The sequence below is a fragment of the Heptranchias perlo genome, chromosome 39, assembly GCF_035084215.1.
Source record: "Heptranchias perlo isolate sHepPer1 chromosome 39, sHepPer1.hap1, whole genome shotgun sequence".
NCBI classification, from domain to species: domain Eukaryota; kingdom Metazoa; phylum Chordata; class Chondrichthyes; order Hexanchiformes; family Hexanchidae; genus Heptranchias; species Heptranchias perlo.
The window spans coordinates 11,587,242-11,658,111 of NC_090363.1; the positions used below are offsets into that span (position 1 = coordinate 11,587,242).

The window sequence follows — 70,870 nt, forward strand, 5'->3', positions numbered from 1 at the left end:
TTAATCTTTATTTCCGTTTTGTCTGTTTCAAGTGTTATTGCTTGTTTGCTGGTCTATTTATTTCCTGAATCTGCTCCCTTCCCTATCCATGTGATTGTGAAACGTGCTCCGTTCTAGCTTGGCCACTCAAATATCCCTACGGAGAAGAATATGGCCAGTGCATTATGGACGAACTACGTTAGGGTTAGGATTGGGAATCTGGGAAGGGCTATTGCTTCACGGCAGTTAATTCCCCTGAACAAATCTATTGACGCCGACCTATTCTATCCCATGGACACCTGTTTCAAACCGATTTTCCACCTCTCATGGAATGCATTGATGAGGAAGCTATCACTTTGAGTTCTCCTGTAGAAGAAATGCACTATACAGTAATTAGATAGGTTACTCTATCTGGACTCAATGATAAACAGAGGGGGAAATTGTTATTGAAAATTTAAAATGAAAGTAGAATGATGGAAATCTGAGATTAAAAGCCACAATACTTGAGATGCACTTTGTTTCAATCAGCTTCTGAAAGGGAAAGACTTGTCAACGTTTCGGGATGATTTGGATGAAGAATCCCATCCAACTATTAAAGTGTCTTTACTATGCCAGATACTGCCTGACAGGGTATACACTTCCAGCACATTGTGTTTCATTATAGATTATTACTGTGGTTGCTCTTGCTTTGACTATACAGCAACACCACTTGCATTTATATAGCACCCTTAACATAGTAAAACGTCCCAAGGCGCTTCACAGGAGCGATTATCAAACTAAATTTGACACTGAGCCACATAAGGAGATATTAGGACAGGTGACCAAAAGCTTGGACAAAGAGGTAGGTTTTAAGGAGCATCTTAGAGGAGGAGAGAGGTGGAGAGATTTAGGGAGGGGATTCCAGAGCTTAGGGCCTAGGCAGCTGAAGGCACGGCCGCCAGTGGTGGAGCGATTAAAATCAGGGATGCGCAAGAGGCCAGAATTGGAGGAGCGCAGAGATCTCGGAGGGTTGCAGGGCTGGAGGAGGTCACAGAGATAGGGAAGGGCGAGGCCATGGAGGGGATTGGAAAACAAGGTTGAGAATTTTAAAAATCGGGAACTCAATGCTTTTGCTGAAAGATATTTATAATCCCAGCCTAAGGATGTGCGATTTGCAAATCAGGTGCTTTGCTGAGGGGTTGATTCCTTGTGGCTTCTATTTGATGTGTATGTAATAATAAAACACAATGCGGGTTAGATCTTGACTTTGTGCCAGAGTGTAAAGCAGGAGGTAGCAAATCGGCCGCCTGTTTTACATCTCTCCTGATGTTTCTTTCCATTGATTCCAGTGGAAATAAAAATTTTAAACTTAATTGACTGGGCGGGAATCCCACGGGATCGGGTGGAACGCTGGTTTTACACCCCGCCTGATATTACTCTACTGCTGACTCCAATGGGCAGTAAAATCAGGCCCATTGAAGTCAGTGTCCCGATGGGCGGGTTAGGTTAAAATCGCGCCCCCCCCCCCAACCCATAAAGTCGACTAGAACAGGCAGAGAGGATCTCGAGTGAAACATCTCCTGCGACAATGCTGCACTCCCTCTACGCTACAGTGTTAACCCCACGACCTTCTGGGCTGGAGGCGGTGAGAACTAAACTGGTACTTGTAGAGCATGATAATAAATATCCCCATAGTTTTATAATAATCTTGACATTTGACTAATTGATACAAGTTACTTTGTGATTTCTTCTCTCGCCCCACAAGCACAAAAGAGCAATAATTTTGGGGCAGTTTTCCCCGCCTGGAAATGGTGAGGTTTTCACTCATGTGATGCTGTGTCTCCACCACCAGGTGGCGATGTTTCAGGCTGAGACATGTTCTGTTCTGAAAACCCTATTTCCTCACATTTAGTTTTAATTTTATGGCAATTCTTTGACAAGCACGGATATGATGGGCCGAATGTCCTCCTTTAGCGCAAAATGATGCGATTAAGACACCTTCTCAGAATTTCAGATGAATAAATGTGAGGTCAGGTACTTGGAATAGTGGAGGAAGGGCAAACACGTACAATCAAAGAACTTGCATTTATATAGCGCCTTTCACAACCTCAGGACGTCCCAAAGCCCTTTACAGCCAATGAAGCACTTTTGAAGTGTAGTCACTGTTGTAATGTAGGAAACGCGGCAGCCAATTTGCGCACAGCAAGATCCCACAAACAGCAAAGTGATTAAAAAGAAACAGATTATCTGGTTATTAAGTGATGTTGGTTGAGGGATAAATATTGGCCAGGACATCATGGAGAACCCCCTTGCTCTTCTTCAAATAGTGCTGTGGGATCTTTTACATCCACCTAAGAGGGCAGATGGGGCATCAGTTTAACGTCTCGTCCGAAAGACGGATGCCTATTAGCAAAAGCAGGAAGAAACTAAAACGTGACCCGCCGATGATAGTGAATCACGGAAAACAATGAATCTGAAGGTTATACTTCACATCAAGTTCTAATATTGTACATACAAGTGGTTATAGTTGGAATATTGTGCGCGCTTTTGACATGGGGTGAAATTGGACTTGGCCAGAACTGATTATTCCGCCCATTATATGACAAGCCTGACATTTGGTTCCACTGAAGTCAGAGGACTAAACATGGAGCGCAGCGCATAACGGGCGACAGATAAGATATCACCTGCTTTGCGTCTCCGTCCGTGCCAAATCTCACCCTCACTACGAGCTCCAAAGTACCGAGAGATGCCTCAGAATCACTGGGATGGTATGTGGATTTGGGGTTCTACATCATGACAATTTTTCACTGTAGGAGGATTGTGAAGGGGGAATAGTCCAAATCTTTCGAATGCTAGAACTAGAGCACGCAACTGTAAGATTAACTGTGAGGAAGACTACAGATGGAAAGCTTTTTTTTGACACCAACGCAGCTTTCGATATGAGGCACAGATTCTTCATTGATTCACCTGAAACATAAATATCCTGATTGAATAAGGATTTCAGGTTATTGGTGTACACACTACTAGTTCGGCAGTCCAGTCACTGGCTCAAACATTCACTCCCTCCACCACCGTGTCTGCAGTGTGTACCATCTACAGGATTTACTGCAGCAACTCGCCAAGGCTTCTTCGACAGCACCTCCCAAACCCTCTACCACCTAGACGAACAATGGGAGCAGATGCATGGGAACAACACCACCTCCAAGTTCCTCTCCGAGTCACTCACCATTCCGACTTGGAACATATATCGGCCGTTCCTTCATTCTCGCTGGGTCAAAATCCAGGAACTCCCTTCCTAACAGCACTGTGGGAGAACCTTCACCACACGGACTGCAGCGGTTCGAGAAGGCGGCTCACCACCACCTTCTCAAGGGCAATTAGGGATGGGCAATAAATGCCAGCCTTGCCAACGACGCCCCCATCCCCAGAATGTATTAAAAAAAAGAGGATTAAATACTCTGTGATTCATAAGAACATAAGAAATAGGAGCAGGAGTAGGCCATACGGCCCCTCGAGCCTGCTCCGCCATTCAGTAAGATCACGGCTGATTGATTCAGTTTTGTTTGGACCACTGAAACATTATAAATGAGCTGTCCTATGAAAGAAAAACTTGCATTTATATAGCGCCTTTCACAACCTCAGGACGTCCCAAAGCACTTTACAGCCAATGAAGTACTTTTGAAGTGTAGTCACTGTTGTAATATAGGAAACCTGGCATCCAATTTGCACACAGCAAGATCCCACAAACAGTAACATGATAACAGCCAGATCATCTGTTTTAGTGAAGTTGGTTGAGAGATAAATATTAACCAGGACATTAGAGAGAACTCCCCTGCTCTTCTTTGAATAGTGCCATAGAATTTTTTACATCAGAGAGGGTAGGCAGGGTTTTGGTTTAATGTCTCATTTGAAAGATGGCATCTCGAACAGTGCAGCACTCCCTCAGTACTGTACTGGGAGTGTCAGCTGGGATTTTTTACTTAAGTCTCTGGAGTGGGACTTGAACCTGCAACTTTCTGACTCAGAAGACAAGTGTGCTACCCACTGAGCCACGGCTGACTCTCAAAAATGAATGTTGCCCTGGTCCATACAGAACAGATCCGATCTCTGGGCTATCGATAAATTATCCGATGTCAACCGGGCTGTCAGCTGGGGTCCTACAACAAGTCTCCACAGCACTGGGATGAGGAGGGGAAAATCATCCAAGCTTCCCGTTCATGATCACCCACCCGAAAGCTTGGAACAGAACTAGTCTGCATTTTGATGAACCCCATGGTCAAATAGTCTGTTGTGACCCAGTGCCTCCCCAACCCCCCATCCTCACAGATCATAGAATCATAGAAAGTTACGGCACAGAAAGACGCCATCCGGCCCATCGTGTCCGTGCCGGCCTTGAAAGAGCTATCCAGCCTAATCCCACTTTCCAGCACTTGGTCCGTAGCCCTGTAGGTTACGGCACTTCAAGTGCACGTCCAAGTACTTTTTAAATGAGTTGAGGGTTTCTGCCTCTCCCACCCTCTCAGGCAGTGAGTTCCAGACCCCCACCACCCTCTGGATGAAAAGTTTTTTCCTCAGCCCCCCTCTAATCCTTCTACCAATTACTTTAACACTATGCCCCCTGGTCACTGATCCCATTGCTAAGGGTAATAGGTCCTCCCTATCCACTCTATCTAGTCCCATCATAATTTTATACACCTCAATTAAATCTCCCCTCAGCCTCCTTTGTTTCAATGAAAAAAACCCCAGTCTATCCGATCTTTTCTCATAGCTAAAATTCTCCAGTCCTGGCAACATCCTCGTAAATCTCCTCTGTACCCTCACATCTTTCCTGTAATGTGGTGACCAGAACTGTACGCAGTACTCAAGCTGTGGCCTAACTAGTGTTTTATACAGTTCTAGCATAACCTCCCTGCTCTTATATTCTATGCCTCGGCTAATAAAGTATGCCTTTTTAACCACTTTATCTACCTGTCCTGCTACCTTCAGGCATCTGTGGACATGAAGAATTCAGAAGGAGATTGGGGAGTAGGGGGAGAAGTGGCATGGGTGGGAGTCTGCCGACCACAGTCAAATAGTAGAAATGTAAGTGAAGATAGGTATCGTGAAGTGTTGCAGGACTATTTTTGGGAGTTAGGGAACATTTTGGAAAATATTTCGCTCAGGATATTACACGGGACCAACGAGCTTATCAAACGCAATGGTCTCTCGTGTTAAATATTGCATATTGTATTCCCTCGAGTATAGGAGATTGAAGGGTGATCTGATTGAGGTGTTTAAAATGTTGAAAGGATTCAATAGGGTAGATATGGAGAAACTATTCCCTCTGGTGGGGGGAATCAAGAACAAGGGGACATAATCTTAAAATTAGAGCCAGGCCGCTCAGGAGCGAAATCAGGAAACACTTTTTCACACAAAGGGTGGTGGAAATCTGGAACTCCCTCCCCCAAAAGGCTGTGGATGCTGGAGGAGAATTGGAGCTTTCAAGCCTGAAATCGATTGAGTTTTGTTGGGTAAGGGTATCGAGGGATATGGAGCAAAGGTGGGTAAATGATGCAGATCAGCCACCATCTGATTGAGGCTCGAAGGGGCTGAATGGCCTAATGAAGGACTTTTGGACTTTACCTGGATTGATTATCTGCTAAAGGTATTTGGTTAAAAGAACTGTTAAACTGACTGTTCAAGAGGACATGCTGGGAAGGTTGACCATACTCGAAAAGTGTTCCGCAGACTGTCTGGAAGGCTACAGATAAAGGAGGCCTTGAGAGACTGTGGGAACCATCGCAAACACCAGGTGCTGTTTGGTAGCATCAGTCTGTGTAAAACACGGGTAAGGGACAATGGGAAAAAACAGAGGTTCCAGGTTGGTAAGAAACGTCCACCAGGCCGAGTAATGCACAGTGCATGAGTCAGACCAGAAGATTATTAACCTTTTACCACGCAGGATGTCGGCGGAGAATTAACCTTTTAGTGTTTGCCAAGCAGAAGAATCGGCTATTCTGAGTTTCGAGTTGAATCACTGATTTCAAGGTGGTCTGCACCCCTATCTGTAAACCTGTACCACTTTAATGTTAATATTTTTTTATTATTCATTCATGGGTGTGGGCGTCGCTGGCAAGGCCGGCATCTATTGCCCATCCCTAATTGCCCTTGGGAAGGTGGTGGTGAGCCGCCTTCTTGAACCGCTGCAGTCCGTGTGGTGACGGTTCTCCCACAGTGCTGTTAGGAAGGGAGTTCCAGAATTTTGACCCAGCGACAATGAAGGAACGGCGATATATTTCCAAGTCGGGATGGTGTGTGTGACTTGGAGGGGAACGTGCAGGTGGTGTTGATCCCATGCGCCTGCTGCCCTTGTCCTTGTCCTTCTAGGTGGTAGAGGTCGCGGGTTTGGGAGGTGCTGTCGAAGAAGCCTTGGCGAGTTGCTGCAGTGCATCCTGTGGATGGTACACACTGCAGCCACTGTGAGCCGGTGGTGAAGGGAGTGAATGTTCAGGGTGGTGGATGGGGTGCCAATCATGTGGACTGCTTTGTCCTGGATGGTGTCGAGCTTTTTAGTTTGAAAAGTTTCAAGTCTTGGTTGATCTGGCCTCTGATTACCAGAGTTAAGAGAGAGTAAAAAGTAACAAGTACATTCTAATGTCCCCCTGTTTCTATTAGAAAGACGACACATGTTAAGACAGCTTTTGACACGCAGTAATGAGACTGGCGAATCCTCCTGAATGGAAAGGCTCCGATACAGTTAATAGTTTCAGGGCCAAGGGACTTCCAGTTTCAAACAAAAGCGGGTTGTTTTTTTTGTTTTGCTGACAGCGAGTACAGATACGAGTCTGACGTCTTTCCATTCATATCCAAGGACACCTCATCCCTAATCGAGAAACTCGGCGTTTGGATGGAAAACAAAAAGGGCATCAGAAAATAAAGCCAAGCTCGTCAAAACTCCGCATAAGAGGCAAGCAGCTTGTCTTGTTACATTTTACAGTGTAGAAAGGCGCTGAGCTCTGGTAACCCACGTCTATTAGGGTTCTGTATCCGTGCACTTGGGGCTGGTGGATCACCGGCGCTGCCTGTACGGGAAAATCAGGCGCAATTACTTTGAGCGTCCACCACGTCGATAATGTTATCAGGTCGAACGTCAGTCACTCTTCATCAAATGCCACAATTAACGCAAATAAACAAAACTGGAAAATATAACTCCAAAATTAAAATGGGCAAGAAAACTCTCAAAATATTAATTTTAGAAATGGCACAGCAGCACAAATCTGAAAAATGAAAACTGATAGATAGCCTGTTACAAGGTCAATGACAACTAAGTTATCAGGAATACAGCACAGGGAGGGGGGAATGTATAGCACGGAGACACAAGGAAGTCACTGAACAAAATTAATGGCAACAGCAAAGGGGGCTCCAGAACTTGCTGTCACCGTCACAACTGTTTGTTAAATTGGAAGACTCAATTGGACACAAACTCCGATTTTCCAAGAAGGATACATTTCCAAACAGTGTAGCTGCAGGAATTGAGCTCAGTTATCTCGTGAAACTGTGCTAACCCTCTTTGTGGGTGAAAAGAGCAGGCTGAGAATGCGGTCGAATTCACAACACCCCCACCCCGGAATATAATTGCATAAAGCAGGACAGAATGTATTATTTTATTGAGATCGAGAACCTGAGGGCAGGACCCAACCGAGTTGACATTAAAAGAGAAAGGAAAGGGAGAAAAAGAGGAGAAAGAAAGAGAAAGAGAGAAAAACAAGAAAGAAAGATTATAAAGTGCCTTTCAATTTTTGGGAGGTCTCAAAGCACTTCATGGCCAATTAAATTGCCTCTGAAGTGCAACCACTTTTGTCACGTAGGCAACCAATTTGTGCACAGCAAGATCCCATAAACAATAATGGTTAAAAAAAAAACGTGGAAATCTATTTTACTGGTATTAGTTGGGGAATGAACTTTTGGCCAGGATACCTGGAGAACTGCCTTGCTCTTCTTCTAATAATGCCATGGGATCTTTTACATGCAGTCAAACGGGCAGAGGTTTACGGTCTCATAGACATTTACGGCACAGAAGGAGGCCGTTCGGCCCATCGTGTCCGTGCCTGCCGAAAAAGAGCTATCCAGCCTAATCCCACTTTCCAGCTCTTGGTCCGTAGCCTTGCAGGTTACGGCACTTCAGGTGCGTGTCCAAGTACTTTTTAAATGCGATGAGGGTTTCTGCCTCATCCCAGAGGCGTAGCGTTACCTCAGGACTGCACTGACGTTTCAGCCTCGATCATGTGCCCAAGTCTTGGGGTGGACTTTAACTCACAACCTTTTCGACTTAAAGGACATGAAGTCAGTGGAAATAAAAAATCAGGAGAGACGTAGGGCTGCCAATTCGCGATCACCCGATTTACACTATCGCACAGAGTCAAAATTTACCAGTGTGCTTTTTTTTATATAATAAAATTTGATTATCCCCTGTTCTTAATTGGGAACCCTACAGGTACATCTTTACCCTGCTTTGTTGCTTAAACAGTTGCCTGACCCTGTCTCATGCGCACACAAGGATCTGAGACACAGCAGGACCACCGTAAATCTCCTAAGATTTTGGAGGCAACACAGTAAGTTGAAATTAATATCTTGTACTGAGTTAGCTTTCTCAGATATCAATAACATTTGAGCCAGATTTTTGCGGGAGCGGGGCATCTCATGACGAGGCCCGTTAGTTAGATTTTTGTTTGTGCACTGTTTGTGGGCAAAAATATTTGAAACCTAAGCTGATAATGGCACAGCGAGGGTAACAGGGGCATTTGGGACCTTGCTGAACAACAGGACAAATAATGTACCTCATGAATTAATGAGATTTAAGGATTGAGAAATAAACAGAGGAAGGACTGAGAAAGAGGGCGAATTAGAATCAAATCAGGTGCAGAAAGCGAAATAAAGAGAGGGAAATAAAGACTGGATTAGAGAGGAAAAGTAAGAAAAAGAATTTTAAAATTTGACATTTGTAAAATCTCCGAAAACAATTCATGAGCTTGAAGGAATGAGACTCCACACATTTATTATTCTTTACTTTCTGGGCACGAGAAGTTGATTGGCAGCTATTAACAAATTAAAACTTGCACCGTTAATTACTAGAATTAACTTTCTGCGGCGAGTTTAATGGGTAATTAAGGTGTAAATGCAGCAATTTCATGAAAATCACGGGGAGGTTGAGGGCTTTCGCGAGGCTATCAGCGCAAATCAGCCAGCAACTTGTGGCGATTCACAAATCACGGGGTCTCTTCCTTGCCATATTTGCACATTAATGACTGCGTGCGTTGGTGAAACGGTGTTATTTTTGCAGCAAAATCTGGCTAACTCTAGTTACCTTAATTACACTCAAAATTCATTCCTTAACCACCTTTTTGATTCCCTTTTATGGGCGATGATTTCAAAAGAGACAGTTGCTATGAGACAATCCCTTGTCACGAACCAAATAATTTACTCAACCAGTTGTCTAAAGTTGCCACAACAGAAGGCCAGTATTCCTAATTTAATAATTTGATCAGACACTGGGGGGGGTGATTTTAACCCCCAAGAACGGGTGGGTTGGGGGCGGGTGGGAGTTGAAAATAGTTTTTTTTGGGGCCGCGACCCGGCTTTATTTCCGGGTTTAACGTCAGCGTGTAAAAGTCCAGGCTTCCCACTGGGAATGCAAAGTCCGAAAACTTTGCGGTTGCGACCCAAAAAAAATCAACTATTTTCAACTCCCGCCCGTTCTTGGGGTTTAAAATCACCCCCTCAGTCTGTAAACTCAGGTTCGTTAATCTCAATTAGTCCAATTCAGTACAGACCCAAAATCGGGGGAAGTTAATATCTCAAAATGACACATACCTGTATACAAATATTCATCAAAAAATATTAAAACAGGATATGCTTAACAACACCCAATAGATTACAAATTACCTTCTTTTTTCCTTTAGCGTGTCTTTTTAGATAATCTGGTAAATCTACTGAAAATAACTGAGCAAAGATTAGCTCTTGCAGGAAAAACAAGAATTGAAATATTTGTAACATTCTCAAATAATAACTAAAGCTTATAAAAGGTTAACGCCGCAGGGACGGAGCCAGCTGCAAGCAGCAGCTCTGAAAATTAAACAGTCTCACAGACATTTCTTAAAGTGACAGTACACTGAAAACAAAACAAATCGGCTCCTTTTTCCTTTCATTTCAGTGGTATCTTTCAATTTCTGGTGTTCGCAAGTGGGCTTTTAATTTCTCTCCCCCCTGTTGCTGAAAAGTTTCCACTTTGTTCTCCATTGATGGGAGGGAGGGGTGTAATGGCGTGGTGTACGAGGGGAAGGGGGCATTGGGGAACCAGTCAAACGTTCCAGTCCCCTTCTCGGTTCACTTTCCAGAACCAGTATGACTGCCGCTCACCCAGCTGGTCCCATCTCCTGCCACTTCCATTCTGTATTTCCCTCTAGACTATGCTTTTACTCCTCACTTTCCTTCTCTAGCTGTTAACTGATTAGGGCCTCGCTATGACTTTGTGCCCTCTGACCCCTGTTACTTGGTTCTTTATTAGCTCAGTTTCCAGACGGTCTCTTTCTGCAGAAACATGAAATTCCAGCCATTTCCTTTAATTTATTAAACTGCTTGAGCAAGACTTGGCAGGTTATATATACCCTTGGGCCCTTAAGACGCTTTGGTCCTAGACTCCTCATCAAAAGAGGGCTTTAACCCATTTAAATGCATCTCTGTGTCCGGCCGTGTCCAACGCAAATTCTGTTCCCGTGCTCGCTGACCTACATTGGCTCCCGGTCTGGCAACACTTCGATTTTAAAATTCTCATCCTGGTTTTCAAATCCCTCCATGGCCTCCTCCAGCCCTACAACCCCTTCGAGATCTCTGCGCTCCTCCAATTCTGGCCTCTTGCACATCCCCAATTTTAATCGCTCCACCATTGGCGGCCGTGCCTTCAGCTGCCTAGGCTCTAAGCTCTGGAATTCCCTCCCTAAACCTCTCCGCCTCTCTCTCTCCTCCTTTAAGACGCTCCTTAAAACCTACCTCTTTGACCAAGCTTTTGGTCACCTGTCGTAATATTTCCTGATGTGGCTCGGTGTCAAATTTTGTTCGATAATCGCTCCTGTGAAGCGCCTTGGGACGTTTTACTGCATTAAAGGCTGCAACCCTTAAGTTTACATTCTACGATACACCAACACAATGCCAACTGTTAGGGGACGGTTCTTAGTTATAATTTACCCCTCAAATCAATAAGGTTCTTTAACAGTGAAAAGCAGGTGTCATGTGTTTATTAAGCATACAGTACATGCAATAGTTCTTAAACAGACACTTAAAAGGCAGTACTTACAACAATACCTGATGATTTGGTTGGTCATTCAAACATGCTACAGGTCTGAGCTCAGTATCTTAGGCCTTTATGAATCCAAATTACAAACTGCTGGTCTCTTAGTCCCTCTACATTACAATCCACACAATTCTGCATTACATAATTATATAAAAGTTCAAACACAACTCCATTTAAGAATTTAATTGACCTATCGATTATCAATAACTTTAGTTTTCCTTACTTGACGAGCTCTTTTTTTCTGTTGAATTAACGAGTGTAACTCCCTTATGTTGTTAGCTTATTGATAGTTTCACTCTGTTCCATATAATCGCTATTGTACTGAGTGAAACCTTTAATTATCAGTCTGTGTTTGTTTCTGTATCATTCGTACCAATTAAAAAGGCTGAACTAACTGCTTTCCCACACTGTTATCGAATGATTCAGTTTGCAATGGCATGTCTTTAATTAAACCTCTTTATTACTGAAAGCTTTAGGATCAGTCCTGACCCAATAGCCCAGTGGTACTTTAAATTGGCTTAAACTTCCCTGCTTAACAGGCAATGGCTAACGGTTAACATTACTACAATATAAAGAGAAATCAACATTAGTCGACTCCAGGGCAGTCTGATTAACCCTCTCCCCCCCAAATGTTTTAATATTGCTCAAAGCGAGTACTAGCGCTCCTGCTGACTCCGATCCTATCAGGGAGAAAATATACTCCATTGATTTACTCAGCATCACCAGTAGCGCCCACTTGTTCTTAAGTTGCCGCTACACTGGGGCGCTGCGTTACGACTGCGTCGGTGCGATTCAGTCCAACTGCCGCATCGCAAGCAAACCCCGCGCCTGAAGCAACGAAGTGAGTTTGAGTTTGTACTATGTTTGAAGCTGGGCTTTAAGTAATTCTTAACTCGAGTGCAACCCTGCGAAACGGTCGTCGAACAATTCCCGCGGGAAGATTCCCTCCGCTGCACGGAACGAAATGGTAAATCAGAAGTCGATGGAAGAATTTGGACTGGCGATTCCATCACAGGGCGCACGAAGGGACTCATCCACCTTTCCCAGAGGAACGGTGAGTGCAACGCTCATGATTCCCCCCCCACTAGCGTTCTAGCCTCTATTCATGAAATAAGTGTCTCCCCTACCTGAAAGGGATCAGCAGGTACCCGTTGGGAGTTATGACTTACACTTTAAATGTGACTAGCTTCAATGGATCTGTTTTGCTCTCGGTGCTTAAGTAAGGATAGATTGTCTCCGTGAATGTTTCACTGAAGGTATAGATGTGAGTCATGTTGTCAGCATTGTAAAATGACACTTGCCCTTCCTCGTAGTCCAGGTAAACCCCCAGCCTCTTGGGGTTCATGCTCAGTGCCAGGGGGGAGCGAGGCGAGCTGAACGCTGTATATTCCTTATCCCACAGCCCCACCGCCCAGACTCCGTTCTCCGGTATGGCCTTCCTCGTCACCGACGCCTTGGCTACGCCCACGTCCCAGCCCGTGCTGTTGCCTACGTCTATCTCCCAGTAGTGCCGCCCCGATGTGAATCCCTGCAACGCCAGGACGCTGAGCAGGAAGTTGAACCTCTCCGGGTAGTCGGGCAGCTTCTTCCAGTCGCCCCGCATCACCTGGGTGTTGTCCTCGGAGAGGATGAGGCGGGGGTGCGCTGTTTGCGGGTTCAAGGTCAGCACAGCTGGAACTGCAAAGGAGAACAGAATGTCAAATCTCCCGGTGTTGGCCGTGGATGCCGCGGGGGGAAGGGTCGGCCGCCTTCGCCACCCGGGCATCATTACGCAGCGCGGAAAATCTGGCAGGGAAGTTCCGACTGGAATTTCCTCCCGTGGAAATTGACACAAGGGAAATCGGGCGGGTTCTGCAAGGGGGCTGCGCGAATCTTCCCTCCAGGCGGTAAACACGAAAATCTATCCCGTGGAGGAGAAAGGGCGCAAGGCGGCATTATAGTGTCTTATCCCAGGTGTGAAATTGGTCATGGCAATAGCGCAAAATGGGCGAGGAGTGAATTTTACATTATATTTTACACACTGCCTGATTTTCTTTTCCATCGAAACCAGTCCCACATCGTCTGTTTTACACGGTCGCCGAACCTTAAAATTACCCCCCAGTGGAAAAGAAGATCGGGAGGGATGGCTGCAGATTTGTCATCTCCTGTTTTGCGCTACTGCCCAAAAGACTGGACCCCACCCGCCCCCACCATGTACGAGGAGGTTCAAAGTGCGAGCGGCCATCACAGTCAGCGTCAGATATTGGCCGGAGGCCGGGGGAGGGGTGGAGGGGGGGGTTAATTAAGGTTTGTGCTTCTGGCCCGAAGCAGGGGGTAGCCCCAGGGTGGGGAACCCCGCAGTGAGGGAGCAGTGGTGGCTTTCATTCCCATAACCTGCACCATCAACAAAAAAAGATTTCTCCTCCGTCAGTAGCATAGAATCATAGGAAGGTCACGGCACGGAAGGAGGCCATTCGTCCCATCGAGTCCGCACCGGCTCTTGGTAAAGACAGGTGGCAAAGTACTCATTTAGTACCTCAGCCATCCCCTCTGCCTCCATGAGTAGATCTCCTTTATGGTCCCTAATCGGCCCCACCCCTCCTCTTACTACCCGTTTATTGTTTACATGCCTGTAGATTTTGGATTCCCTTTTATGTTGGCCGCCAGTCTCATGCTCTCTCTCTCTCTTTGCCCCCTCTTATTCCCTTTTTCACTTCCCCTCTGCACTTTCCTCATTCTGCCTGGTTCTCACTTGTGTTATCAACCCGCTGTCGTTCTTACGAGTGAAAAGAATGGCAGGCAGCTATTGTTTCTGAAAACTGTTAATAAGAACTACCGCTGCCCCCTTTGTGATCTACATCCCAGGCGATCCTCTCCATTATATTCAGAAGTCTAACGTCGTGCATCATGTCACTGAATAAAGGAAACATGGAGTCCGAGGGAGTATGTCGAGCTGATTTCATTCTCTTTGTCCTTTCACTTAACACGGATGTGGATATTTTGTACCCAACCCTATGCAGTAAAACACCCTTCAGAGTCCTCAGTGAAACATTTTGACCATTGATTGCATCTCAGTGCTGAGTTGACATAGACGTTAGCCTGTGATCATATAAACGGGTCAACTCTGTGTGAAGTCCTTTGGAACGAAATACCAAAATGAATGGTGGAGGGATTTTGACAAGAAAAATCACAGGATAATTGATTGAAATATTTAGGGTTAGGAATTCAATATGGGCGATAGTGCGTAGGCCGCCTGTTATACGCCACATTCAGTTCTACTGATGTCACTGGAACGGAATATCAGGCGGACCCCATGACGGGCGGCCAAAGCCATACTGCACATTTGCGCTGCGGCTCAAAATGAATCTGTAACCCTTAATATCACCGTGCTTTCTGGAGGATTGTATAGAATCGTACATCGAGTTACATCAAAACTACAGCACAAAAACAGGCCATTCGGCCCAACTGGTCTATGCCGGCGTTCGTGCTCCACACGAGCCTCGTCCCTCCCGACTTCATCTCACCCTATTATAGAAAGGATATTATTAAACTAGAAAGAGTGCAGAAAAGATTTACTAGGATGCTACCGGGACTTGATGGTTTGACTTACAGGGAGAGGTTAGACAGACTGGGACTTTATTCCCTGGAGAGTAGGAGGTTAAGGGGTGATCTTATAGAAGTCTATAAAATAATGAGGGGCATAGATAAGGTCGATAGTCAAAATCTTTTCCCAAAGGTAGGGGAGTCTATAACGAGGGGGCACAGATTTAAGGTGAGAGGGGAGAGATACAAAAGGATCCAGAGGGGCAATTTTTTCACTCAAAGGGTGGTGAGTGTCTGGAACGAGCTGCCAGAGGCAGTAGTAGAGGCGGGTACAATTTTGTCTTTTAAAAAGCATTTGGACAGTTACATGGGTAAGATGGGTATCGAGGGATATGGGCCAAGTGCAGGCAATTGGGACTAGCTTAGTGGTATAAACTGGGCGACATGGACATGTTGGGCCGAAGGGCCTGTTTCCATGTTGTAACTTCTATGATTCTATGATTCTATAACCTTCTATTCCTTTCTCCCTCATGTATTTATCAAGCTTCCCCTTAAATCTATCTATGCTATTTGCCTCAACTACTACTTGTGGTAGCGAGTTCCACATTCTAACCACTCTCTGGGTAAAGAAGATTCTCCTGAATTCCCTATTGGATTTATTAGCCACTATTTTATATTTATGACCTCTCGTTTTGGACGCCCTCACAATTGGAAACATTTTCTCTACGTCTACGTTATCAAACCCTTTCATTATCTGAAAGACCTCTATCAGGTCACCCCTCAGTCTTCTCTTTTCTAGAGAAAAGAGTCCCAGCCTGTTCGGCCTTTCCTGATAAGGTGATCCTCTCAGTTCTGGTATCATCCTTGTGAATCTTTCCCTCCATGCCTCTGTATCCTTTTTATAATATGGAGAGCAGAACTGTGCACAGTACTCCAAGTATGGTCTAAACAAATTCTATACAAGATTAACATAATTCCTCTGCTTTTCAATTCTATCCCGCTGGCCTTTTTAAGCACACAGAAGGAGGCCATTCAGCCCGTGCGGCCTGTGCTGGCTCTTTGAAAGAGCTCTCCAATTAGTCCCACTCCCATACTGCTTCTCCATACTCCTGCAAATTTTTCCTTTTCAAGTATTTATCCAATTCCCTTTTGAAAGTTACTATTGAATCTGCTTCCACCGCCCTTTCAGGCAGCACATTCCAGATCATAACAACTCGCTGCGTAAAAAAAATTCTCCTCATCTCCCTTCTTTTTTTTTACCAATTATCTTAAATCCGTGTCTTCTGGATATCGACCCTCCTGCCAATGGAAACAGTTTCTCCTTATTTACTCTATTGAAACCCCTCATCTTTTTGAACACCCTCTATCAAATCTCCCCTTAACCTTCTCTGCTCGAAGGAGAACAACCCCAGCTTCTCCAGTCTCTCCACATAACTGAAGTCCCTCATCCCTGGCACCATTCTGGTAAATCTCTTCTGCACCCTCTCTAAGGCGAATGCAAATATACCTCATTCCGACTTAATGAAAACACGTTCCACATATTCTGGTTTTCTTGCTCGCATTAATTCTGTTTGCCACACACAAAGGGTGGTAGAAGTTTGGAACTCTCTTCCGCAAACGGCAATTGATACTAGCTCAATTGCTAAATTTAAATCTGAGATAGATAGCTTTTTGGCAACCAAAGGTATTAAGGGATATGGGGCCAAAGGCAGGTATATGGAGTTAGATCACAGATCAGCCATGATCTTATCAAATGGCGGAGCAGGCACGAGGGGCTGAATGGCCTACTCCTGTTCCTATATTCCTAAACCTTGAAGTTCAGGGAATTTAATTAGAATCACCTTCCGTTACGGTTAACCTTACCGGGGCTAATAACCTTTAGCATTCGTTTCCACACCAGAAACTGCAGAGGTCCAGTGGGTTCATGAAGATTCAGATTAATATTGACATCGATGGGTCTGATGAATGGCATCTCGGCTCTGTGTAAATATTGACATTTGTGCAATGTTAAAAGTCTGGTTGAATATAGTTTATAATCTTTTATTTTAAAATATATATATATATATATCAGAAACATATGAATAAACTGCAGTGTGGATGGGATACTCTGTTCTTATTTAAATGTGGGGTCGATATATGCTTGGCGAGACAGTGCTTTTGGTGAATTTTAAAACCAACACACAAATGGAGGGACAGCTCGTTAGATTGTGTTCCAGTTTAGTGCAGCAAATTCATTTTCTCGACGAATATGGCTTAACGTTGACCGTGGCTTAACAGGAATAGGTTGTGTTTGTCGCGTCTAAACGGGTGAATGTTTTTATTGGCTATGTCCTCTCTGGTGTTCTGTTTTTAAAATGGATATTTTCACCCAGAATCATCAGTCAAAAGGCCTCAAAGAAACAAGCCAAACGAGAACGGATGTCGTTAACCGTTCCCACGATAGTATCCAGCTGCATTTTGAACGGTTTTCCCTGTCAGATTATTCTTAACTAAAGGAATTCTTTCCCATATGTTTGAAATTTATTTCTCCCTAACTTAAATGTATACCCTCTGGTCGTATCTTCCTGAGTTACTTTTAAGTAATAATCTGACTTGCCTTATCCATGTCATTTGTTATTTTAGACACTCGATTGAATACCATTTAACCTTTGATCTTTCTAGACAGTAACGTTGTGCTTTTTAATCCTTTCTCATAACTAATCCCGAGTGTTATTTGGGGTAATTTTAATGGGGATATGGGGATCGGGCAGGAAAGTGGAGTTGAGGTCGAAGATCAGCCACGATCTGATTGAATGGCGGAGCAGGCTCGAGGGGCCGTCTGGCCTACTCCTGCTCCTATTTCTTATGTTCTTAACCTAACCCGCCCGATTCTGCTCTCCATTGAAATCATTGCAGAGTAATATCGGGCGGAGTGTAAATTAGGCGTTCCACCCGATCCCATGGGATTCCCGCCCGGACAGTTAGGCTAAAATGTACCCCTTGTTCATCACAACACCCTCCCCGATATATTTTTCGTGTGTCCAGAGTTCAGCAGCCTGTTCCATGTGAGGTTTGATTGGATGTTCACCTGACGAAGGGGGAAGCCTCCGAAAGCTTGTGAATTTAAAATAAAATTGCTGGACTATAACTTGGTGTTGTAAAATTGTTTACAATTGTCAACCCCAGTCCATCACCGGCATCTCCACATCACGCTAAGTATGGCAGCATTCCATTTGCCACGTTAACACTCTCTCCACACAGTCTGGATATTGAACGTGACGAGTTCACTAGGTTTCCTTCAAACTCTCCCTGCGCTCATTCAATCCCATTCACTGCATTCTTATATCAACTTTTTTGTTTTGAGCAAGGGTTCATTTGTTATTTGTCGCCCGATTTTGTAACAGATCTAAATCATCCCTCAACCAACAACATTAGAAAAAAAACAGAATCCCATTGCTGCCCCTGAGCAAAATTGATGCCCCGTTCACATACGCTGCAATATTGATTACTCAAAGGGCCAGATTTCGCTGTCAAAATAACAGTGAGGTTTATGGCACTTGCCCTCCTTTCGGGGTAAATGGTACTATTTGCACGTGAGGCGTTTTGGGAGGGTTTGAAAGAAGCATTAAGCTGCAATATCAAAACAATACTGTTTATGAGATATTAAGGGGAACGGATAGGGCGGATAGAGAGAAACTATTTCCGCTGGTTGGGGATTCTAGGAGTAGGGGGCACAGTCTAAAAATTAGAGCCAGACCTTTCAGGAGCGAGATTAGAAAACATTTCTACACACAAAGGGTGGTAGAAGTTTGGAACTCTCTTCCGCAAACGGCAATTGATACTAGCTCAATTGCTAAATTTAAATCTGAGATAGATAGCTTTTTGGCAACCAAAGGTATTAAGGGATATTAGATCACAGATCAGCCATGATCTTATCAAATGGCGGAACAGGCACGAAGGGCTGAATGGCCTCCTCCTGTTCCTATGTTCCTAATAAAAACTGATTTCGTCCTTGTTCACGCTCCTGCCGTGGTTATGTGGCGCGTATTCACGAACAAGGGGCCGCGACTGAATTCCCTCGGACGATGTAGCCTGGTTTGCTTAATGCAGCTTTTTTGGGGGGGAAATGATACTCATACTAAAAGAAATCGCAGGGATACTCGGTGTTAGCAAATAGAATTCGAACCGGACATACAGAGAAAAGATTACATACCCCTCAAGGACCGATTTTATGTCCTAGACATAAAGAATAGGGGAGGTTAGAGTGCAACTTGATCACAGAGCCAACATTTCAAAGTTCAAACATATTCCAACGGGATCGGTTCCACGTTAATATATTAAACTGACATTTATATAACGGAAATACCGCAGAATCCACATCCCTATCCCAGAAGATAGTATCCTCAGACCCCCATCCCAGTCTATAATATTCTCAGCTCCACTTCACACTAAGGCACCCTCCGTCCCAATAATTTATAAACAGACCTCAGCCTGTAATAGTCTCCTCCTGGCAGCAGCTCGAACAAATTTCTTTCCCCCTCCCCCATCGTAATATATCTTGTGACTTGACAATGTAGCGTCTCCGTGACTCCCTAGGTTACTGAGCCCTTCCAACTCTGGCACACTGTGATTCCGAGTTTTATTTCACCCAGCCCACGCTCTGACCTCCGATTGCAATCGCTCCTGATCTGTAAGCTTCCGTTCTGCCCACGTCTCAGATGCAACATAATTGTTAGCTCGACCGTGTCTCTGAAGCGTTATCCTAACAGCTGGGGGGGTGGGGGGGGGGGGGGGAGGGCAATTTTAACCTAACCCGCCTTTTGGGAAACGGACGGGATCGCTGGTTTTACACCCTGCCCCGATTTTACTCTCAGTTGCAGTCAGTGGAGAGTAATATTGGGCGGAGTGTAAGATTGGAATTCCACCCGACCCCCCTGAGTTTCCTGCCCAGTCACAATTAGCCCCATGATGTTAGCATTCCTGGTTCCAAGTGTGAACACTCTTTGTGTTAACACTCCCTACCTTAAGTAGCTCAGCCTCCTGCAGGTTCAGCCTCTTCTGTATATCTTCTATTCTTCGGTTCATCAAGGCATTTTCCGACGAAGCTGCCTTCAGGTTTTCTTCCAGCTGCAGTAAGATGCTGTCTTCCTTCCTTTTGATCTTTCCCATCAGGAGCTTTTCCTCGTCGCGCAGAAACTGGCGGAGTTTGGCGAACTCCAACTCGATGTTCTTCCGAATAGTGTCAGCGTGTTTCTGTGGAAATAAAGCCAGATTTGCACAAGCAAGAGAACAGCAAGGTGTTTGGCAGCAGTAACCCAAGGGACCAGAATCGTCTCTCCCAACAACTCTTAGGAACATAGAAGCAGGAGGAGGCTATTCAGCCCCTCGAGGATGTTCCGCCATTCAATTAGATCATGGCTGATCTGTATCTTAACTCCATTTACCCGCCTTGGTTCCATAACCCTTAATACCCTTACCCAACAAACTGTTTATAAATTCTAAGTCCCCCCCCCAAGACTTTAATATTGCTCTTACATCCAAGGAGGTTCTTGTATTACCTCTCGCGTACTTCTGGACTAGACGATGTTTGTCCTCCGAGAGGGCTTTCTCTCACCTTTAACCTTTCTCTCCAAAGCAACTTAGTCCATTTTATCCCTACTGGGATCTTCAGTCCGCCCCCCTCCCTGAGCTTTCGTTTCTAGCTGCCCCCCCCACCCCGCCCCCGAGCTGGAAATACGCCATCTACACAATCTTCATCGTCCCTGCATCCTCCATGTGCTCACATGAAGACTCTTCGCTCGCTCACTCAGTCCAGGGGATGAATTCGGGCGAGAAACCCACGGGACAGGGGGTTTCTCGCTCGAATTCATCCCGTCCGATATTATTCTCCATTGGCTTCGACAGAGAGTCAAATCGGGGCGGGACGTAAAACCAGCACTGCCCCCGATCCTGTCGGATTCCCGACGGTCAGGTTAGGTCACTCTCTAGGAGCTCCAAGCTGTGGAAGTGCTCACCTCCTTCAGATGTCCCTTCCTCCTACACCCTTCATACATCTGAAGCTCAGGTTTGATGCCACAGGAGTCATGTCTTGCTCATTGACCGTTTTACTTTATTGCCGCCCTACATTTTAGATTTGGGCCTTCCGCCTCCTTGTCTCGATTAATAACAGTGAGCAACCATTTCCCCTGTGACTCCGAAGTGTCTGCCACATGTAGAGCTGCCGGTGATGGACTGGGGTTGACAACTGTAAACAATTTTACAACACCAAGTTATAGTCCAACGAGTCCAAAAGCTATCTGTTTATAATATAACGGGTCATTTGTTGGCTTTCTCTGCCTTCCGGATGTTTCTGCCTCTCTCTCTCTCTCTGTTTTTTTTTCCTGTTTGTTTTTTTTTGTTGAATGTATATTCGGGGGTTCTGTAGGTGACACCTCTCTGTCTGAACACGGTGATTGCCTTGGCAACGGGCAGTTGCAGGGGCAGTCTGTAATCACCATGTATTGTTCTCTGACTTATAAATGCATAGGCTTCGAGGAATTCCTGACATTTACCTGAGGAAGGAGGAAGCCTCCGAAAGCTTGTAGATTTCAAATAAAATCGTTGGACTATAACTTGGTGTTGTAAAATTGTTTACACACATATGACTGTTCAGTTGACAGGTTAACGCCTCACCTTCAGCTCGGAAATGTTGATTTCTTGACTGTTTTGACAGTTGGCGATTTCATCCACCTGGTTGTTGAGAAACTCCAATGCGCTTTTCAGCTTTCCCTGAAAGTATTATCAGATTGTTAAAAGACGCACACCCTTTAGACGACGCTCGTCTTTCCTGCCTGGGCGTTATGCATCGCCTGAGCGAGGAGGAAGATTAGACGGGAGGGTCCGAGGGCCGGAACAAACCCCCCCCCCTGGATTTTCCTTCCATTGAGAAAAGAAAGACTTGCATTTATATCGCACTCTTCACAACCTCAGGCCACCCTAAAGCACTTTACAGCCAATTAAGTGCCTTTTGAAGTCTAGTCACTGTTGTAATGTGGGGGAAACAATTTGCGCACAGCAAGATCCCACAAAAAGCAATATGACAACGGCCAGTTTTAGTGATGTTGGTTGAGAGATAAATATTGGCCAGGACGCCAGGGAGAACTTTCCTGTTTGTCTTCGAAATAGTGCCATGGGATCTTCCACGTCCGGAGAGGACAGACGGGCGTCTCGGTTTAAATTCTCATCCAAAAGACGGCACCACCGACAGTGCAGCACTCCCTCAGCACTGCACTGGAGTAGCAGTCTGCTCAAGTCTCTGCAGTGGGACTTGAACCCATAGCCTTCCAGACTGAGAAGGTGAGAGTGCTACCACTGAGCCACGGCTGACTCTCAATCTGACGGGGACAAAATGTGCCAGGTTCTGTAAGGGGCATGCGTGTCTCCCAAATCATATTTCCTTCACTGGGCTAAGGCGGTAAAGACAGAACTCCCATGTTTTACAAGGCGAACGGAACAGAGTATACCCAGCAAGCATGGTGCCATTCTTTGACAATTTATTTCTTCTCAGGACCAAGGCAAAGCCTATTGCCCAACCCGAGTTATTCTGAGAAGACCTTCGGCTGAGAAGTCGATGGTCAGAGACGGGCTTCTTTAGCCAACGGAGTGGCTTTCTGGGTCACTTCAGAGGACGTTAAGACTCAACTGGGACTGGAGTTACGTGTAGGCAGGTTTCCTTCCTTGAAGGGCTCGGTTGGGATTTTTTTTTATGACAATCGGACAGCTTTTGCAGTTATTTTTCTGGTGCTAACCCAGATTTGGGGAACTTAGAGGGTGGGATTCGAACTCATGACCATCAGCGTTGCTAGTCCAATACCCTAATGATTGCAAGATTTTGCGTGCTTGGCTTGGTCTGGGTATGGATAATGATCAAAAGTACACCAGTCTGTAGAATGGGTGTACTTTTTCTTAACCAAACAGAAGGGTCTAAGCAGAATCATAGAATGGTTACAGCACAGAAGGAGGCCATTCGGTCCGTCGAGCCCCTGCTCGCTAGTCCCACTCCCCCGCCCTTTCCCCGTAGCCCTGCAGATTTTTTCCCTTCAAGTACTTATCCAGTTCCCTTTTGAAAGCCATGATTGAATCTGCCTCCACCACCCCCTCGGGCAGCGCATTCCAGATCATAACCACTCGCTGCGTAAAAAAGTTTTTCCTCATGTCGCCTTTGGTTCTTTTGCCAAACGCCTTAAATCTGTGACTTCTGGTTCTCGACCCTTCCGCCAATGGGAAAAGTTTCTCTCTATCAACTCTGTCTAGACCCTTCATGATTTTAAACACCTCTATCAAATCTCCTCTCAACCTTCTCCGCTCTAAGGAGAACAACCCCAGCTTCTCAGTCTCTCCACGTAACTGAAGTCCCTCATTCCTGGAATCATTCTAGTAAATCTTTTCTGCACCCTCTCTAAGGCCTTCACATCCTTCCTACAGTGTGGTGCCCAGAACTGGACACAATACTCCAGTTGTGGCTGAACCAGTGTTTTATAAAGGTTCATCATGAATTCCATACTTTTGTACCCACTGCCTCTATTTATAAAACCCAGGATCCCGTATGCTTTTTTAACTGCTTTCTCAACCTGCCCTGCCACCTTCAACGATTTGTGCACATATACCCCCAGATCTCTCTGTTCCTGTACCCCTTTTAGAGTTGTGCCCTCTAGTTTATATTGCCTCTCCTCGTTCTTCCTACTGAAATGTATCACTTCGCATTTTTCTGCATTAAATTTCATCTGCCACGTGTCCGCCCATGCCACCAGCCTGTCTATATCCTCTTGACAATCCTCCTCACTGTTTATTACTCTTCCAAGTTTTGTGTCATCTGCAAATTTTGAAATTGTGCCCTGTACACCCAAGTCCAAGTCATTAATATATATCAAGAAAAGCAGTGGTCCCAGCACCGACCCCTGGGGAACACCACTGTACACCTCCCTCCAGTCCGAGAAACAACCGTTCACCACTACTCTCTGTTTCCTGTCACTTAGCCAATTCTGTATCCATGTTGCTACTGCCCCCTTTATTCCATGGGCCGCAATCTTGATGATAAGCCTATCGTGCGGCACTTTATCAAACGCCTTTTGAAAGCCCACATACACCACATCAACTGCATTGCCCTCATCTACCCTCTCTGTTACATCATCAAAAAACTCTATCGGGTTAGTTAAACACGACTTGCCTTTAACAAATCCGTGCTGGCTTTCCCTAATCAATCCGCCCTCGTCCAAATGATTGATAATTCTGTCCCGGATTATCGTTTCTAAAAGTTTCCCCGCCACTGAGGTTAAACTAACCGGCCTGTAGTTGCTGGGTTTATCCTTACATCCTTTTTTGAACAGGGGTGTAACATTTGCAATTCTCCAGTCCTGTGGCACCCCCGTGTCTACGGATGATTGGAAGATTATGGCCAGTACCTCCGCAATTTCCACCCTCAGCAACCTCGGATGCATCCCATCCGGACGGGGAGACTTATCTATTTTACCTACAGCTAGGATCTCATCAATTTTTTAGCCCACCCAAATAAAGCCAATTTCCCCCTTCCCCCCTGCAGATTACAGCATCCAGAAAGAATGGACACCTTCCCCAAATTCACCCTCACGCCCAATTTTAACAAGTAAGCAGTTTTGTCTACTGACACACGCACCTTGTAGATGACGGCCACGTCCTGCAAGGGGTTGATCCTGTGGTCCTTGTGCTCTCGAGAAACGGCGCAAACCACGCAGATCGCCGTCCTGTCGTTCTCGCAAAACAGCTTGAGCTTCTCGTCGTGTTGGGCGCAGCGCAGGAAATTATCTTCCCTGGGCTTGATGCTCAGTTTGCGGACGCTCTCCACCATGTTAGCAGCGAAGCGGTTGGGTCTGATATTCCTCTGGGGAAACTCCTCCCGGCACTTGGGACATGAGACATTTCCCTTCTGTTTCTCCCAGTACTTCAGGATGCAATTTTTGCAGAAATTGTGACCGCAGTCTACCATCACCGGGTCATTGTAAAACTCCAGGCACACCGGGCAGATCACTTCATTTATGATATTTTCCAGTTCCTTTTCGGATGCCATGTCACCAGCAACCTTCCCTTTTGTCCCCCTTTTTTTCTTGCAATTTCTTGTCGGTTTCCAAGAAGTTTTTTTTCAAGATTATAAAACAAAATTTAAATGCTGAATGATTTACCAGCTGCTCGCGGTACCTTTTGTTCCAAGTTGCAGATTTCTTTATTAATAATATATATTTTAAAAAATACGTTGTGTCTTTGCTGCAAATGCTGGACTCGAACTTGGTTCTTCAAGTTGCCGGCTCTGACCGGGCTCTGTGACGTCTCTGGGGCGGGCGGTGGATGCCCTGTCGCTGTAATCCCAGTTCTCGGCCAACAGGCGGCGCTGTGCTCGCCGGAAACTTAATAGAAAGGCGGGAGTTGTCCCTCGGAAGTGAATGCCTGAGTGATTCTATTGTACAGGATGGGTAATGGGTAATGATTGTAAACAATTTTACAACACCAAGTTATAGTCCAGCAATTTTATTTTAAATTGCTGGACTATAACTTGGTGTTGTAAAATTGTTTACAATTGTCAACCCCAGTCCATCACCGGCATCTCCACATAATGGGTAATGGGCAAGGGAGATTATGGGGTTCATCTTAACCCAGCCATCCACAATAAAGGAACTACACCCACCCCCCCTCACTATCAAAGTCAACTAACAGACTACTGAATCAGTCTAAGGTTTGCACCTCCACCTTTCTATCTGGTGGACCATCCCAAGTGTTCAACACTCTTTGTGTGAAGAAGTTCCCTCCAAACTTTCCTTTCACCATTTGTAACCTACAACACCCTGGTCTGGTATCCTGGCATGCACTGAAGTAGTCCTCCTGATTAAATGGATCTATATTTAGTACCTTACATCCCTGTCAGTCTCCTCCTTTAAAAGCCAACGAGCATGCTTCTCAAATCTTTCCTGCGCACTGCTGTAGTGGCCGGGAATATCAGCTGTGGCTCAGTGGGTAGACTCTCACCTCCAACTCAGATAGGTTATTGGTTCAAGCCCCATTTTAGAAACTTGAGCACATAATATATCAATTCAGTATTGGGGGAGTGCTGCACTCTCAGAGGTGCTGTCCTTAAGCTGAGGCCTTGTATGCCCTCTTAGGTGGATGTAAAATACCCCATGGCACTATTCAAAGAAGAGCAGTAGAAGTTCCCTGGTTAATAATTTTATCCGTCAACCAACACCACTAAAAGAAATAATCTGGGCATTATCTCATTACTGTTTGTGGGATCTTGCTGAGCGCAATTTGGCTGTCACATTACAACAGTGACTACACTTCAAAAGAACTTGATTGGCTGTAAATCATTATGGGACATCCTAATGTGAGAGGCACTATATAAATGCAAGTTCTTTCTGTCTTTACAATGTCTTTGTGTCTTATGTCTCGGAAAACAAAACAAAACGGAGTTTGACCAAGGTACTGACAGTTTTACCATAACAATTTCTGACTGATACTCAACTGGTCCATCAGTATCACCATTGATGATTTCTGCCTAGATAGAATTGACATGCCAAGTGCCAGATCTGCTAACACCCCTGCAACCCCTTCTGCTTTACCTTTAAATATGTCTGCACCATCCATTAGACAATCATGAAGTCCATTTTTCCTACCAACGCAAAGCATATTAATATGAACCATTGTCCACTAAAAAAGAAAAAATTGCATTTATATAGCACCTTTCATGACATTCCCAAAGTGCTTTACAGCCAATGTTGGTAAGGCAGCAGCCAATTACAGACAGCAATAATGACCAGGTAATCTGTTTTACTGATATTGGTTGAGGTTGGCCAGGACACTGGGGAGAACTCCCCTGCTCTTCTTCAAGATAGTGCTACTTGAGAGGGCCTCAGTTTAACATTTTATCTGAAAGACAGCACATCATTTTATCAGTACTGCAAGTATCAGCCAAGATTACATGCTGGAGTCAGACTTGAACCCACAACCTTCATGGGTTAGTAGGTGAGTGTGCTACCCACTGACCCACAGATTAACATAACAAGTGCCACCTTTCTGGCAGAAGTGTTGTCTGCCAAATGCGAGGTTGAAGTGGGACAGCCCTTCAAAACTGCTGATGGGTTGGGGGTGGCTGCGTGGTGCAGGGGTTAGATACTGACCTTTCACCTCTGAGGCTTGGAAAACTAGCACAGGTCGACAGGACAAAGACGTTCCATTGTCCGACAGCTATTATAATAAAACCTCAAAGGAATCCATTTTGTACGCCTGCAGCCAAAGGTTCATGACCCTTGAGAAAAGAAAATGATCCTGACATCTAATCTAGTTCTATGCTCGTGCGTTCTCAGAATTTCTTTGACCGGGTTCTGCATCAGAAATTAATGGGTGAAGGAGTCACAGAATATGGACTGAGGTTCCCCAGTATAACTTGGGGCTTGTTTATTTTATATTGATTTCCCCCACCAGGTCTGCACTCATAATGCTATCAGGGGATGCCCATGGACTTCAATAGGGTGATGAATAAAGCTTTGGCAGAGGGGGCTATTGAAGGGGAGAAGAGATAGAATGGCTAGGCAGTTGCATAAAGAAGTGGAAATGTCATTTTCCAATGCTGTATACATTGCTATTGAGAGACTGGGGAAGATTTTTCTATATTGCAAGAGTTCCCTGGGGTGGAACTGTAAACTCTTAGGCTTGGACGCTGAAGAGGAAAAAACCTCTAGAAGTCTAAATTATGAAGAGAGAGTTTTTTTCCCTACATTCCTAAGGATATTGGGACATATTGGGAATTGGATATATACTTGGGGAAAGACTGGGGGAGTGGGATTATGTGGCGAGCTCTTTCAAAGAAGCATAATGTGATGAATGGCCTCCTTCTATGCTGTATGATTCCACGATGATTCTATGATATGCAGTATGAAGTTCGATAAGTATGTCTAGTGATGCGTTATTCTGGCCTCCTGAAGTTTGCTTGGCTGCCTTGATTTGGCAGGGAGGAATTTTCCAGATTTTTTTTCCCCTAAAATTGGCCAGAGTATTTGTCTTTTTTTATTTTATGCCTCGTTTAGTTATTATCGTTACCGGCCATTTTGGACTCTAATGCACAAGGTTGCACCATCTACTGGCTACCATGAGCACTGATTTTGGCTCTTTTTATAATGCTTGCATCTTGGGAAACCTGCTTGCGTCTAAATCGTCTGTTCCGCTCAACATTTTAAAACCTGGATAATGTCCTCCCACAATCTTTCTTCCTCCTGTCTCTCTTCATAATTTAGACTTCTAGAGGTTTTTTCCTCTTCAGCGTCCAAGCCTAAGAGTTTACCGTTCCACCTCGGGGAACTCTTGCGATATAGAAAAATCTTCCCCAGTCTCTCAATGGCAATGTAATTTAATGGGGGTAGATTTTCATCTTTACAGTCGGGGTATTAAACTCCGACTGGGCTAAGTGGAGAAAGGAATATTTGGCAGGGAGATTGGGGGTAATTTTAACCTAACTCACCAGGCGGGAATCCCATGGGTTCGGGTGGTTTTATACCCCACTCAATATTACCATTGACTTCAATGGAGAGTAAAATCAGGGGAGGGTGTAAAACCAGCCTTGCGCCCGATCCTGTCAGGTTCCCGACAGGTGGGTTAGGTTAAAATTGCCCCGTGCGTTTCTGCAGAATTCACATGATTTTTCTTCCATTGGGGATTGATTGACAACTTGCCGGCCAACTTCCGTTAACTGCAACGGGAAGAAAGATGGGGAGAGTTGTAAAACGGGCTGCCGACTCGCTATCACCTGTTTTACGCTACGGCATAAAGTCAAAATCCACATCACTAAGAGAGAACTCAGGCCGTTGCTAATGTCGCAGCACAACACTGTGGGTGAGCTTCAAAGATTAAGGAGGTCCAAGGTTGGATTCCATGTCTGTGTTGAGTCTGTGGCTCTCAGTTGCTCTTGCAGTCCAGTGCTGGCATTGCCCTCTACAACCCAGTCCAGTGCTGGCATTGCCCTCTACAACCCAGTCCAGTGCTGGCATTGCCCTCTACAACCCAGTCCAGTGCTGGCATTGCCCTCTACAGTCCAGCCCAGTGAGCCACAGGAATATCAGCCAATTTCCCGCTTTGGGTCGCTGTGGAATCATCCCTGCTGGAAAGTACTACACCTTCTCTTTCCACTGGCAGGAGGGTCGGTAACCAGAGGGCATAGATTTAAGGTAATTGGCAAAAGAACCAGAGGGGGGGGGGGGGGAGATGAGGACAATTTTTTTTTTACGTAGCGAGTTATTATGATCTGGAATGCACAGCCTGAAAAGGGCGGTGGAAGCAGATTCAATAGCAACTTTCAAAAAGGGAATTGGATAAATACTTGAAGGGGAAACAATGTAGGGCAATGGGGAAAGAGCAGGGGGGGGAGTGGGACTAATTGGACAGCTCTTAGAAAGAGCTGGCACAGGCACGATGGGCCGAACGTCCTCCTTCTGTGCTGTATCATTCTATCCTCTGTGCTGCACCATTCTACGATGCGTTGACTGAGCAGAGTGCGGGATGCTCTGCAGGACCCAACAGTCAGTTGACACATTATTTAGGCCGAGGTGTGGAACAATGATTGCTTGTACAAGGTGTGAAGTGTTGGCAGCACTCGGCGAACTGAAGTCAGACTCGAGCCAGCAGTCTTACGAATAGACAGAGAAAATTAGAAGAAATGTAATAATGAAACAGTACTTCTGTTTCCAGGACATTATGAACACGGTCCAATTACTTTCCATTTTTATCGGTGAGAATAAACTCACCATGTGTGCCTTAATGCTGCAAGTTCCATTGACTGTGCTCTTATATACCTCTTACGATCATCGAAGCATAGAAAATTTACAGCACAGAAGGAGGCCATTCGGCCCATCGTGTCTGCGCCGGCTGAAAAATGAGCCATCCAGCCTAATCCCACTTTCCACCACTTGGTCCATAGCCCTGTAGGTCACAGCACTTCAGGTGCACATCCAGGTATTTTTTAAATGAGTTGAGGGTTTCTGCCTCTACCACCCTCTCAGGCAGTGAGTTCCAGACCCCCACCACCCTCTGGGTGAAAATTTTTTTCCTCAACTCCTCTCTAATCCTTCTACCGAACACTTTAAATCTATGCCCCCTGGTTATTGACCTCTCTGCTAAGGGGAATAGGTCCTTCCTGTCCATTCTATCAAGGCCCCTCATAATTTTGTACACCTCAATTAAGTCACCCCACAGCCTCCTCTGTTCCAAAGAGAACAACCCCAGCCTATCCAATCTTTCCTCATAGCTAAAATTCTCCAGTCCAGGCAACATCCTCCTCTCTACCCTCTGGAATGTAATTACATCCTTCCTGTAACGTGGTGACCAGAACTGTACACAGTACTCAAACTGTGGCCTAACCCGTGTTTTATACAGTTCGAGCATAACCTCGCTTCACCGACACTGCAAATGTATAACTTAAAATCAAATTTTAATGAACCGATGACTGTTAATCCAGTGTCCATTTGGAATGTGAGACGGGGCTGACCTTTTCTATATTGGCTGCCCTAGAACATAGGTCTAAGATCATTTCTGTCACTCCAAGTCAAGGGAGGTGAGTTAGAGAGGTATGAGAAAAATCTCATCAGTTATAGTCTTCTAAAACATTCACTTGCAAGGATCGAGGCTGCCTTATACTCGATAAAAAATAATAGAAAGAAATCACACTGCTTCTTCAAATCTTTTAGCTTTTCCTCATATATTAACAGTGATGTGGAGATGCCGGTGATGGACTGGGGTGGACAAATGTAAGAAATCTTACAACAGCAGGTTATAGTCCAACAGTTTTAACAGGACAGTGGCTGTGTGGTTTCCTCACCTCCGCCCTCTCTAATCTCTCACATGTCGCTGGTTCCCCGTCCATTTGGCTTGTTTCTGGTCTCCTGTCTCATACCGGCAGTTAGATCGCAAACGATCCCGTTTGCTTTACAAACACAGACACGCAATACAGTGTGAAGCAGAGTGGAGAAGGAGCAGGATGTTCCCTGGGGCTATTTTCTGGCCCCTTTGCTTCATTTCAGCGCACTGGGTGAGTTTAAGAACTGGGATAATATTCGTATCAATATACAGAACGTCTGTTAAAAGACATGAATTTACTTCATTGTGAATGCATTTGACTGTTGGGAAAATTTCTACCCAGTAAAACACCATATGCGTGTCGTTTACTGCAAGACTATTAAATACGTTTTAATAGCACTACATTACGCGAAGTTACGAACTGATAGTCTCAGTGAGGGGAACCCCTCTCTCTCTGCATCTTATTAACCATCACCTGTATCCACTGACAGTCCCTACCCTTTAGCGAGGTTTTGTACCGGTGACTATTCAGATCGTGAGTGACATATAATGGTCTCTTGTACAAGTCCATAGGCGCAATATGAGTGATATTAATGAATAGTTTGGAGTTTGCTTCAATCTCTCGTTATACTAATATGTTATACACTAAGTCTACGGTTAGTGTAAGTGAACCGGTTCATTTTTCGTATTGCTCCGTCCCTCTTATAAAATTAACTCTCGGAATATGGGCGTGGCGAGCAAGGCCGGCATTTATTGCCCATCCCCAGTTGCCCCTTGAGAAGGCGGTGGTGGTGAGCCATCTTCTTGAACCGCTGCAGTCCGTGTGGTGAAGGCGCTCCCACAGTGCGGTTGGATGGGGAATTCCGAGATTTGGGACCCAGCAACAATGAAGGAACGACCGGTACGTGTCCCAGTCGGGATGGTGTGTGACTCGGAGGGGAACGTGCCGGTGGTGGTGTTCCCCATTGCACCTGCTGCCCTTGTCCTTCTAGGTGGTGGAGGTCGCTGAGTTCGGGAGATGCTGTCGGAGAAGCCTTGGCGAGTTGCTGCAGTGCATCCCCTGGATAGTTGGATAATTTGTCAACTTTATTTCACTCTTCACTCTTTGATCCCTGCTGTTTTGCTCTATTGAGTATAACGTAGAATCTGTCGGTTCTAACGCAGTTTCTTTCAGTTGTGGACAGGTTATGTGAGCTCGACTGAACTGATCGTGCAGCAGAACCAAGTGACTGGAATCGAAAATCGGTCCGTTCTTCTGCCCGTCTCCTACAGGGCTCTGTACCAGCATTACGTAAAGATCTCCTGGAGTTTCCAAACCTTCCGGACTCCATTCCTGATCTGGAGCTCCCTGAATGCTTCCGGTAACAGTAGCAGATACAACTTTACCTGGGAATCCTACAGACACCGCATCACTCTTTTCCCTGAAAACGCTTCTCTGCTGCTTCAAGATCTCCGGCTGAACGACACTGGGACCTACCGAGTAAAGGTCAGAGCGGTTTCAGGGTCAGCAACGGGTCAAATCGATCTAATGGTGCTCCCGGGAGCAGGTAATTTATATGCCACACATTGCTCTGCATGGAAAGAAAATTCTAATTTAATAAATGGTTAATATTGCTTTTGGACAATACACAGCAAAAGAAAGACTTGCATTTATATAGCACCTTTCACAAACCTATTAAGTACTTTTGAAGTGTGGTCACTGTTATAATGTAGGAAAAGCCGCAGCCAATTTGCGCACAGCAAGATCCCACAAACAGCAAGATCAGATTAATCTATTTTTATTGATGTTGGTTGAGGGATAAATATTGGTCAGGACACCGGGGAGAACTCCCCTGCTCTTCTTAGAAATAATGCTGTGGGATCTTTTACGTCCACCTGAGAGGGCAGGTGACTTATCCGAAAGACAGCACCTCCGACAGTGCAGCACTCCCTCAGTACTGCACTAGGAGTGTCAGCCTGGATTTTGTGCTCAGGTCCCTGGAGTGAGACTTGAACCCACGACCTTCTGACTCAGAGGCGGTATCGAATCTGTGGCCAGTTATACGCCCTGCCCGATAATCAATTGAATGGGGGGGGGGGCAATTTTAACTTAGCCCGCCCGCTGGGAAACTGACGGGATGGGGTGCAATGTTGCTTTCACAGCCCCGCCCGATTTCACCCTCCTTTGAAGTCAACGGAGAGCAATATCGGGCGGGGGTGTAAAATTGGCGTTCCACTCGATCCCGTGGGATTCCCGCCTGGCCAGTTAGGTTAAAATTGCCCCCAATGGAGCTGAAAAGCATATGATCCCGCCCATTTTGCACCATGGCCCATTGTGGCAGTGGTTTATCTCTACCTACTGGGCAGAACGCAAACAAGAATATCTGGCGGTAAGCATGGGAAGCCCCTTTACCAAAACCCGCCAGAGTTTCCTTTCTGCGCTGCTTCCAGTTGATGCTCAGCATCCAGGCGGTGAAGACGAGCATCTTCTCCGTTGCGCCAAGACGAGCCTTATAGAATCGGAGGAAGCCTCCCCTATTTCTGAATGGGCCTCACTGTCCGTGGGTGAGTCTCAGTGAGTCTCCCCATTTCGCGCTGTATCATTGCAGCACAGGAGAGGTCATTAGACCCATCGGAGTGGAAATGAGGTATCAGGCGGAGCGTAGAAAGGGCGGCCCGCATGATTAGCACTATCGGACACGGTGAATTTCGGCTGCGTCCAATCTGCCCCCAGATCCTGTCGCAGGAGCGCGATTTTGTGCTTCAGTGACCCTTGAGCTTATATAAGGAAATTCCGCAACCTCAGCCTGTGAGTGTCCCATTGTCAAATTGAGTGGTTGGGATATCAGGGTTCGGGTGCACAATTTCACGATATGTGCTCCCGGCCGGGCTGAAACGGAGAATCCAAGTTATAGCGATTTAACTGAAAGCAAACGTTTTTACAATATCAGTAAATCACGTGGGTCTCTTTTCGATTGACAGCCCGGGCATAAAGGCGACTTTTACGGATCAGTCATAGAAACCAATTGGGTCGTTTTAACTTCCGTCACTGGCCGACAAACGGGCGACGGTGAATCAGCGGCCCGTTTTACACCGCACCGCATTTTATTTTCCACCGAAGCCAATGGGAAAGAAAATCAGTCCAGGTGCGGAACGGGGCGGTTGACTGGCTGTCACCTGATTCATGCCTGGCGATAAAAAAGTTAAAATTACTTCCCAATGGAAATTAAAATCGGCCTTATTTTATGATGGAGCAGCTGATCCCCCCCCAGGGGGATCTTGGACGATCTTTATGCTTGGACGACAAGTTGAAAAAGCTACTAATATCTTGAAAATGTATATGGTGGGTTGGGGGGTGTTGAGTTAATTCACCTTCAGAGGGGGTACAAATTGGGCGGTAGTGGATTGACTGCTATACACCCCACCCTAGTTTCTTTTTCATTGGCTTCCAAGAGATAGGGTGTATAATGGGTGGACAATGTTAACCCCCCCCCCCCCGTTCTGCGACCCATCAAAGTTGAATTTTACCCCTCTCCCCCCATATATTAAATACAGTTTTGACAGAGAAGTTGTTTTTGTGACTGGAAGCCTGTGGCCAGTGGGGTACCACAGGGATCGGTGCTGGGTCCCTTACTGTTTGTGGTCTACATTAACGACTTGGATATGAATGTAAAAGGTATAATCAGTAAGTTCGCTGATGATACAAAAATTGGTAGGGTGGTAAATAGCGAGGAGGATAGCCTCAGTCTGCAGGACGATATAGATGGGTTGGTCAGATGGGCGGAACAGTGGCAAATGGAATTTAACCCGGAAAAGTGCGAGGTGATGCACTTTGGAGGGACTAACAAGGCAAGGGAATACACATTGAATGGGAAGACCCTAGGCAAGACAGAGGGTCAGAGGGATCTTGGTGTGCAAGTTCACAGATCCCTGAAGGCGGCAGAACAGGTAGATAAGGTGGTAAAGAAGGCATATGGGATACTTGCCTTTATTAGCCGAGGCATAGAATATAAGAGCAAGGAGGTTATGATGGAGCTGGATAAAACACTGGTTAGGCCACAGCTGGAGTACTGTGTGCAGTTCTGGTCGCCGCACTACAGGAAGGATGTGATCGCTTTGGAGAGGGTGCAGAGGAGATTCACCAGGATGTTACCAGGGCTGGAGCGCTTCAGCTATGAAGAGAGACTGGGAAGATTGGGTTTGTTTTCCTTGGAGCAGAGGAGGCTGAGGGGGGACATGATTGAGGTGTACAAAATTATGAGGGGCACAGATAGGATGGATACTAAGGAGCTTTTTCCCTTCGTTGAGGGTTCTATAACAAGGGGACATAGATTCAAGGTAAAAGGCGGGAGGTTTAGAGGGGATTTGAGAAAGAACTTTTTCACCCAGAGGGTGGTTGGAGTCTGGATCTCACTGCCTGAGAGGGTTGTGGAGGCAGGAACCCTCACAACATTCAAGAAGCATTTGGATGAGCACTTGAAATGCCATAGCATACAAGGCTATGGACCAAATGCTGGAATATGGGATTAGATTAGACTGGGCTTGATGGCCGGCGCGGACACGATGGGCCGAAGGGCCTCTATCCGTGCTGTATAACTCTATGATTTGATTTTATTTATTTTCTAGTAACCAAGGAACAAGCAGATGGGACAGCCACTTCCACCAAAACCATCAACTTCATCAGGATTGCTTTGTCCTCTCTGCTTGCCTGTCTCTGCTTTGTCTTGGCTTTTGTTGGTACATTTCTGAAATAATGCCTGATTTCTCTGCTTTAAATCGTTTGAGAGAGCCGCGCAGTGTAATACGTCTTCCTCATGTCCTTAAAGGCCCGGTGGTGATTAGTAATTGTTAGAATTAATTGTAGTGTGTGAGATTGTCGTTCATGTGATCTAGTTGAAAATTTGGGAGGGGAGGGGGGTGCAATTTTAATCTAACATGCCTGTCGGGAAACTGAGGGGATCGGGGGACAATGCTGGTTTCACATCCTGCCCTGATTTCACTCTCCACTGAAGTCTGTGGTGAGCGATATGGGGCGGAGGTGTAAAACTGGCTTTCCGCCCGATCCTGTGGGTTTCCCGCCTGGCGAGTTAGGATAATCTCACCCTCACTGTTTTTGTTGTTATCCAACGCTGTGGCTTCAGTTGTAATGGGAGCATAAGAACCCAAGTCATCAGGGTTCAACCTCCACAATGTGAATTCCACTGCCAGACTGATTCCCCCTCTGCTCAAGTACCTTTGCATTCGGAGAAGGTATTAGCCTCCCTTAAGGGTACTTTTTCTGAACCTGGATGTGCACGATTTCAGGCGGGTGGGGTGCGATCGGTAAATCGGTTGTTAAATAAATTGGTTAGTGGGGGGGGGGCGGAGGGATTCCACTTGTGACTCATTGGATGGAAAGAACTAAATGGGCCCAATGGCGTTTCTCATTGTGTTCCTGGGGTAAAAATTGGTCTTTTGGCAGTAGCTTGGACTGGGCTCCCGGTGAATCGGCCGCTCATTTTACAACCCGTCTGGTTCTCGTTTCCAGTGACTGTCTCTTAATGTGGAGAACCGTCACTTTCTGAAAGACTTTATTAATTTCCTAACCTAAAAGATTAAATATTTTACAAATTACATTGTACAAGGCAACAGTGATACTCAAAACATCAGAATAGCATGTTGCTACAATAAAATTATTTGGTTTTTGTAACCCAGAATTATAGGTTTTCCATGCGGATGAAAAAATGACAATTATCCTATTTGTTGAACAAAAGTGAATTGGTAATAAAGTTTATGAACTTGAAGTACATGATTGGCTTTCAAATACTTGGTTTAGTTGGTAGCACTTTAACCTTTTGGTTACATGGTTATGGGTTTGAACTCTACATCAGAATTTACAGCAGAAACAGGCCATTCGGCCCAACAGGTCTATGCTGGTGTTTATGTTCCACACAAGCCTCCTCCCTCCTTACTTACCTCACCCCATCACCCATACCCTTCTATTCCTTTCTCCATCATGTACTTATTTAGCTTCCCCTTAAGTACATCTATACATGAACATCAGCTAGGCCGACAAACCCAATTGTAAAATTCTGGCCAACATCATGTCTTATTAATTAACAGGTCCGAGAGTTTAGTGTCAGCAACATTGTTTGAAGTGTATTAAGAAGGAAAGGGCTTAAACTCCCAAATGTGTAATGGCGGAGCCTCATTAAGATTTCTCAAATGCATAATGAACTGAAAAAAATCACGAGAACATTATGCAGCTGCTGTATTGTAGATTTGTTAATGGGCTTCATGAACAACAACAACAACTTGCATTTATATAGCATCTTTATCATAGTAAAACATCCCATTATCAAACAAAATTTGACACCGAGCCACATGAGGAGATATTAGGACAGGTGACCAAAAGCTTGGTCAAAGAGGTAGGTTTTAAGGAGTATCTTAAAGGAGGAGAGAGTGGCGGAGAGGTTTAGGGAGGGAATTCCAGAGCTTAGGGCCGAGGCAGCTGAAGGCACGGCCGCCAATGGTGGAGCGATTAAAATCGGGGATGCGCAAGAGGCCAGAATTGGAGGAGCGCAGAGATCTCGGAAGGTTGTAGGGCTGGAGGAGGATATAGAGATAGGGAGGGGCGAGGCCATGGAGGGATTTGAAAACAAGGATGAGAAGGCTACCTTTCAAACTCAACACGTTAACACTTACCATTTCAGCAGTTAATATTGGAATAGATTGGCATCATTTTAACAGGTACAAATGATGTCGCTGATGTTGGCCATTTACTAGTGTCACAGCCACTGCAACTTCTCCGGGCCCCTTGTATGTGTGAGATTTGTGGATGGAATCTGCTGCTCCCAGTTACAGCAGCCCGAGAGTCACATTAACCCTCAGGTGCTCTCTTCATCTGTCAACCTACGGGTCCAAAATGAGTCAATGCCGGCATTCGGCATAGTTGTTTTTAAAAAAAAAGAACATTAATACATTTTACACATTAGGTGTACCATGTAACAGAATCACGAATCCAAGATTTGTCATTTGAGTGCTTTAGTCCTGCTTTAGAACACTGCAAAGAATGTGTCTATCTCAGAGCTAGTTTTAACATTTCACCTAATATATTTACAGTAATTACAGGGTTATATTGAAGCCTCCCATGCAGGGATCAACCCACCGGAAAATCGCGGGAGATGCTTCCCGATTTTCCTGCAAGGCCTTGCTGGGGGCATGGGGCTCGGATAATCCCGTCCCTTAAGAAGAAGAGCACACAGGACGTCGTGGACCGTAGGGGGACCCTGGAGACAGGAGCAGCAGTACTATCCCACTGTGATGGTAACTGGTGGGCTTTAGTTGTGCCCGCGGGAGGCTGTAGGATAACTCTATTTGGAGCATGGTCTAGATGTTTGATATGTGAGCTGTCCACGTTAAAGTAGCCGCTGGGTTGAGGATGGCTGCCAAATGTTCGAAGTATTTCTCCTGGCTCAGCCTCAGTACCGTGAATTTCTCAGGTTAGATTATTCTCTATCTCTACGCTGCCAATGGAAAACGAGAAGGATTTCAATGCAGTCATGATAACGAGAACGTTGCCCCATGTTGTGGTCTGAATATCACAGCAGCGAGGCTACGGTTTGATTACTGTTTGGTTCGATCGAGTCCCTGATGGAAGCCCATCTCCAGGAGAGTATACCACACAGCACTCTTTGCCAATCTGGCACTGTCTATGGGCACGACCAGATAATGTGCCCCTCCTTAGCACAGGTCTCCAGTATTCATGGTTCAGCCAGTTCAAAGAACAGGGATGTGTTATATCCCAAAACTAATAATAATACGCTCTTCTTTGAATTCATTACTTTGCTGTCCTGTACATACAACCCCTTATCTACATTATTTACAAAGTACATTGAATATATAACACCTTTGCCACACAGTGTAGAGAGCTTTATATAGAATGTACAGCACAGAAACAGGCCATTCGACCCAACGGGTCTATGCCAGTGTTTATGCTCCACACGAGCCTCCTCCCTCCCTACTTCATCTCACCCTATCAGCATATCCTTCTATTCCTTTCCCCCTCATGTGTTTATCTAGCTTCCCCTTAAATGTATCTACGTTATTCGTCTCAACTACTCCTTGTGGTAGCAAGTTCCACATTCTAACCACTCTCTGGGTATAGTAGTTTCTCCTGAATTCCCTATTGGATTTATTAGTGACTGTCTAGTTTTGGACTCCCCCACAAGTGGAGACATCTTCTCTACATCTACCCGGTCAAACACTATTATCTTAATGACCTCTAGGTCACCTCTCAGCCTTCTCTTTTCTAGAGAAAAGAGCACCAGCCTGTTTAATCTTTCCCGATAGGAATTACCCCTCAGTTCTGGTGTTATCCTTGTAAATCTTTTTTACACCTTCTCCAGTGCCTCTATATCCTTTCCATAATAGACAGCAGAACTGTGCACAGCTTCTTACTGAAATCAGTTGCAAACCACTCTAAACATTAACCTCTTCACCATATAGCACAATTGTAAACAATTTTACAACACCAAGTTATAGTCCAGCAATTTTATTTTAAATTCACAAGCTTTCGGAGACTTCCTCCTTCCTCAGGTAAATGTTCAGGAGCTCCTGAACATTTACCTGAGGAAGGAGGAAGTCTCCGAAAGCTTGTGAATTTAAAATAAAATTGCTGGACTATAACTTGGTGTTGTAAAATTGTTTACAATTGTCAACCCCAGTCCATCACCGGCATCTCCACACCATATAGCACAAACAGAGCGCTATTTAACTCAGGTGCGATTCACCATAACGGCCAGTATTGAGGTTTGAGCGCCTTTGATCAGTAGTTTCATCAGCACACCAAGCACAAACATTTTGGGAGTCTAAAATTCAATTAACGCCTGATAAGCGTAAATCATGAAATAATGTATCTGAGAACACACAATATGTTCTTCACCCTCACTCTAAGTGAGCAATTATTCTCCCCATTATAATATTTTTTGTCCAGTCCTTACATGGAAGATAATTGACTAGAAGCCACTCCACTCTGCACTGCTGTGTCATGATGTGACTACTCCCCAAGTCTCTTGTCTGTCTGTCTGTCTTGAGGCTAGAAACTGCAGGGTTGATTCAATGTGCTAACACCGTCTGCTGAAACCCAGCTCCAGCAAACCTGCACCTCAGCCCACACCTCAAACATCTGCTAGCATTGAATGTGTTGTCCTGTGTCCTTTAGTCCACCTCTGTGGTACAAACTGCCAGTACATCTTTTAACCACAGAGAGAAATAGAAATAGCATTTAGCACATGACGGAGGCACTTCTGCGAACCTTGGAATTAATTAATTGGTGAATTTACATAGTTAAAAATCACATTTAGCCAATTAAAAAAAAAACTCCTTATACAGTAGAGCCAATCATCTGGTGCAGCTCCAAATGATAAATACTGGATAACATTGATATTGAATAGGTGATAGTTACCTAAATTAATTAAATGCAAAAAGGAAAAAAAAACTTACATTTATATATTTACTCCTTTCACCAACTCAGAGCATCCCCAAGTACTTTACAGCCAAAGCATGGTCGCTGTTGTAATATAGGAAACATGGCAGCCAATTTGCACATAGCAAGATCCCACAAACAGCAATGTGATAATGACCAGATAATATTTTTTCTTTAAGTAATGTCAGTTGAGGGATAAATATTAGCCTAGGACACCAGGGAAAACTCCCCTGCTCTTCTTTGAAATAGTTACAATGGGATCTTTTACGTCCACCTGAGGGGCGGGCGCAGACGGGGCCTCGGTTTAATGTCTCACCCGAAAGACGGCACCTCTGACCGTGCAGCACTCCCTCAGTAATGCACGGAAGTGACAGCCTAGATTTTGGGCTCAAGTCTCTGAAGTGGGACTTGAACCCACAAGTAAGTAATGTTTAGTACTTTTACTAAACAGCATAGACTGCTATGCTATGCAGTTCTGAAGTCATTATCTCATTGCTGTTTGTGGGAGCCTTGCTGTGTGCAAATTAGTTGTCACATTTCCTACATTACAACAATGACTATACTTCAACCACAACTTGCATTTATCTAGTGCCTTTAAAGGTAGTAAAACCTCCCAAGGCGCTTCACAGGAGCGTTTTCAAACAAAATTTGACACCGAGCCACATAAGGAGATATTAGGGCAGGTGACCAAAAGCTTGGTCATAGAGGTAGGTTTTAAGGAGCATCTTAAAAAGGAGGTGTATAGGGGTTTAGGGAGGGAATTCCACAGCTTAGGGCCTAGGCAGCTGAAGGCACAGCCGCCAATGGTGAAGCAATTAAAACCAGGGATGTGCAAGAGGCAAGAGTTGGAGTAGCACAGAGATCTCGGAGGGTTGTCGGGCTGGAGGAGGTTCCAGGGATTGAGTGATTTGAAAACAAGGATGAGAATTTTAAAATCGAGGCGTTACCAGACTGGGAGCCAATGTAGGTCGGCAAGCACAGGGGTGATGAGAGAACAGGACTTGGTGTGAGTTAGGATATGGGCAGCAGAGTTTTGGATGAGCTCAAGTTTATGAAGGGTGGAAGGCAGGCCAGCCAGGAGAGCATTGGAATAGCTAGTCTAGAGCAATCAAAAGCGTAGATGAGCGTTTGAGCTGAGATGAGGCAGGGATGGAGACAGGCAATGTTACAGAGGTGGAAGTAGGTGGTCTTGATGATGGAGCGGATATGTGGTCGGTAGCTCATCTCAGGGTCAAATGGGGCGCCAAGGTTGCAAAGGGTCTGTTTCAGCCTCAGACGGTGGCCAGGGAGAGGGATGGAGTCGGTGGCGAGAGAACAGAGTTTGCGGCGGGGACCAAAGACAATGGCTTCGGTCTTCCCAATATTTAGTTAGGAGGAAACCTTTGCTCATCCAGTACCGGATGTCAGACAAGCAGTGTGATAAACGAGACAGTGGAGGATCACGAGAGGTGGTGGTAAAGCACTTTGGGGCGTCCGGAGATTGTGAACGGCGCTGTATAAATGCAGGTTTTTTCTTTTAGCATCTCTTACCTGGTGTTTTCTCAGTTTGCCATGGAAAAGACTGGAGAAGGACCAGTTCTAGTTACAATGGATATCATTGTTTTACTCCTAGGTTACTCTATGCTGTAGGTAGATATTGGGCATTGTGAGTCTACTCCCACGGGTAACAGGCGTAGGATCCAACTGAACCCAAGAAGGCTCTTAGGGGAGTGCCACACTTGTGCTAGAGGCTTTAGGATGATCTGGGCGGGTGCAAGGCATACAGGAAAATTGGGACAGGTAGGAACGCACAACTGTAAGGGAGCGCAGCTGATTTTCTTTCCGTTCATTTGGAGACTCCAGGGGATCTGCATATAATTATGGCACAGAGCCCTTGACGACAATGTTGCACACTAGTAATCGTTGACTAGCCTCGGGTGTGGCTACGACACCGTTTTAGCCACATGCACTAGTTTATATAGAAAACACTACACACAATACAGGTAAAGGTATTTACTTAAATTCTACCATTATTCAGCAAACAAGTAAAGCATTCAATGATCAAAAAGACACTCGCACTCCGCATCTCACCAATAAAAAGGCTAAAGTTCACATGCCCAAAGGTTGTTTATTACTCATTTTTTAAAAATGCGCTATTGGGAACTGTAGGGTAGTTAATAGTGGGTTGAATTATGAAGACAGGTTGCATAAACTTGGCTTGTATTCCCTCGAGTATAGGAGATTGAAGGCTGATGTGATCGAGGTGTTTAAAACGTTAATAGGATTCGATAGAGTAGATACAGAGAAACTATTTCCTCTGGTGGAGGAATGAGTAACAATGGAGCACAAGTTTATAGTTAGAGCCAGGCCATTCAGGGGTTGAATCAGGAAGCACTTTTTCATACAAAGAGTAAAAATCTGGAACTCACTCCCCCAAAACGCAGTTGCCAGGGGTCAATTGAAACTTTCAAGACTGACCGACATATTTCTAGTAAAAAGGTATCAAGGGTTATGGATCAAAGGCAGATAAATGGAGTTGTGGCACATATCAGTCATAACCTCAGTGTATGATGGAACAGACTAGAGGGGCTGAATGGCCTGCTTTTGCTCCGCCGGCCAGCTAGCCTGATTTGACTGCCACCGCATAAGGCTCAGTTGCCGGCTATTCAATGAATTTAGCAACAGAAGCACAGCCTGAGCTCTATTTTAGTGCAGTAGGTGTGATGACCAAGTGCAGTAGGTGTGATGACCAAGTGCAGTTGAAGGCAGCTGTCTTATAAAACTCATCCTGCTTCCATTGAACATCACTAGAGTTGAAGAATTAACTAGAGATCCAGAATGAGGCCCGGCCTGCTCTAAAATGATTCGAAAGGTGATTTTAAACGTGCATGCTTACTAGAGACAGTGGGGCAATTTTAAACTTTGGGCGATAGTGCAAAATGGACAGTATCCCATCAGCCCATATACACCTGTCCCAATTTTCATTCCCATCGTGAAAAATACTTGTACAATATCAAGTGACCAATTGTAATGCATTACCATAGCTCCTTATGCAAAGGACACTGCTACATGCTCTCTATTCCCAAGAGCTCCTTGCAGAAGTATTGGTATCACTCATTGTGCTGTGGTCTCCACAGCACACTCTTTTATTGTACAAGGGTTGTTGCTATGTAAATATTTACTTTCCTTGCCTTTGTTGGGCCATTTGCAGGATTCATGTTAAATACAAGCGACAGCGTCCAAAGACATCTCAATGTATGCAGCACTGCAGTAGCTGAGGTCACCGCCGACATGCGAGAGACTCCAGCGTCACTCATTAGCATAACAAGAGTAGATAATGATGGCATTACCATTACTTCAGCAACGGGTTACATCACCAATTTACAAGAGTAGCTGGGATAGTTAACATGGAGGCCATGTTAGAGATGTAGGCTTCAGGGTAGCTGGGGGAAGTCAGGTGATTTCAAGGCTATTTAGTGTTTCGGAGCTGCCCCTGCACAGTGAGAAACATGCATAGGAATTCCTAGACAGATAAAGACCAAGGTCCATCTAGTTCGCCTTCTACCATCCTGGTAGTCGCGGGGTACAACAATAACGGGAGTTGTTGATTAATCATACCAATCAATCTCTATCGATTAGTCTACAACAGACCCAGACATGAGCTGAGAAAAACGCCAGTGGAGAGCTTTGGGAACCATTGGTCTAAAGTCATATCACTAGGGCCATTGTAGAAATTACATTTTTAAGTTTTGCAGACAGGGACTCGGAAATAAACTCCTTTTCATTGGAAGAACGAAGGTGAAGAGGAGACATAATTCAGGTTGTAAACGGCGAGACGAATGGCCAATTTAGATGTAAGCAGCTGAGTTATAAAATACCCTAATAGATAAGCAATAAAAAAGCACAAGGCCCATCAATGCTCTCCCGGGACAGTTCAAACCTCTCCGGTCACTGGTAATGCTAACTCCTAAGGGAGGAATAAAACAAACCAGACGAAAAATACCAATGTCAGGAAAAACCATTCCTAACTCCCCAAGACAACCAAGAAAGCTCCCAGAGATCATTGTTACTCACGAGATGTCATCACACGCATAACTAACTCCAGAAACCTTGCACTGCACAAGACCAGCAGAGTCCATGCTAAACACAAAGCCAGTCCTTAGGGTCAAAGACTCTTACTCCATTCTATCTCTAATAGTCCTGTCTGTGAACAGGGCCAGCATTTTCTGCTGGAGCACCTCTAATGCATAGTGGGAGCACAACACGGGAAATTCTGCATCCCCAGCCCACAACCTTCCAGTCAAAAATAATTTAAAAAAAAAATCACATCCTGGGGGTGGTGGACAGGAACAGGATATGACTAACAGGGTAGTAACACCATAGCAAGTTATTTCACACCATCTTCTCAAGAGGTCACCAGTGTAAGGGAGCAATGAGACCGCCCGTTTAAGGTCTTTTAAGACACAGATGAGAACGTGACAGTGCAGCCAGTTTGCTTTGCACATTAACCAACCACATACACAGTCTGTTTTAACCGAACATTTATTGACAGGTTTGACAGCAGTTGAAATAATTACTTCTTCTTGGACACACCAACTGTGCGTCCTCTCCTGCCCGTGGTCTTTGTGTGCTGGCCACGTACACGGAGACTGCAGAGAAAAAAAATACAGAAGAAAATCAGTCAGAGGGAGCTTTAAGAAATAGCCACAGGCTCACTGCAGTAGAGTTCCAAGCAGATTTTAGAACCAATATATTGAGGTCTGAAAAATCCACAGTAACTGCAGGCTCAATTAGTCCAATGACCAGGGTTACAATGCAACTAACACAAGACTCCAGACTATCTCAGGACAGAGAGAACTGAGGAAATGCAAGAAGTGTTAAGAGGTATTTAACCGCAGCAATAAATGTCAGCGTTGAGACTGAGAGTGTAGAGGGAGGCCAGGGGAAAAAAAAATCAAGTGCCGACTGCAAATCTCTCAGATTTGAAAAAGAAACTAATTTTGAGGGGATGAGAATGGAACTAGGGAAGGTAAACTCTTTTAAAAAAAAAAAAAGATTGACAGATGGAACAGCAATGGGAAATATTTAAAACGGGGATCAAGAGAGTTCAGGAGAAATATATTCCTCTTAAAAATAACAAACTAGCCAATAATGAAACACCGTGGATGAATTAAAAAAGGGTAAAGTTGAAACTAAAGAAAAAGGCATACACTAAGTACATAGACAATAAAGGAGGATGACAAAAGGGAATAAAAAGAGGTTAGGAAAGAAGTAAAAAAAAAAAATCAGAAAAGCAAAGAGGAACTACAAAATTAAATCAAAATCAAGTATTCTACAGACACAAATAACAAAAGAAAAATCAGGATAGGGATAAGGCCACTAAGGGATGCACATCGTAAACTCACAGATAATGACAGTGAAATGCAAAAATATTGAATAGTTTCTTTGCCTCAGTATTTACCAGGGAGACTAACAAGGTGAGCAGGACATTAGAAGAGATCAAAAAAGAGCTAAAGACATTTAAGATAGAAAGGTGGGGGTGGGAGAGATAATTGATAAACGAATCAGAGGATAAAACCCCTGGTCCAGATGAATCGCATCCGTGCAGATTAAAAGTTAAAATTCATTAGAAAAGGGAATAGTGCCAGAGGACTAGTGGACAGCCAATTTTCTTCCTGTATTTAAAAAAAGGGAGATAGAACAAGTCCAAGGAACTACAGACCAATTAGCGTAACGTCAGTGGTAGGAAAGATAATTGAATCTTTACTCAAAGATGTAATAGAAAAATCATCTAGAAAACAAAACTATAATAGCATGTAAATAGAAGGGAAAGTCATGCTTGACCAATCTTACTGAACTCTTTGAAGTAACAAAAAAAAAGTAGACAAGGGTAATGCAGTAGATGTAATATATTTGGATTTTCAAAAGGACTTCGATAAGACTCGTGACTAAGGTCAGAGCATGTGGAGTCAGGGGACAGGTAGCAGAATGGATAGCAAGCCAGCTACAAAACAGAAAGTTAGGGGTTAAGGGTAGCTACTCAGACTGGCAAAAGGTGGGAAGTGGTGTTCCACAGGAATCGGTGCTGCTCACAATTTACATTAACAAAATGGACCCGGGAATCGGAAGTACAATCTCAAAATTTGCGGACACCACCAAATTTGGGTGGGGTGTAGTTAATACAAAGGAAGAATGCGTCAACATTTTTAATATATCTCCCCACATACTGCTTGGATAAGAGTCTAAACATGGTAAAAGAGCAAAGCAGGTTAATAAGACCAGAAAAAAGGCACTGGGGATGGAACTGAAAAGCAGAGAAGTTATGTTAACCTTATATAGAAGTACTGTGCACAGTTCTGGTCTCCTTTTAAAAAGGATAAAGAGGCATTGGAGAAGGTGCAAAAAAGATTCACAGGGATGATGCCAGAACGGAGAGGATATACTTATTGGGAAAGGCAGAGGCCCTTTTCACTAGAAAAGAGAAGGCTGGGGGAGTGACTTGATAGAGGTCTTCAAGATTGTGAAAGGGTTGGATAGGGTAGACGTAGAGGAAAATTTTTCTACTTGTGGGGGAGTGCAAAATTCAGGGCCATAAATAAGATAGTTACTAATAAATCCAATAGGGAATTCAAGAGAAACTTCTTTACCCAGAGAGTGGTAAGAATGTGGAACTCGCTACCACAAGGAGTAGTTGAGGCAAATAGCATAGATGCATTTAAGGGGATGCTAGAGAAGCACATGAGGGCAAAAGGAGTGGAAGGGAATGCTGATAGGGAGGGGGGGGGGGATGAAGTAGGGAGGGAGGAGGCTCGTGTGGAGCATAAACGCCAGCATAGACCAGTGGCCTGTTTCTGTGCTGTGGACTCGATTTTCAGGTAGGTCTCAAAGCCAAGGCTGGAGAACTAGACCAGATCGAGAGGCAAAAGAACGACCGATAATGCTGGAAATCTAAGAATAGGAAGAGAGATTAATGTTTCCGTGTAACCAACGGGTCCACACCCAAACATTAATCTGACTTTTCTCTCGGAGGGGGCCTCTTGAAGGGGAGGGGGTTCCAACATTTTCTGTTTTTATAATGGAAAATTAGACCATCAGATGAAAACTTCCTACTACAGTTGAACAGCTGCACTTTACGACATTCAGTGACTCCCTCCTTTAGTGCTCGCAAGTTTAATCCTTAGGCAACGCGGTGGAAGGCAGCCCAGATATTCCAATGCATGGGCTCATCTGTGGAGTCCTGTGTTCATCCACCCCACAGATAACATAGGCCAAGGGTATCACCATGAACACATTTTCCCATTACTAGACTAGTCAAGTTCATACTTTAAGACGCCACCTGCAGACTATGAAGTCTCCTCCCATTCAATCAATTTAATTTTCAGCACTAAAAGGATTTACCAAAATAACAAAAAAAAAAATCAGACCAACTTCATGAATTCACCACCCTCAACAGCCTCGAATGAACAGAATTAAGTGGTGAAAGTCAGTTATATTCTGCAGGAAAGTCTAATAAACTTCAAGAGTTTGATACGGGACTCCCCGCAACCAAGTAAGCAATGCAAGACAGCGTCATCGAACCAGACAGCTGGAAACCAGGAACAGGAGAACTGAGGACGCGAGCAGTAGTAGTACAGGTCTTACCCCCAGAAGTGTCGCAGACCCCTATGCGCACGAATCTTCTTCAATCGCTCCAGATCCTCACGCAGTTTGTTGTCTAGACCGTTGGCCAAGACCTGAGAGATCACAGGATAAAAAAAAAATCAATGCACACATACAACAACCACACTGGTATACACACACTTAGATAGAATTTACAGCACAGAAACAGGCCATTCGGCCCAAGTGGTCTGTGCCGGTGTTTATGCTCCACACAAGTCTCCTCCCACCCTACGCATATCCTTAGTTCTTCAAGCCAGACGAACACAAACTTCAGCTGAGACAGTGGTATAAGACTCCCCCTTACATTCCCAGTGGATAGCGAGGCAGAACCATCATGCATTATAGATGAGGACGGGATTAATTTCCTGCCAATAGACTGACTAACTAACTAATGGATTTGCACAATATACACATGACAAGGAGGAGGAGCAAGTCTTTTGTTCCTTCAGAAGCCCGAATGAAACTGTAAGGGTGGAAAACCACTCAAACTTACTTAATGAGAAACTGAGCCCTTTCATACACAACCACTGAATATTCTAACATTAACAGCCTTGAACACCACACAAGCTCCAATTCAAAATGTAATTATAGCTGTGTTTGGTGCAGAAACTGAAGAGATAAACAGTGTACTTCCAGCCTAAATACGCTGCAAGTTAGATGGCTAGTGAACAACCCCCACCCGACCCCGTACCAAACCACAAACTCCCAGACTGAACTGCACAACCATTCCCCAATTACTGCTCTCTAACATCACACTGGATCAAGACACAACCATCACGTTAGTGTCAAAACACACCAAGTAGTCGGGAAAGATCTACTGGCAATACCACCATAGCACTCAAAGGGCTATCGAGGCAGGAAGCAACACACGGTTCGGTCCCAGCCGTTCCCGTACCTGGCTGTATTTGCCATCCTTAACGTCCTTTTGCCTGTTCAGGAACCAGTCAGGAATCTTGTACTGACGTGGGTTCTGCATGATTGTTATAATGCGCTCGACCTGCAGGAGGGGAGAAAAAACATATCACTAACTGCAGCCCTCAATTCAACTCGACTCACGCAGGACTCAATAGTAGAAAGAGTGTTATTTTCAATAGGTAAAGTTCAGCTAAAAGCAAGGAAATCCTTCAATTGAAAGTCAGCTGTCTGTGTTTTTCACATCGTTCACCTGACGAAGGAGGAAGCCTCCGAAAGCTTGTGAATTTAAAATAAAATTGCTGGACTATAACTTGGTGTTGTAAAATTGTTTACAATTGTCAACCCCAGTCCATCACCGGCATCTCCACATCATGTGTTTATAAAGAACACCTCTGACAATCCTTAGAAATTAAAATGGATGCAATAGTTATAGTGCTTTAAAGAGAAACTTTGAACAATAAGGTCTATTTAAAAGATGTATTTATAAAAACACTGCCGAACCTTCAAAACAAACATTCCTGAAGATTCTATGTAAACCGGCTTATAGTTTAATTATACGCAACGCTTCAGAAAATCAGCCCCCAAATTCCTAAATGCAGTGCTCACCATAATTTTGGACAGGCCAGGAAGCTAATCCAGAGCTGCCAAATCCAGGGGAAAGGTGAAACCTAGAGCTTTGCTTCCCCCAATAGACTGAGAAGTGAGAGTGGAATGAGAAAGGGGGGTGGGGGAAGAGAGAGAGAAGGGGAAATAGTGCTTTGAAGAATCACTTCCCATTTAGCAACTGAAACAAGCTATGAGTGCACTGAACAACTACTGACAACCAGGAGGAACGGGTTATTTTTGTTAGATAAACAGAACAGTCGTATTCTGCTATACAGCAAAATAAAAATAAGACTGCAATCTTAGGCACAATTTTACCAGGGTAACTTTCTACCTGGTGACCACAACACCTGTAACTGAAATTAGAAGGGACACTCCACGAAGAACAGAAAGAAAGGAAGACAGAAAAAAGATCACTCTCTGGCCCACCTACTTTCCCGTTTCAGCAGCTAACCGTACGTAGAAATACTCAACCTCTCTGCCGTGACTACCCTGTTTGGTGCATTATTCCAAACATTTACTAGGAGCAAACGGGCTTTTTTTCTTCTGCTTACTTTCCACTGATCCCTCTCCCCCGCCCCGTCCTAATTCCTCAATTTACTGTCAAGTAATAATCTGGGTTTAACTTGTCCGTGTCGCTCAACATTTTACACAGGTCTCCGATATTCCCCACCCCCCCAACACCCCCTGTCCAGTGAACGGTTTAAGCTCTTTCCTCATGGCTTAACCCCCCTCGGAGAACCTTCAAGTTCAGGTCAAGATTAATTCTTGGAATTTACGACGCCAACAGAGCTTTGCAGGGTTATCACGGTAATTTACCCCTGTATTAATCCCGTCTAACGCGTTATAGAAAAAGACTGCACTGTGTTGTAGTTGTAGCCTATGAAGCAGCTACAAGGTTAATCGGTATAGTCTACTCGGCCGTACGAAGTTCACCAGGCGCCACTCGTTCTCACCTCATCTTCAGAGAGCTCTCCGGCTCTCTTGCTGAGGTCAATATCAGCTTTCCGCAACACCACGTGGGCATAGCGCCTTCCAACACCCTGACAACAGGAACAGATAAGCAGCAATTAATAGCAGTCTACAGAAAGAGTGAGCTCTCGTTACGTTGCTGTATTGAGCACTTCAAACTGACCAGCAGAGAGCAGCATCACTGTAGATCTCTGTAGTTACAAAAATCTAGCCAATACCCCGATGCTATTGCGTTGCTTAAAGTGTAATGCTTTGGCTGATGCACTCTTGCCTCTGAGTTAAGTTGTGTGCTTAAAGCACGCTCCAGGATTTGAGCACAATGCTGGCCTACACGACAGTACTTTAATCAGTGGTGCCATCCTTCAGACGAGGTCCTGGCTCGGATGTTTGTATAATTTCCATGGCATTTCATTTCTTTAAACCAAAAGCCCCTGAAACATTGGCCTTTCAGCTCAGTGCTGCCGGTAGCATCTTGCTGTGGAGAAAATGGATGTGATGACTGGGGAGTAACAAGTGACGTAGGCAAATAATCTCAGGGGGTCCCGAAATTACACTGTGGGACAAGGGGTAGAAGCACTGAATGTGTTCATTTGAAATACTCCCCCCTGCTATATCAACAGAAGCGCTGACCAGTTTACGTTAAATGGGGTAACGCACCTGTTAAAACAGCAGAGGGGGGAATTTCATACACACGTGCACAGTGTAATTTCAGGACCACTGTGTGCAAAGTTTTTAAAGACATTGGAGACAGAGTGTTCGTGTGGCACAGAGCCCACCCACGCTACCAAAACCATGCCTGACCGGGCAACATCAGGTTTAGTTCCAATGCCCGCTGTAAGCAAACTGGCATCAGCGGTCAAGAAAGGGCCAAGTGTACAACATGCTAGCGGTATGTTACAGGTTCAATCCCCTGGTCTGCCGAGCCCCTCGATTAGCCATCAGCACTGGGAAGTGGCAAGGTGGTTATCACACTCCCAACCTCAGAGAAAATTCATTTCCTGATGCGACCCTGACTGAATTATGGTCAGTCGCATTAAAGGGATTAGAAACCACGTCTAAGGAGTTTTCACATATGGCAGCCAAGTTTTTCCATATCCTGCACTTGCTCTCAAATTAGGATGGTTCCATGATCGATAACTGAATGTAGCAGACGATTAATAGTAATACAGCAAAGAGTTACAAACAACCTGCATACCTTTAACATAGTGAAACATTCCAAGGTGCTTCACAGGAGTGTAACCAGACAAAATTTGACACCAAGCCACTTAAGGTGATATTAGGACAGGTGACGATCAAAGAGGTCGGGAAGTGCCTTAAACGATGAGAGAGAGGTAGAGGGGATTAGGGAGGGAATTCCAGAGCTTCGGGCCTAGGCAGTAGGCAGCTGAAGGCATGGCCGCTGATAGCGCAGCATTTAAAATCAGGGATACAAAAAAGTCCAGAATTGGAGGAGCGCAGAGATCTCAGAGGGTTGTAGGGCTGAAGGAGGTTGCAGAGATAGGGAGAGGTGAGGCCATGGAGGGATTTGAAAACAAGGATGAGAATTTTAAAATCAAGGCGTTCCCAGACCGGGAGCCAATGTAGATCAGCGAGCACAGGGGAGATGGGTGAACAGGACAAGGTGCGAGTTAGGATACGGGCAGCAGAGTTTTGGATGAGCTCAAGTTTATGGAGGGTGGACGACGGGAGGCCAGCTAGGATGGCATTAGATTAGTCAAGTCTAGAAGTAACAAAAAGGTACGGATAAGGGTTTCAGCAGCAGATGAGCTGAAACAGTGGCGGAGACGGGAGTAGGTGGCCTTGGTGATGGAGTGGATGTGGGGTCAGAACAGGGTCAAATAGGACGCCAAGATTGCAAACGGTCTGGTTCAACTTCAGACGTGGCCAGGGAGAGGGACCGAGTCGGTGGCTAGGGAATGGAGTTTGAGCCAGGGACCGAACACAATGCCAAAAGGGAACGATTCACTCCTGCCTGGTACTGTATAGCTCGTGTGTCTCAGTGTCAGTTCCTCTACACGTACTAGGGAACAGAGTTTGTGGCTGGGACCGAAGCCAGTCTTCCGTCTTCCCACTATTTAGTTGAAAGAGATTTTTGCTCATCCAGTGCTGGATGTCGGACAAGCAGTGAGACAAATGAGACAGTGATGGGGTCGGGGGAAGTGGTGGCGAGGTAAAGCTGGGTGTTGTCAGCGTACATGTGGAATAGGACGTTGAGTTTTCGGACGATGTCGCTGAGGGGCAGCACGTTGATGAAAATTAGGAGGGGCCTCAAGGATAGATGCTTGGAGGACTCCAGAGGTAATGGTGCGGGAGCGGGAAGAGAAATCATTGCAGATGATTCTCTGGCTATGACTGGATAGATAAGAATTGAACCAGGCGAGCGCAGTCCCTCTCAGCAGATGACAGAGGAGAGGTGTTGGAGGAGGACGATGTGGTCAACCATGTCAAAGGCTGCAGACAGGTCGAGAAGGACGAGGGATAGTTTACCACAGTCACATGGGATGTCATTATGGCTTTGATAAGGGCCGTTTCAGTACTAAAATCTGATTGGAGGGGTTCAAACATGGACTTGCGGGAAAGATGGGCACGGATTTGGGAGGCGACACCACATGTCAAGGATTTGAGAAGAAAGGGAGGTTGGAGATGGGGCAGTAGTTTGCAAGGACGGAGAGGTCAAGGGTGGGGGGGTAATGACGGCAGGTTTAATGGGGAGGGGGACAATACCTGAGAGGGAACCGTTAACAATATCAGCAAACATGGGGCCAGGAAGGGATGTTGGGCGGTCAGCAGTTTGGTGGGAATAGGGTCGAGGGAGCAGGAGGTGGGTCTCATGGTCAAGATGGGCTCAGAGAGGGCATGATGGGAGATAGGAGAGAAACTAGAGGAAGATGCAAGTTCAGGGCTAGGTTACGGGGGAACCTTGGGGGAAGGGAGGGAAGCAGCAGAACGGATAGTCTCAATCTTAGTGACAAAGAAGTCCATGAGTTCCTCTCTCGGTGGTGAGGGTGTAAGGGGCAGGGGAGAGGGGTTTAAGAAGACGATTTGTAGTGGAGAAGAGAAGACGGGGGTTATCTTTACATTCCAGGATGATCCTGGAAAAGTGAGCAGTTTGGACAGAGGAGAGCAGGACCCGATAGTGCTTTATATGGTCCAGCCAGATCTAGCGATGAATGGTTAAATCAGTTGTTCGCCATCAATGTTCAAGTCTGTGTCCCTGGACTTAAGGGAGCGAAGATGAGGGCTGTACCAGGGAGAATGACCAGGGTGAGACAAAGTAATGGTTTTAATGGGGACAAGGGCATCAAAGGCAGAGGTGAGGATGTGACTGAGCAGATCGGCAGCTGCAGAAATTTGTGGTGAATGGAGGGCCAAAGGCTCGACAGTTGGTAATTAGAAAGTACCGTTGTAAGTGACTTATAGAATCATAGAAGTTACAACATGGAAACAGGCCCTTCGGCCCAACATGTCCATGTCGCCCAGTTTATACCACTAAGCTAGTCCCAATTGCCTGCACTTGGCCCATATCCCTCTATACCCATCTTACCCATGTAACTGGCCAAATGCTTTTTAAAAGACAACATTGTACCCGCCTCTACTACTGCCTCTGGCAGCTCGTTCCAGACACTCACAACCCTTTGAGTGAAAAAATTGCCCCTCTCGACCCTTTTGGATCTCTCCCCTCTCACCTTAAATCTATGCCCCCTCGTTATAGACTCCCCTACCTTTGGGAAAAGATTTTGACTATCTACCTTATCTATGCCCCTCATTATTTTATAGACTTCTATAAGATCACCCCGAAACCTCCTACTCTCCAGGGAAAAAAGTCCCAGTCTATCCAACCTCTCCCTATAAGTCAAACCATCAAGTCCCGGTAGCATCCTAGTAAATCTTTTCTGCACTCTTTCTAGTTTAATAATATCCTTTCTATAATAGGGTGACCAGAACTGTACACAGTATTCCAAGTGTGGCCTTAGTAATGTCTTGTACAACTTCAACAAGACATCCCAACTCCTGTATTCAATGTTCTGACCAATGAAACCAAGCATGCTGAATGCCTTCTTCACCACCCTATCCACCTGTGACTCCACTTTCAAGGAGCTATGAATCTGTACTCCCAGATCTCTTTGTTCTATAACTCTCCCCAACGCCCTACCATTAACGGAGTAGGTCCTGGCCCGATTCGATCTACCAAAATGCATCACCTCACATTTATCTAAATTAAACTCCATCTGCCATTCATCGGCCCACTGGCCCAATTTATCAAGATCCCGTTGCAATCCTAGATAACCTTCTTCACTGTCCACAATGCCACCAATCTTGGTGTCATCTGCAAACTTACTAACCATGCCTCCTAAATTCTCATCCAAATCATTAATATAAATAACAAATAACAGCGGACCCAGCACAGATCCCTGAGGCACACCGCTGGTCACAGGCCTCCAGTTTGAAAAACAACCCTCTACAACCACCCTGTCTTCTGTCGTCAAGCCAATTTTGGATCCAATTGGCTAACTCACCTTGGATCCCGTGAGATTTAACCTTATGTAACAACCTACCATGTGGTACCTTGTCAAAGGCTTTGCTGAAGTCCATGTAGACCACGTCTACTGCACAGCCCTCATCTATCTTCTTGGTTACCCCTTCAAAAAACTCAATCAAATTCGTGAGACATGATTTTCCTCTCACAAAACCATGCTGACTGTTTCTAATTAGTCCCTGCCTCTCCAAATGCCTGTAGATCCTGTCTCTCAGAATAACCTCCAACAACTTACCCACTACAGATGTCAGGCTCACCAGTCTGTAGTTCCCAGGCTTTTCCCTGCCGCCCTTCTTAAACAAAGGCACAACATTTGCTACCCTCCAATCCTCAGGCACCTCACTTGTAGCTGTCGATGATTCAAATATCTCTGCTAGGGGACCCGTAATTTCCTCACTAACCTCCCATAACGTCCTGGGATACATTTCATCAGGTCCCGAAGATTTATCTACCTTGATGCGCGTTAAGACTTCCAGCACCTCCCTCTCTGTAATATGTACACTCCTCAAGACATCACTATTTATTTCCCCAAGTTCCCTAACATCCATGCCTTTCTCAACCGTAAATACCGATGTGAAATATTCATTCAGGATCTCACCCATCTCGTGGTTCCGCACTTGGGGGAAGTTTTTTTCCAGGGACAAAGGAGGTAGAGTTGGGAGGGGGACGTGAGTGGAGAGGGATAAAAGGAAGTGATCAGAGATGGCCTTATCCATGATTGACAACGGGAGTAGAGACGCCACGTGAGATGGCAAAGTCGAGGGGTGGCCGCAAATATGGGTAGGGTAGCTTATATGGAGGGAGAGATTAAGGGAGGATAGGAGGGCAGTGAACTCAGAGGAGTGAGAGCACGATGAGTTGAGATGGAGGTTGAAATCACCGAGGATGAGAAGTTGCTCGGTACAGAGGCTGAGGGAGGAAAGCAATGAAGATATCTCGGTGAGAAACTTGGCGTGGTACTGCAGCGGGCGGTAGAGAACGAAGATTTTAAAGGCGAGGTGAGAGGGGTGGAAGAAATGCTCAAAAGGAGGGGGAACAGACCAAATCCACAGAGCAGGTTGAGAGCGGAATCAGAGAACATTGCAGCTCGAACACAGGAAATTCAACCCAAGTGTGTATTGGTTGTTTACTCCATGAGCCAGCCAGTCTAATCCTACTCTCCTGTTCACTCCCAATACCATTTAACACTTCTCTTTTAAAAGAGAATTAGGTCATTACTTGAAAAAGACTTTACAAACAAATAACCTGCATTTATATAGCACCCGTAACACGGTGAAACGCCCCAACACGCTTTACAGGTGCGTAATCAAAGCAATCGTACAAAATTTGACAACTTTTTATACTGACAAACATAACTATGACCGATTCTTTAAAGACATTATCAAAAAGTCTGTTAATTACCCATTTCACATAATTTATGGAATGCAATCTCGCTACCAGCAAAAAAATCGTGAAACTCACTGGAAAAACAAAATTAGATTATCCAGCCACTGTGAACCAGTTAACATGATTGTCACATCGAGGACATAAAACTGCTTTCAAAAGGCAGGTTGTATCAACCCAAACCAAACTCAATCTGGAAGCACATAAAATAGATCCAACATGGCACCACGTACAATGGCTTAAGCAAGTACAGGTGAAATTCAAACCGTTTACAACACAGGTGGTGACATCGCTGAGCATTTAGAATCACACTATCCTGATCATAATACCCCCGTCCCCAGTTACGATGAACCTTGCGCCGCGCAATTCTTACCTTGATGGCGGTGATGGCGAAAGCTATCTTCCTTCGTCCATCAATGTTGGTGTTGAGGACTCGGAGAATGTGCTGGAACTTTTCGGGAATAACCAACGACTTAAAAAAAAAAGAAAGTGGGGGAATGAATTGGCAAAAGAAACAATCAAAGGAAAACCGCTACATCTTTCTGTGTAATAATCTACCAGACGTCTTGTGCATCGCAAGCACTTCCTGCAAGTCAGATTTCCAGCAACACCATCACTATATTGTTATAAGACAGTATATGTTCCTATAAAAGAAAGTGCAGCCTGCAACTTGTGACCGAGGCCATGAGAGATCAGGGAGTAGTGAAACCTGTAAATTACAGACACCTTCGGGACTTGCATTAGCTGCCTTTTTTTGCAGGTGTCCTTATTTTCAAAATTGACACTGTATATACTGTAAAACCTCTCAGAATGGACAGCTCTTTACCCAGCATCCATAGTGGCAGAGAAACCGCTCTATCTCTGGGATTGAAGCTTGCACAACTCTATGCTGTGCAAGTATTCAATCCCAAAGATAGGGCCGTTTCTCTGCCGCTATGGATGCTGGGTAAAGAGCTGTCCATTCCACAAAACCCGCTGCTGCTTTGCGCTGACCTGCACGTCCCATGTTTTAAATTTGTAGAAGGGCTCGGTGCTTGTCTGTAGTTCGCAATTGCGAGCACCCGTGCTTTCAGAGCGCCTCTGAGTTGCTTGGGTCTTTCAATCAGAGTCCGTTTTTTTGGGGGAGTCCGTTTATACAGCTTTCACTGTATATTAAAAATACGCCACTGTGTACTATTATTACAGATTCAGAACACTCTTAAAGAGCCAGTCACTGAACACCAAGGTGCTTCTGATCCAGTGCTGAAATGGACAAGGACATTGCAATTCACCAAGTTCCCTGAGCAATCAAAAGTTAAACGCTGGTGACCTGAGCTTGTGCTCACTTGGACTTTGTTGCCTTGGAGAGGCAGTCTCACCTGAGCAGGATACACTGCGCATTGTGTGGTATAACCTGCTGTCCTTATAAAACAGATCACCACCTGCCACAGGACGTCAGCTAGCAACATTATAAAAACTTATGTATGCACGTACTTCTGGCCCGTAACACAGTCTAATGTAAATTTGTGTCACATTGGATGGGTGGGAGAAAGAATAAAAGAAAGTCAGTCAGTCATTTGCAATATGCAGAAAAACTTTGAAATGGAAATACCACACAATGGTTGTAAAATTCAACTTCATCTGGGGCACAAATCTGACCCAAATAAAGCCAAAGGATGTGCATGATTACTGTCATTTCAGGTTACTCATCTAGATTGGATTGAGAATGCTTTGCAACGACTTAAAATGTGTAGTCTAACTATCGATATAGGACTGCATGGGTCCATGTCAAACATGTACCTGGCAGCTTGATTAGTGCAGAAATTAGCTGCTGCTGTACCACGTCCATTGGAATACCCTGCAAATCAGGCAACCTACAAGCCAGCCACAAAAAAACCCCAATGGATAAGCAGTATGACTCCTATATGCCTAACTCCTGAAAGGCTGTCAGCTACCAGAATTAAAATGGCAAGAACTGAAAAACAAATCACTTTCTTACGATACAGCAATATAAACGATTGAGCTATTAAGGCAGCAAGTACAGAAAATGAAATGGAATCTGATGATCTCCCAGACTCTGGAGAGTCCAGGGTTCCCCAACTTGACAGATCTGTGAAACAAAGACTTGCATTTATATAGCGCCTTTCACAACCTCAAAAACACTTTACAGCCAATTAAGTACTTTTCGACATGTCGTAATGTGGGAAACACAGCAGCCAATTTGCAAGATCCTGCAAACAGCAATGTAATAATGACCAGATCATCTATTTTTTTTTGACGTGATGTTGCTTGAGAGGTAAGTATTGGCCCGAGGACACCGGAGCGGACTTCAAAACAGTGGCTGTGGGATCTTTTACATCCACCTGGACCCCTCGGTTAAACGTCTCATCCCAAAGAGTGTGCTACAACATAACTCCTGCACTTTATACAGCAAACTTCCCTTCCCTTAAAAAAAAAGCAACCAATGCTGCAAGTCAGACCAGTCCACAGGGCCAGTTATAATCAAATGGGCCAGAGAGTGACGACCAGCTGATTCCCCCCCTCTCAGTGCCCAGAACCTGAAACTCCAGACCGACAGCGGGCTTGGCTTCAGGTGCGAGTTATATTTAAACCCTCCCATGTCCCCCCACCGAGCACAAAGCGCCCGGTAGAGCGACCAATATCCCGCCTCTGTCCCGCCCATTCCAGGCCAAGGCTCCGGGAGCAAAGAAATACCGGAGTCGATTCCGAAGCTAAAGCTTTTGAAAAGGAGGGCGGGGGGGGGAAGGGGCCTCCCGCACCCCCCCCCCTCCCTCACCCCCCCCCCCCTCCCTCACCCCCCCCCCCTCCCTCAGAGCCCGGCGCTCCCCGTACTCCAGGCCCCTGAGGCCTGAGCCGCAGGCCCCGCGCCCACTTCGATCATCGCAACCCATCGCCCCGCAATATCTCCCTTTCCCCACCCCCGGGCCCGCGCCCCGTTCTTTCCCCACCTTCCCCGCCGGACTCGGCTCACTCTGAGCGGCCGATGGACGCGGATGCGCGGCGGCCGCCGCCTCCGGGACTCACCATCGTGTGACAGCGGCGGTCACTCGGCCTGGAAGAGAAAAAGGAAGTGGGTCCCACGCTTTTTATTGGGCCGGGTGGCCGACTTCCGGCGGGTGCCACCGCCGTCAACCTTCCCCGGAACCCGAGGGGAGGTTCCGACTCCAAACATCTTCAGAACAACTTGACATCAAAACAGCACCATAATCGACCCAAAGCGTTTCACAGCTAATGGAGTGCCCTCAATATTGCAATTGCTACTTACACGTTGTTAGCTGAACATTAGAGGGCCCCCTGATGGGACCAAGTTTGCTGTAGCAATGACTCTCCAGGGTTTTCCATTTATACTGTGTGTTATATAAAGGGAAAATTGCAGATTCTGAAATAAACAACAACTTGAATTTATATGGCGCTTTTAACATAGTAAAACGTCCCAAGGCGCTTCGCAGGAGTGATTATCAAACAAGATTTGACACCGAGCCCCGTAAGGAGATATTAGGGCAGGTGACCAAAAGTTTGGTCAAAGAGGTGGGTTTTAAGGGGCATCTTAAAGGAGAAGAGAGAGGCGGAGAGGTGGAGAGGTTTAGGGAGGGGATTCCAGAGTTTAGGGTCCAGGCAGCTGAAGGCACGGCTGCCAATGGTGGAGCGATGAAAATCGGGGATGCGCAAGAGTGTTCGTTACATCTAGAGTCTGAAATAAAAGCAGCCATTGCATTACTCCACCAACTTGAGTGTTTATCAAACACAACAGGTAGCAACAAGGATAATGGACAGCGTATTGTGACAAAGATCGAATATTGGACATCTTTGTTGCTTAAGTGCTGGTCAACCTTGTCACTGCAAAATCTAAGAGTACCGAACGGGGTTTAGTTGGAGTGAGCATGTAGAAAAGCTTAATTTTTATTTTGAGGCAAATGAACTTACCAAATGATGCCAAAAAGAGAGAAGTTTTGCCTGCTACCTGCAACACATACATTGATTAAGAATCTGACCGCTCCAGCCCAGCCTAAAGACAAAAAGTATGAGGAGTTAGTCCAAGTGGTCAAAGAACATGCGAGCCCGATGCAACTTGTTTAACCAGAGGAAGCAAAGGGGGTGATGAAAATGTTTCTGAGTTCATGGCAGAACTGAGGAAACTGTCCAAAATATATGATTTTTGGTGGGAGACCAATGAGAGACCACTTTGCTCTCGAAACAGCACTTGGGATGGAAAACTGTATTTCTTACTTTGCATAGATATGAAAACAAGAGATTTACTTTGATGTAGTACTAAACAGTGAGGCGGTCATAGATGCCAATCAAAAAACTCAGCCAACCAGCAGCGAATAGGATAAAAATTGTGGCTGGGACTCTTAAGACCGTTACAGTATCAGCAGACACTTTAGTTGACGAATGAAGCAGGACAGGTATTGTCACCAGGGCAATTGGATTTTAAGCTGTGGCCAGACAAGGGAAAAGTGAGCAGCGTAGGTTACAATAAAGCTACATCATTAAATAAATTTAAAGCAGAAATAGACAGTTTCCTAGAAGTAAAGGGAATTAGGGGTTACGGGGAGCGGGCAGGAAATTGGACATGAATTTAGATTTGAGGTTAGGATCAGATCAGCCATGATCTTATTGAATGGCGGAGCAGGCTCGAGGGGCCGATTGGCCTACTCCTGCTCCTATTTCTTATGTTCTTATGGACTCGCATTTATATAGCACCTTTTACGACCTCAGGACATCCCAAAGCACTTTACAGCCAACTAAGTACTTTTGAAGTGAAGTCACTGTTGTAATGTAGGAAACGCAGCAGCCAATTTGTGCACAGCAAGATCCCACAAATAGTAGTGTGATAATGACCAGATAATCCAGTTTAGTGATGTTTGAGGGATAAATATTTGCCCAGGACACCAGGGAGAACTCCCCTGCTCTTCTTCGAAAAGTGCTATGGGATATTTTACGTCCATCTGAGAGGGCAGATGGGGCCGCAGTTTAACGTCTCTTCTGACGGTGTAGCACTCTCTCATTACTGTGAACTGGAGTGCCAGATCATATTATTGGGCTCAAGTCTCTGGAGTGGGGCTTAAACCCACAACCTACTGACTCAGAGGTGAGAGTGCTACCCACTGAGCCCTGGCTGACACCTAATATTCAAGAGATCCACATCATAATAACTTTTGTAACATATTTTATAACTTAAGACATGTCCTGTGCACAGTGGCTGAGGAAGAGGTTGCCAAGTAGCAGGAATTAACCCTTAACACTGTTTCTGGCATTGTAAACAGGCACATGGGAACAACACCACCTGCACGTTCCCCTCCAAGTCACACACCATCCCGACTTGGAAATATATCGCCGTTCCTTCATCATCACTGGGTCAAAATCCTGGAACTCCCTACCTAACAGCACTGTGGGAGAACCTTCACCACACGGACTGCAGCGGTTCAAGAAGGCGGCTCACCACCACCTTCTCGAGGGCAAGGTAATAAATGCTGGCCTTGCCAGCGACGCCCAGATCCCATGAACAAATATATAAAAAAAAACAGGATACCAGGCCTTAACTCTGGGGCAACAGAAACGTCAGCCTGGCACATTGGGGAAGTGCAGGAGTTTATGCAGCAAGTTGGAAATCCTAAGAGCAGGAGGCACAACACAAGGGGCGATGGGGCCACTTAAGAGACGGTAAGGGGACCAATGAAAATCAAGGGAGGGTCGACCTGAACCCTGACCTTTTGTTGCATAGCAGGATGCCGGTTACCGGTCACCAATAGCGGCGCATGCCATGTGTCTGGAGGCCTCCCTGCCCAGATTGGAGATCAGGTAGAGAATGGGTGATCACCATTTGGAGATCCAATTGATCCTACACGTTACACTGGAAGACCTGGCGGAGACAGTCACTGATTGTCGAAAGAGGAGGAAACCACAACAATTTGCATTTATGTCGCACCCTTTTTAAATGTAGGAAAAGGTCCCAAGGAGCTTTACAGAAGTGTGAGGAAAGTGATGCAGAGCCAAAGAAGGAGGGGTGAGGAAAAGCTCGGCTGAAGAGGCTGCGTTTTAAGGAGGGTCTTAAAAGAGAAGGGGAGGGGCGAAGGGGCGAAGCGACTTCTGGGAATTCCAGAGAGCGCGACCCAGGTGGCTGAAGGCTCGGCCGCCAACGGTGGCTGGGAGGGAGGGGGATGAGTTAGTTGCTAGGTTCAAAGGGAGAATAGTTCAGGAGGATGGAGGGGGTTGTAGGGAGTTATAGAGACAGGGAGGAGCGAGGCCATAAAGACGTTTAAAGAGGACAAGAATTTTAATTCTGGGGCATTGGTGGATAGAAGGCAACGCAAGGTCAGCGAGGACAGGGGTGACTGGCGAGCGGGACTTGGTGCAGGGGTAGGATACAAGCAGCCTAGTTTTGGATCAGCTGGAGTTTATGGAGGATGGTGACGGAGGCACGGACGAGGGTTTCAACTCACTCTCGGGATTGTGTCTGAGCGGGAGGACGGTTGACCTGCGGGCAGTGCGTTCCAGATCGTTACAACTTGCTGCGTTAAAAAAAAAACGTTTCCTCGTGTCGCCTCTGGCATAAATCGGCAAGTTTCGCACCCACAGCCCGTGATTCTCCGACTACCGAAACTAACGGAAGCGAATTCATGGGCCGGGGGGGCGAGGGGGTTGCAGAACGACCTGACCTGTGCTCCTAATGTATGCCAGAGCGGAAAACCCTGATCTAAGTGTTTGGTGCACTGGACAGTGAGAGAGGGAGGGGCAGATGAACTCACGAGGACAAGAACGAACAAACTTGTATGCAAATCCAAGGACATCCCAAGGCACTTCAGACAACAAATTACTTTTGTTTCTTTGACAAAGTGTAGGTGCTGTTGTTACGTCAGCAAATATGGCAGCCAATTTTCACATCCCGAAGTTCCACAAATAGCAAATTAAATGAATAACTAGTTTAATTATTTCTGATTGTTTTTGCTTAAAGGAGGAATGATGGTTCAGACATGGGGAAATCTATCTCCCTGCTCTTCTTTGAACAGTGTCATTGCTTTTCTTCTTAAACGTTAACCTGGACAAGCGCACACATCCTTCAGTTTAACGTCTCATCGGAAAGACGGCATTTCCAACAGCGCAGGGCTCCCACAGCACCGCACTGGGGGTGTCAAGGAGATCACTTGGCTTTCAGGCGGGTGGAGAGCGTATATAGTGATGCACTGCAGTTGTGGGGAACAGGCTGGATGGACCGGGTGGGTCGTTTCCTGTCAATCATTGTTCGAATGGACAACACCAAGTGCATTTACGTAGCGCCTTTAACGTAAAACGCCCCAAGGCGCTTCGCAGGAGCAATGATCAGCCCAAAATATTGACTCGGAGCCAAAGATGGAGATATTAGGACAGGTGACCAAAAGCTTGGTCGAAGAGGTGGGTTTTAAGGAGCGTCTTAAAAGGAGGAGAGAGAGGCGGAGAGGTTTAGGGAGGGAATTCCAGAGCTTAGGGCCGAGGCAGCTGAAGGCACGGCCGCCAACGGTGGAGCGATTAAAATCGGGCGATGCGCAAGAATTGGCGGAGCGCTGGACACCGCTCCCCTCCTTGCGTCTTATTTTAATAAAGGCGTGAAGACGGGCTCGTAACTTGTCATCTCGGCGATATTTCGCACTTTTATTAAATCCGTCATCGTTTAGTAAATAGCAGCAAAAAGAGGAAAGAATCAATTACTTTTGGCCCAATCCTGGTTCCTCTCTAAAGCAGAGCGGCAGGTCAACAAGTCAACCAGCAATCAACCCAAAAGGCCACCCTCACGGTTCCGTTCGATCACCGAGGACAGCTGCGAGAGATGCCGTCCCGTCAGGCGCTCCAGTACCACTCGAGTCCTGATTGAAGAGTCGGGAAGAGAGCCTCTCCTCCCCCCCCCCCCCGCGGTCAGTCCTTCAGCAGGGGAAGGAAGTCGGCCACACTGTCCACGTAGAAGTTGGGCACCATCTTCCTCTGGCTGGGACGGTCGCTGGCCATGTTGGCCTGGGCCTCCCGCAGGCTGGAAACCCCGGTCAGGGTCAGCACCGTCTGCATCCCGCAGTTGACGCCGAAGAGGATGTCTGTCTCCAGGCGGTCGCCCACCATCAGCGCACGGGCGGGATCCAGGCCTCCGCTGTTGCAGGCGATGCAGTCGAACATGAACCTGCTGGGCTTTCCGATCACCTCGGCCTTGCGGTTCGACGCCACTTCCACCGCCGCTGTCAAACTTCCGGTGCCTAAGAGGAAACAAAAAAAAAGGGTGGAGTGGGATGGGTGCATTTTGATTTTGATTCCAATCCTGCCGTTGGTGTTGGCGTTCTCCTTCCCCCTCCTTTATGTCACGCGTTCTGCTTAATTCAATGCACTTTTTTTTTAACTTCATGATTAATAGGTTTAATCTAAAAACAATTGTGGGGGGGGGAGGCGGAGTATAGTTAATATAGAGGAAGAACTGCGACAAAATACAAGAGGACGGTAATAAATTTGCAGAATGGGCGTGTAATTAATTTCAATATAGATAAATGTGAGGTGGTACATTTTGGGAAGACGACTGCGGAGGCCACATACTGTTTGGAAATGAGGTAGAGGAGCAGACGGATCCGGAGGTGCAGATACACAAATCATTAAAAGTAGCGACGCAAGTTAACAACGCCATTTAAAAAAAGATGTAAACAAAGCACTAGGGCTCATTTCTAGAGAAATAGAATTGAAAAGCAGAGAAGTTACGTTGAACTTATATCGCACCTTGGTTAGACCACACTTGCACAGTTCTGGTCTCCATGTTACAAAATGGATACAGAGGAACTGGAGAAGGTGCAAAGATGATTCACAAGGACGATACCAGAATTGAGAGGGTACAACTATCAGGAAAGACTGAACGGGCTGGGGTTCTTTAATCAGCTTTACCTGCAGCGTGGTTAGAATGTGGAAGGTGGTACCACACGGAGTAGGTGAGGAGAATAGCACAGATGCCTTTAATGGGAAGCGAGATAGGAACAGGAGGATATGTTGATAGGGTTAGATGATGTAAGGAGGGAGGAGGCTCACGTGGAGCATAAACACCAGCACAGACCTGTTGGGGCGAATGGCCTGTTTCTCTGCTGTACATTCTATGCAAATGCTGGCCCACACAAATTTTGAGGGGTTTGGATACACACATCCCTCAAAAATGTTGAATTTTTATATTAACATCGGTGCATTCTGCTTAATTCAAAAACACTTTTTACTTGATAGGTTTAATGTAAAAATAATAAAGTATTTATCTGTATTCAAAAAACCGACCTAAACCACTTTCCCAAAAGCTATCTGGACAATCACACTCCCCCCACTAACACTGTATCCCTAAGGCAGCAGAGATTCTCATCGCCCCCTTCTCAGCCGTGGCTCAGTGGGTAGCACTCTCGCCTCTGAGTCAGAAGGTTATGGGTTCAAGTCCCACTCCAGACACTCGAGCACATAATCCAGGCTGACACTCCCAGTACAGTACTAAGGGAGTGCTGCACGGTCTTTCGGATGAGACATTAAACCGAGGCCCCGTCTGCCCTCTCAGGTGGATGTAAAAGATCCCAGGAGAGCAGGGGAGTTCTCCCTGGTGTCCTGGGCCAATATTTATCCCTCAACTAATATCACAAACAGATTATCTGGTCATTATCACACTGCTGTTTGCGGGAGCTTGCTGTGCACAAATTCGCATTTCCTACAGTACAACAATGACTACACTTCAAAAAGTACTTCGCTGTACTAGTAAAGCACTTTGGGATGTAGTGAAAGGCGCTATATAAATGCAAGTCTTTCTATTTCTTTTCCTTTTGGGACCTGGCTTCATCTCCAGTTCAAACTCCTTTCCGCGATTACTAACTAATCGGTACCCTGGTGTCTGGTTCGGAGATGACCACCTGCCTCTCCACTCTCCCCAATTTTTTCCCGATGCTCTTTCGTAAGCTTAGCACGGTGATCTCTGTAATGATTCTGTTTGTTGGTGCTATTTACTCGGGAGAAGAGTTGCGGAGGCCAATTTATAGCATCACAAACTTTGACACTTCAGCCCCGATTTTCTGAGTAAACACATAAAACGAGTTCGGAGAAATCGGAATCCTACTCTTAAATTCGGGATTTGGTACGTCCAAATTGGCAATCTCAGAGGCGAGCTGATGGGAGCGTCGAGAAAAAAGCTCCCCTGATTAAGTGCAGAACACTCTTCTGAGATTGGGAACTTCACTGAGGAAGAACGGAGAGCTTTATTCCACATATAACCATGCGATACCTCACCTGGGAATATCTGATGCGGACACTGGGCGCTTGAATTGAAAAAGCAATTCCCAGCACAAACACCCCGAGGGACAGATAATTCACCAAGTAAAACAAAATCCTGGCACACCATGGGCCTTAGAATCAGCTTCTTACAGCACAGGAGGCCATTCGGCCCATCATGCCTGTGCCGGCTCTTCGAAAGAGCTATCCAATTAGTCCCACTCCCCCCACCCTGCTCTTTCCCCGCAGCCCTGCAAATTTTTCCTTTTCAAGTATTCATCCGATTCTCCTTATGAAAGTTACTATTGAATCTGTTTCCACCGTCCTTTCAGGCAGCTCACTCCAGATCATAACAAGCTGCATCACTTTAGGATGTTGCCTTTTCAGGGGGCTTTACCTGGTCTGGAAAGGCGAACAAGTCCTGCCTGGGCTGCACTACGAGCCCTGGGCACGGGCCGGAGTGTGGTTTTAGGGAGTGTTCCCGGATGGCCCGAATCACTGATTAGCCCCTTTATAGGGTCATACCTGGTCTGGCAGTGCAGGTGATCCTACTCGTAAAGTGCTCCCCTTCCTCAGTGCTGGGGTTCAGTGGCTTCAAACCTATCAGGAGGGTTTACACACAGAAACAAACAGTGTTAGAGGTGGCTTACCCCACAACACACAGGTTAAGATACGAGAGGTGTAGAGGAACAGAGGGATGGTGGAGTGCATGTCCACAGGTCCCTGAAGGTAGCAGGACAGGTAGATAAGGTGGTTAAAGAAGGCATATGGAATGCTTTCCTTTATTAGCCAAGGCATAGAATATAAGAGCAGGGAGGTTATGCTAGAACTGTATAAAACTCTGGTTAGGCCACAGCTTGAGTACTGCGTACAGTTCTGGTCACCACATTACAGGAAGGATGTAATTGCACTAGAGAGGATACAGAGGAGATTTACGAGGATATTGCCAGGACTGAAGAATTTTAGTTATGAGGGAAGATTGGATAGGCTGGGGTTGTTTTCCTTGGAACAGAGGAGGCTGAGGGGTGATTTGATTGAGGTGAAAAAGTGATGAGGGGCCTAAAAAGAGTGGATAGGAAGGACCCATTTCCCTTAGCAGAAGGGTCAATAACCAGGGGGCATAGATTTAAAGTAATTGGTAGAAGGATTAGAGTGTTAATTAAAGCTGAGGTGGGAGCACAGTTGACACCAGATTTTATGCGGTGGGAGAGAGGGATCATTAAGCGTTCAGTAACTGCTGGAGACAAGAGCAGTGACCATCCTTTCCATGGACTGTAAACATACTACTGGGGTCTGCACGGGACTTGTCACAAGACTTACAAATAAGAAAGCGCTTTTCATGACCTCAGGATGTCCCAAAGCACTTTACATCCCCAATGAAGAACTTCTGAAGTGTGGTCACTATTATAACGTAGGAAACGTGGCAGCCAATTTGCACACAGCAAGCTCCCACAAACAGCAATGAGACAAATAGCCTGTTTTAGTGATGTTGGCTGAGGGATAGATATTGGCCAGGACAACGGGACGAACTCCCCTTGCTCCTCTTCGAAATATTGCCATGGAATCTTTTACATCCACCCGAGAAGGCAGACCTCGGTTTAATGTCTCATCCGAAAGACGGGCACCTCTGACAGTGCAGCACTCCCTCATTACTGGACTGAAGTGTCAGCCTTTTTTGTGCTCAAGTCTCTGGAGTGGGGACTTGAACCCACGACCTTCTGACTCGGAGGGGAAGAGTGCTGCCCACTGAGTCACTGTAGCAATCTCCTCAAAAGCATGTGTAACATCACACACACACACACAGGACGACCATTCTGTCTAACTGATTCCAGGCTTGAAACTGGGACATTGCCCCAACGCGATGAGCCAAATGGTCTCCTTCTGTGCCGTAAATTGCTGTGATCCTTGCAAGACCCGCCACTTGCATCCATCGAACCACAGAAAAGATACAGCTCAGAAGGGGGCCGTTCGGCCCATTGTGTCCGCGCCGGCCCAAAGAACAACCAGGTGCCCATTCTAATCCCACCTTCCAGCACCAGGTCCGTAGCCCTGCAGCTTACAGCACTTTAGGTGCAGGTCCAGGTACTTTTTAAAGAGAGTCGAGGGTCCCTGCCTCTACCACCAATTCGGGCAGAGAATTCCATACACCCACCACCCTCTGGGTAAAAAAGTTTTTCCCTCATGTCCCCTCTAATCCTTCCGCCAATCAGCTTAAATCTATGTCCTCTAGTTCTTGAACTCTCCGCTAGAGGGAACAGGTACTTCCTGTCTACTCTATCAGGGCCCCTCATAATTTTGTACACCTCAATCAAGTCTCCCCTCAGCCTCCTCTGCTCCAAGGAAAACAACCCCAGCCTATCCAATCTCTCCTCATAGCTGCAATCTTCAAGCCCTGGCAACATTCTTGTAAATCTTCTCCACACACACTCTCTCTCTCTCTCTCTCTCTCTCTCGAGCAATTACGTCCTTCCTGTAATGTGGTGACCAGAACTGCGCACAATACTCCAGCTGTGGCCTTACCAGCGTTTTATACAGTTCCGTCATTACATCCCTGCTTTTGTATTCTATACCTCGGCTAATAACGGAGAGCATTCCGTATGCCTTCTTCACAACCTTATCTACCTGTACTGCCAACTTCAGGGACCTGTGCACATGCACTCCAAGGTCTCTCACTTCCTCTACCCCTCTCAAAATATCCCCGTTTACTGCGTACTCCCTATTACTGTTCGCCCTCCCCGAGTGCACCACCTCGCACTTCTCCGGGTTGAACTCCATTTGCCACTTTGCCGCCCGCTCCGCCAGCCCATTGACGTTCTCTCGGAGTCCACAGCTATCCTCTTCCCCGTCACCCACACGGCCAACATGCTTGCAGACGTGCAGTGCAACGGTTCGCCCGCCGTACTCGCTTCTGGCAGTCACGGGCAGGAGCACGGGCGAGCGGCCGGAGAAGGTGCCGTCCGGCCCCCCCTCGCGCCATTCGAGGTGGTCGGAGAGCGTTCCGCACGCCGCCTTCAGGGACCCCGCGCTCCCTCGACCCCCTCTCAACACGTTCCCGTCTAGCGCGTATTCCCTTCCACTGCGCGCGTCGCCTCGCGCTTCTCCGGGGTCGAACTCCGTTTGCCGCTTCTCCGCCAACCCACGGGGTCTACGGCGAGCCTCTCCGCCACCAACCGCGCGGCCAATTTTTGTGGCGTCTGCAAATTTGCCAATCGTGCCCCCCTCTGACGTTCAAGTCCAAATCATTAATATAAACCACAAGGGACCCCAACACTGACCCTACCCCTGGGGGGGGGGGGTGCTGAGCCCCCCCCCCCACCACCCCCGACGCTGACCGACCGGCTCCTCACCTGGGACGACCGTGCCTCCTGTCAGGGGGTGCCAGGGGTCGGGGTCGGTGGCCAGGAAGAGGCAGTCGGGGTTCTTCAGGTAACCGCAGGCCTTCGCCAGCCTGACGAAGCTGAAGTTCTCGTCGTACCCGACCAGCACGGCCCGGACCTCCGAGTCCAGGACGCACTCGGACACGGCCAGGCCCTCGTCCTCCTCCCGCACCCCGCCCAGCACGCTGATGCCGGCCGACCTCAGCTCGCTGCACAGGCCCTCGCTGCCCAAGACGTAGACCTTGCCCCGCAGCCCGGCCGTGTCCCGCAGGTACAGGGCGCAGCAGTGGGCGGTGCCGAAGACCTCGTCCCGCTGCACCTGGAAGCCCAGGGCCTCGAACTTGCGCAGGTACATCTCCCGGGACCGGGTGCAGTTGTTGCTGACAAAGTAGACGCGCTTGCCCCGGGCCTTCAGGGCGCTCACCACCTCGGCGGCCCCTCCGATAGCCCGGGCCCCGTCCCACATCACCCCGTCGCAGTCGAACAAGAAGCTGTCGACGGCCGCCAGCAGCTCCTTGCCCTGGGCCCCGATGCTCAGCCGGCGGCAGCAGCTCACGGACGCGGCCATCGCCACCGGCCAGAGAAGGGGAGGGGCTTGGTGATTGACACCGCTTTTAGCCAATCGTAATCGAGCCCGTGACGTCTTGGGGGAGGCGGGACCGGCGATTGACACCGCTGTTAGCCAATCGTAGTCCACCCCGTGACGTCTAGGGGGCGGGATCGGCGATTGACACCGCTTTTAGCCAATCGTAATCGAGCCCAGGACGTCTTGGGGGCGGGCTCGGCGATTGACACCGTTATTAGCCAATTGTACTCCAGCCCATGACGTCTTGGGGGCGGGCCCGGCGATTGACACCGCTATTAGCCAATTGTAGTCCAGCTCATGACGTCTTGGGGGCAGGCCTGGCGATTGTCACCGCTATTAGCCGATCGCAGTGGAACCGATGACGTCTTGTGGGGGCGGGCCGTCGCTAGGCACGCTTTATTTCTACTCCCTCCCCCCCCCCACATACGCGCATATAAATACACCAATCACAGAGCGGGCCCCGCCAGCTAGCCTGTGATTGGGCAAAAGAAAAGGGGGCGGGAACAACTCCCCGCCGATTCCTGATTGACACCGATTTTAGCCAATCGAAGGC

The 70,870-nt window shown here is 46.1% G+C and overlaps 3 protein-coding genes and 1 long non-coding RNA gene across 6 annotated transcripts; 1 reads left to right on the forward strand and 3 right to left on the reverse strand.

Moving 5' to 3' along the window:
• The first annotated feature begins 8,437 nt into the window (after nt 1-8,437).
• LOC137304936 (uncharacterized) lies at nt 8,438-35,917 on the forward strand. The gene is made up of 3 exons (XR_010958653.1): nt 8,438-8,549; nt 31,803-32,175; nt 35,234-35,917. It is a non-coding gene; the product is annotated as an uncharacterized lncRNA (long non-coding RNA).
• LOC137305242 (E3 ubiquitin-protein ligase TRIM39-like) lies at nt 11,219-25,099 on the reverse strand. Its single transcript, XM_067974086.1, has 6 exons — nt 24,456-25,099; nt 21,458-21,553; nt 19,808-20,038; nt 18,999-19,021; nt 16,670-16,785; nt 11,219-12,961 (listed from the first exon to the last, which is right to left on the reverse strand). The coding sequence occupies exons 1-6, from the start codon at nt 24,864-24,866 to the stop codon at nt 12,450-12,452; spliced, it is 1,389 nt and encodes a 462-aa protein (XP_067830187.1). The 5' UTR covers nt 24,867-25,099; the 3' UTR covers nt 11,219-12,449.
• Nucleotides 35,918-44,578: 8,661 nt separating the features above from the next.
• Nucleotides 44,579-59,252, reverse strand: rps18 (ribosomal protein S18). Its single transcript, XM_067974087.1, has 6 exons — nt 59,146-59,252; nt 56,495-56,593; nt 50,186-50,272; nt 48,607-48,708; nt 47,694-47,785; nt 44,579-44,701 (listed from the first exon to the last, which is right to left on the reverse strand). The coding sequence occupies exons 1-6, from the start codon at nt 59,146-59,148 to the stop codon at nt 44,626-44,628; spliced, it is 459 nt and encodes a 152-aa protein (XP_067830188.1). The 5' UTR covers nt 59,149-59,252; the 3' UTR covers nt 44,579-44,625.
• A 793-nt stretch (nt 59,253-60,045) lies between these two features.
• On the reverse strand, nt 60,046-70,338 carry pdxp (pyridoxal (pyridoxine, vitamin B6) phosphatase). Of its 3 annotated transcripts, XR_010958688.1 has the most exons (4): nt 69,702-70,338; nt 66,880-66,954; nt 63,808-64,340; nt 60,046-60,127 (listed from the first exon to the last, which is right to left on the reverse strand). XR_010958688.1 is itself a non-coding variant. In XM_067974088.1 (3 exons), the coding sequence occupies exons 1-3, from the start codon at nt 70,297-70,299 to the stop codon at nt 64,012-64,014; spliced, it is 1,002 nt and encodes a 333-aa protein (XP_067830189.1). In that variant the 5' UTR covers nt 70,300-70,338; the 3' UTR covers nt 63,720-64,011. The 3 variants fall into 3 exon arrangements, 2 of the variants coding, with proteins under 2 accessions (XP_067830189.1, XP_067830190.1); XM_067974088.1 differs by lacking the exon at nt 60,046-60,127 and having other exon boundaries at nt 63,720-64,340; XM_067974089.1 differs by lacking the exons at nt 60,046-60,127; nt 66,880-66,954 and having other exon boundaries at nt 63,720-64,340.
• Between the last annotated feature and the right edge of the window lie 532 nt (nt 70,339-70,870).

Bases quoted from the DNA above. Each gene is read 5' to 3' on its own strand.
- LOC137305242 (XM_067974086.1), bottom strand. From the start codon at position 24,866: ATGGCATCCGAAAAGGAACTGGAAAATATCATAAATGAAGTGATCTGC. The intron at 19,022-19,807 runs GTAGGGAGTGTT...CTTTATGTCTAG, and splicing joins AGGAGGCTGAGCTACTTAAG to GACATAAAATCGGTCCTTGA. The intron at 12,962-16,669 runs GTAAGGTTAACC...TCTCCTTTGCAG, and splicing joins GCTAAAGGTTATTAGCCCCG to TTCCAGCTGTGCTGACCTTG.
- rps18 (XM_067974087.1), bottom strand. The intron at 48,709-50,185 runs GTGAGAACGAGT...CCCCTCCTGCAG, and splicing joins GAGAGCTCTCTGAAGATGAG to GTCGAGCGCATTATAACAAT. The intron at 44,702-47,693 runs GTAAGACCTGTA...TTTTCTCTGCAG, and splicing joins GGTCTGCGACACTTCTGGGG to TCTCCGTGTACGTGGCCAGC.
- pdxp (XM_067974088.1), bottom strand. From the start codon at position 70,299: ATGGCCGCGTCCGTGAGCTGCTGCCGCCGGCTGAGCATCGGGGCCCAG. The intron at 66,955-69,701 runs GTGAGGAGCCGG...CCCTCCTGATAG, and splicing joins AGGAGGCACGGTCGTCCCAG to GTTTGAAGCCACTGAACCCC. The intron at 64,341-66,879 runs GTATGACCCTAT...GTTTCCTCTTAG, and splicing joins CACCTGCACTGCCAGACCAG to GCACCGGAAGTTTGACAGCG.